Source organism: Procambarus clarkii, chromosome 30 (assembly GCF_040958095.1).
Source record: "Procambarus clarkii isolate CNS0578487 chromosome 30, FALCON_Pclarkii_2.0, whole genome shotgun sequence".
Classification (NCBI taxonomy): domain Eukaryota; kingdom Metazoa; phylum Arthropoda; class Malacostraca; order Decapoda; family Cambaridae; genus Procambarus; species Procambarus clarkii.
This window is the reverse complement of record NC_091179.1, coordinates 40209212-40281300: the sequence shown is the minus strand read 5'-3', so window position 1 is coordinate 40281300 and position 72089 is coordinate 40209212. Positions and strand designations below refer to the sequence as shown.

The following is a 72089-nucleotide window of genomic DNA, read 5'->3' as shown; positions in this document are numbered from 1 at the left end:
CACAGTTCACACGGCAGTCTTGATGTTAAACTTGACGGCGCAGATGACCACAGCAGAGCAGGACTGGATGTACCAACGGTGTCTCTTAGCAGGAGTGGTGTCAGAAGGTCGTAGAGGCGGGTTGCTTGTTTGCAGAACAGGTGAATCTCGTCTTCCATCATTGCTCACGTCATCTCAGGCGTTTCTTGATGTCACCAGGTTACTAGGCCGTAAACACCAACTGTGTATACCCTCGTACCGCCGACTTTAGGCCAAAGGAAACAATTTTGCGACCTTCTATTGGCGAGTCCCGGCACTCTGTAGGGAAACCGTGCCTTCCACCTGTGACCGCCTTACTTCCGCTTTCGTGTTACTTCAGATGACGTAATCATTAATCTTCCGGCGAAATTCTTGAGTACTGCTACGTGCTTTCCATTTCTTGACCTCTCCTCCAACACTGCTGGAATGGCTGCAGTCTTGATGACGCAGCAGGTGGGTAGTGGTGATCTCGAGACAGCTACCCCGGCGTTGTATGGCACCTCCGGTGACTGCAATAATGTGGACAGCTCGCTGGCCCTGACAACCTCGTTAGTGACGTGAGGCGTCGGCCGGGTGACTCTTGGACAGTCACTTATCCCCAAAGTAACTGATGTATGGGTTACTGGGTCTGGTGGGGGGAGGGCTTTGTGTAACGTGCCTCCCCCCTCGGTCTTTACAGACAAGGGTTCACGTGTGGCTGGAACAACTGGGTCGGTGTACCAATCAGACCTGGGAACAGACAGACACAACACAGCGGAAGCATAGATATACTCTGGGTTTGGTGGAGGTGGAACCCCAGAGCACGGTAAAAGTTGCTACCTGAGTCAAGTATAGACATAGTACATCTCATTGCCTTTACAGGAAAATCTAATGAATACTAAATTATACTAACCAAGGAAGTTACTTTACTGTACAGCGCGAGATCTCGTCACCATAGGGTGGCGAGACTGCACCTGACTACTGATGAGCGATGACAGAGGGTCATCCTCATCTTCTGACTCGTCGGTGAAGCCATGAGTCAGCACTGCTGAGTCAGGAACTAGACCCGCTGAAGGCAGTTCTAATTCCTCTCTAGCATGATAATGTTTCAATTTATTCACATGAATTGTCCTTTCCACCTGGTCCTCGAACACTCCTTTTATAACAAGATTAACCGGCCCCGCCCTTTTAATTACTCTATATGGTCCTCGCCACCTCGGAGCTAGTTTCCTGCTCTGATTGGCGGGCGCAGCCTCATTCACTCTCAATACGAGGCTTCCTTCCTTCAACTCAAGAGGGCGCACTTTCTTGTCATAAAAATGAGCATACCGAGTCCGTGCCTTCTTGGACGCTTCAGCTGCAATATTCCATGCATTTCTCATTTTACCAAGGACCTCTGAAGGATAGTCCTCCCCGTATGCAACATTATTTCTGTTAAGCAGACCTGAGGGGAAATTGCATGAATTATCAGTAAACAAATGAAGTGGTTGGGTGTTAATTGATTGGTGGATGGCAGTATTCAAGGCGAACTGAACATAGGGTAGGTGTTCATCCCAGGTGTTTGCATCATGTTCAGCAAGGATTGCAAGCATATCCTTGACTGAACGATTAGTCCGTTCCGTCATTCCGTTTGCTTGTGGGTGGTAGGCTGTTGTAAAAGCCGAAGTTGTCTCTAAAATCTTACAAACTTCTCTAAATATATTCCCATTGAATTCTTGACCCCGGTCAGAGACTAAAACTTTAGGAGGTCCGAATACAGTAACGAACCTACGCAAGAACGCATCTGCAACCGTACGAGAATCCTTCTGAGGTAATGCAACTAGTGTAGTGTATCTAGACAGATGGTCAACTAGCACCAACACATATCTGTTACCTGAATGACTGTGGTGTAAATCAATCAGATCGGCCCCCACACGATCTAACGGTTCACGAATTTCAGGAAATTCCTGAAGTGGGGCTTGTACCTTAAGGGTGCCTTTCCTCCTCTGGCAACGAGGGCACGACTTCACGAAATTGATTACCTCAGAAAGTAATCCTGGAAAATAAAATAGAGACTTTGCTTTTAAGTGGGTTTTAAAGATCCCCGGATGCCCTGCAATTTTTGAAGCATGTGCAAGCTTTAACGCTGATGACCGCAACGTGTCCGGAATAACTAGCTGAAATACTGCCCTATCATTCTGGCTATTAACATAATACAGGACGCCCTGTTTCATCTCAAAATCATGTATAGGTAAATTCTTTTTCTTTTTCGGGTATTTTCCTCCCTCTAAATACTCAATAATCTCTTTCCATCTCGGCTCGTTCATCTGGTATTCTCTCATTTTATCCGATGGAATGGTTTCAATATTTTCATTAATCTGTACTGCCGCTATATTTCTACTTAGCGTATCTGGCACAACATGGGCTGGACCAGGCTTGTACAAAATCTGGAATGAGTGGGCCGAAAGTTCGTGAGACCAGCGTGACATTCGTGGGCATTTCGTTCGCTTTTTAAATATGTGTGTTAATGCTCGATGGTCTGTGTAGATTACAAAATGCCGCTGAAATAGGTAAGGCTCGAAATACCTAACTGATTCTACTACTGCCAGTGCCTCCCGATCCGTAGCTGAATAACGAACTTCAGGTCCTTTGACCTTCCTACTGAAATAGGCTACTGGATGGGGTAAATTATCTGCGTCTCGCTGAATTAAGCACCCGCCAATAGCTATACCGCTGGCGTCAGTGTGCACTTCCCACTCTTTCTCAAAATCAGGAATAGCCAATACCGGTGTCGTGATTAGTTGGTCTTTCAGTTTGCGATAGGCCTCGTCATGTTCAGATTTCCACACAAACTTCGCATTTTTCTTTGTCAGATCAGTCAGGGGTGCTGAAATGCCAGCGAAACCTTCAATATGACGACGAAAATATCCGGCCGCCCCCAGAAACCTACGCACGTCCTTTGCTGTCCTTGGAGTAGGCATGTCAGCAATGGCGCGGCACGAATCTGGGTCAGATCGGATACCGTCTGGGCACACCTGGAACCCCAGAAATTTGAATTTCTGAGCCGCCAAGGTGCACTTCTGAACATTCAGCCTGAAACCTGCCTGATCTAACAACTTCAAAGTCTCAGTCAAGTCCTGTAGGTGTTCCTCAAACGTCCTGGAATATATCACAACATCATCCAGGTACGCTAAAGAATGCCTACCCAGTACCGGACTAAGGATAAAGTTGATGGCCCTCTGAAACGACGAAGACGCTGTCTTCAAACCAAACGGCATCCTACGGAATTGATAAGTGTGCCTACCATCCGAGAATGCTGTTTTTTCCCTATCCTGTTCTGCCACCGGGATCGCCCAATACGCCGATTTTGCGTCAAGAGTTGAGAAATACTTAGCAGCACCAAATTGATCTATTATCTCCTGTATTCGGGGCAACGGATACACATCACCCTTAGTTAATTCGTTCACCTTCCGGTAGTCAACACAGAAACGATAACTACCGTCCGGTTTCCGAACTAGCACAACAGGAGAGAGCCATGGTGACGTACTAGGCTCTATCACGCCCTGTCTCAACATTTTCTGGCACTCCTCCCTGATAATGTTCTTTGCCTGTTCCGGCAACCTCCACTGTCTTGTGTACACAGGCAAATGGTCACCAGTTGGAATGGTGTGCTCGATCTTATCAAGGAGACCAATCTGGTCATCCTCTGTCGCAAACAATTTCGGGAATTTTCGTAAAACTCCTCTCAGTGCCTTCCTATCCGCCTGTGCAACATGTTGCAAATCAAGTGCTGAAATTAATTTTTCCACTTCCTCTACATTCTGTGCAACATTTCTCGTCTCGTATTGTACTTTGGATGGTGTTTTAGTGTTCAACATATTCAGTGCACTACATTGTGCAGTGACGGCTGGCGTCTCAGCTGACTCATGGTGAAAGATTTCTGTGTCCTCCACCATGGTTCCCTGAGATACCCTATCACCTGCCCTGAAGCGAAAAGTCTTATGTGAAAGATTGACAACTGGAATGAGTGCACCTTTATCGAGCACTACAACTAAGTGATGAGGAATTAATAAACTATCACATCTCCCAGCCACCTGAAGGGTGGTACCTGGTTGTATGTGACGTCCCACGGCTACTTTAATAAATTTAACAGAATGTGGCGGGCAACTCTGTTTGGTCAATGCATGCAATGCGCATGACCTCTTAACTGTGTCTGGAAGAGACTTAAAAATCAATTTTGGATAGTGCGCATTATATTTCAGCTTCCGTTTAATTGAAGCTACAACTGGGGGATGGTCGATCATCTCCACTGGGTAGGAAGTCTGTCCCAACTGCAACCTGCAGTTCCTAGCCCCTTTTTGAGCAGACAAGGAATAATCAAATCGCAACAGAAAATCAGTTCCCATTAAGATGTGACCAGGAAAATCAAGGTTCTCTACGATCGTACATGTGTGAGGCTGCAATTCCCCATCAATCTCAAAATTAACTGTACCTTGACCTACGATCTCAATCTTTTCCCCATTGACCGCTGTTAATGTCTTTGCGCAACGTTGAAGACGTGCATACTTAAAATTGCTGAAGGCTGACTTTTTAATTACCGTTGCCTGGCTTCCTGTATCAACAAAAGCTGTCAATCTCACACCTTCCACTTTCACCTCAAAAGTAGGCCTACCATCACTAGGAGACTGCTTTCATGCTCTCGTAATAGTGACTTTACAGTCCCTCTGTATGTGCCCACGCATCCCGCAGGAGTAACACCTACGCGGATCCCTGTTGTTACCCCGCGCAGGGTGGCTCGAACTTGCCGCTGAGGGCTGCCTCCTGCCTGATGAACCCGCGCCACAGTGACTCGGCTTGGCTCCCTCGCCTTTACTTACCGCCTCTACGTATGGCGACAACTGAGTGCCCGATGTCCCTGCGCGCGTCTGCCTGTCTAGGGCTGTGGCGGCCTGTTGGACTAGGTCTTTATAACTCACACCCGCTCTCCCCGCAAGGAACAATGGCCCCATATCGGAAGGTAACGTTTTGCAGAACAACTCTTTAGCGAATTGCTCTGCCTGACTCGAATCGAACCCCAGTTCCTTAGTGAGGTCGTCAACCCTTCTCTTTAATATTGACCCGAAATCCTTGACAGTGCTTCGGTCATCCCTCTTAAGTGACTCGAGATAAAAGTAAGCCTCATCCTCTGAAACCTTGTCTTTGAATCTGTCCCTAATCGCTTGGACAAACTGAGGCCAAGATGTCAGGTGCTGAAACTCTGTAAATCCCGCCAGTGGACCGGCTACGTGCACGCAAGCCCCCATAGCGAGAGCAATTTTCGATCTATCCTCTGGGACAGCTTCCAGCATCGAACCAATTTCACAAAGCCAGTCTTCCACCTGGCGGTTGCGTTCCACCTTAATAAGCGGCAACTCCCTACCTCTGAGTGTCGGCAGAGTCAACTTGGGAATCAGACTCACAAGTCCCTCTGTATGTGATGCGGAGCTACTGGCAGTGGGTGGGTCCCGGGGTTGGGAACTGGGTTGAGGTTGGGGTTTGGCCTGAGGTATGGTGTGGGTGGCCTCGGGTTGGGGTGTGGATTGAGGTTGGGGTTGAGGCTGAGGTATGGTGTGGGTGGCCTCGGGTTGGGGTGTGGATTGAGGTTGGGGTTGAGGCTGAGGTATGGTGTGGGTGGCCTCGGGTTGGGGTGTGGATTGAGGTTGGGGTGGGTATGGGGTGGCCTGGGGTTGGAATGGGTATGGGGTGGCCTGGGGTTGGAATGGGTATGGGGTGGCCTGGGGTTGGAATGGGTATGGGTACGGGTATGGGGTGGCCTGGGGTTGGAATGGGTATGGAGTGGCCTGGGGTTGGGGGAAGGGTTGGTATGAGAACTGAGGATGGGGTTGGTATGGGAACTGAGGATGGGGTTGGTATGGGAATTGAGGATGGGGTTGGTATGGGAATTGAGGATGGGGTAGGTATGGGAGGTGGGGTTGGGGTTGTTGTAGTGACGGATGAGGTGTACCTAGGTGTTGTGAGTGTTGTGGTATTGGTGTTATGTTGGGTAGTTCCTGCTGTTGGTGTGGTTGTTCATGTTCCCGTTGAACGGGTTGCTGTTCTCTAAAGAGCGAAGTGGGACGTCCTGCCATACTAACTGAGGCCCCCTGTCTACCCTGCTGGCATGGCGTCGATGTTATTTGTGGGGGAACCCAAGACGGCTCTCCCCACTCATGGGACGACTCCTCGCAAGACTCCCCACTCATGTCAATAATAGTATCTCTCCAGGGATGGAAAGATACCCTCGACTGCCCAGTCCCATGCAGAACCCGTGAACTCGTCGCTTCAGTCCCACTGACCCCACCTGTGGTGCCAGTTGAGCTACCTGAGCGGTCCCCAGTGGTGTCGGAAGAGGTGCTATCCTCTACACTCCCATTCCCACTGGTCCCTACTGACTGGTCATTATCTGGGTTAAACATTTTCTGTGATTCCTGGTGTGCCACGTCTCTTCTAAACTACCCTATAGTACACCCTCGACCCGGACTCACTACAACCGTGATCTTACACAAATAATAATAAAAAAAAATCGCAACTCTTTTCCAAGAAACAACTACTAAATCCCCAAAATAGGAAATACACCGATTTATCGAGAGAATCGCTGAAGTGAATCCAATGAATGAGTGTCTGCCCCGCACTCGTGTCTGACCGTGAAATATCCCGCAGTTCTATTGCTGAAACCTAAGTCCTTTACGTTAAAAAAAATTAAAGAATCTAATTTATATAAAACAATTTAAATGATAACGCAACTAACGCGCAGCACTCGTGATGGATTAATAAAGAATATTTACTGTCCTCGAATACTAAACGCGCTTGAAGTGAGCAGCGTGGCCACTGATGACTGATGGAGCGGGACCAGCTGCGCTGAAAAAAAACTAAGTCCCGCGCTTTTTCGCTTAACCGCTGAAAAATCAAAATTTTTGTTCTGAAGGAAAATAACTAGTTTTACGTTAATAAACCGCTCTAGCGATTAATATAGATACCCAGGACATATAAATGCTTACTAAAAATTGAATTTTTATCAAAAACTGCGTTTTTACTCAATTGCTGGACTCTGCCAATTTTTCTGACTCCGAGGGAAAAAAAAATTTCTATCACCCCAAATATCACAAAACTCCTTTAATTCACAAAAATTTGGGTTTCTCGTTCCCAGATATAAATACGTTATTATTTACTACTGACGTTGTATACAGAACAATACCGACACTTCGGGCGGTTTCAACACTCACTAATTCGAATTTTCGTCAAAATCCGAGATTTTCACCTCAAATGGACTCTGACAAAATTACAACACGATTTTCTCGAAAAATAACTAAATTCGGCAAAAATGTAATTATCACTGCTTAATGCTTTACGAACAGAATTACGTCCCTTGCGCGCACTAGAGAGTAATACTGACCCTAGGATATACACGAAACCTGAAAATTAGAATTTCCACCAAAAAGTCAGATTCTAGCCCAAGCTGGACTTAGAAAATTTTCCACCTACGTTTCTACTGAAAACAGAATTCTAAGTCTACAAACACAATTTTACCGTCTTACTGGTAAAAACTAGAAACTATCACTCGCATCGACTGGAGAATCCTAATGACGCCCAGATCATACACGTGACCCACGAATACAAATTAATTACAGTTAACGACTTTCCGACATTGACTTAGCCGAAAACTTATCCCAAAATACTTAGAAATATTCCACGGACTCTATTAATCATTTACACGCAACTTACTATCCCTTAAACTCCTTCACTCACTATAGTGCCCGACCAATAGCCCTAAGTCCAGAGGATTAACTACACTCTAGTAACAACGCCTTTGACTTAGACTAATACAACAGGGAATAGCAAAACTTAATGTACGCACTTAGCCTAATATGCAAGAAAATGCTAAACACTTGGAAAATTTTTTAACCGGGGATTGAATGTAAGGGAAAAAAAATTAATCTAGAACAACGCAAATAAACGGAAATTACTTTATAAATTTAAGTATACTTAATTCAAAAATGCACTCGACTTAATCTTATAATTGTCCCTACCGGCTCGCCGTACCACACCTAGCCTAGAGGCCACACCATCTAGGTTCCAACAGAGCGACATGCAGCTTTCAGCAACAATTATGACTAGGGACGACTCAACCTCCACTAAGTGTGCGATCACTTAGTTGTTGAATCGCTGCTAGGTAGGTTACTAGTCCGTCCCTCGGAGGCCGCAACGCCCTTCACGGATTACGTTTTTCCTAGCGTTTTGGGTCGTCTAATAACGCCCTCGGACTATCTACTGGCGTCCCACAGATATATCCGCCCCCGACAGCCCTCAAGGAACTGCTGTTGAGAGTATGGCGGCTCCCAACACCTCTGAATTAATTGCAATGGGTCGAGTATGGTACCCAGTCCAATCAACTCGGAGCGGTCTCCTTTTCAATAAATCTATTTTAACAGCCTAATCTTACTAACTAAACCTTAATCATATCAGCCCGCATGACCCAAGATTCGCCAATCCCCACTCAAACGCACTGTTGTGGGGCGCACTGCTAATCCTGGCCCGCGGCTGTCTCCTTAGCATCCGCGCACGTGTTCGAACGGCTAGACGCATGAGCCTTTCAACAATTTCAAACAAAATTGTTGAAACCACCGCTGTGCACCATTGTAACACGGGTTAGGGTTCCTCTCTCTTTACTTCACTTTCCTTCTTTACCCTCTACCCGTATTCTTACTTTTTATTCTCTACCAAGGGACTCCAAAACTTTTACCAAAGCCAACTCCACGCCACGTGGTCCTAAGACGATTGACCGACTTAGGATTCTACACCCAGTATGACGTGACCTAGGCTCTGAGCAAAACCCTAGAGTCGCCTCTACGCTGCCACCACCAGACCAGCTACACAGAGCAATGATCGAGGTCTGGATCGATCACGCTAATTAATCAACCTTGGGGCTTGATCCCCACTAATAGTTTATAACCTCGGAAACTTGAGTGTGGAATTAATTACACGGTAATGATAATTCCGATTCGATGTTAGAATCGGCGCCCAATCCAACTCTGCCTCGTGTGGACCACGTGACCAGGACAAGTATACACATAACCAAATGGAAACAATGAAATGCAAAATATTAACAAATTAAATTTATTAAAAGAAAAACTAAAACAAAAATCTAAATATGTTCACTCCCTGTCACTTTAACACTCCCTACTTGACCTGAGTGGCAAATGAGAAGACTATCCCTATAATTAACAATAGCAACTATACCTTGGGCGACCACAGCTCTAGATGTTGGGCTGGTCTTGGGGAGAGGTAAGATGGTTGGCCTCTTATCCCAGCTGCTCCCGTTTCCACACTGATCTCTTCCTTGTCTGGTCTACCCCAGACAGAACATTGTATCCTTCCGCCTAGTCAAAGTTTTACCAAGTTACTAGCCAGGTTTAAGTTATAACAATTAACCTCTGTTGTACTTAATTGATCCAGACTGGTTGAGTTATTTTACTGAAATTAAATTACACAAACATCTACGGCAGAGCTGTTCCCGATCACAAAAATGGTTATTAAAACTTTGAGAAATCGTAGACCTGTCAACCCTACTGACCTATGACCGCCGGTCACTCCGCCTTACAAGTTAGATCTGATTCGTGACGTCACTGATGGTGACTTAAACTCAATAATTAGAATCCTCTTGATGTTGTTCCCAGTACTATTATACAATACAATTTTAATACAAAATGAATAAAGGCTAATTTCTCTAAATTACTGAATACTATAGGATGATTCATTATACGCAGCTATGAACAAAGCGTAGGTTATTTCCACCGCGAATTCCCCTGGGGGTCAGGTCACCAGGTCACCATGCGGGCTCAGCTTCCCATCCTCTTTTGTCGATAAACCACTCTGGATAATTCTTACAACAGCCTAGTTTGTTACACGGAAGGAGTGTAATTTGGGTGTGGATGATCACCCCCTTTATCAAGAATCATGTTTTTTAAATGTAGTCTGTTTACGACTTTTCCTGCTCTTGCAGCCCAAGAGTTTCCATTGTTTTGACTAGTCCAACCACCAAGGCCTGCCGTACTGGGATTGGATCAGAAGAAATAATTATCTTACTGATAATTGTAGCTGTCCTTTGTGATATTCTTTCTTGTAGAGAGGGCAAACCCGTCTCCAGTCTAAGAGTTTCAAGCCTGGTCCACATGGGGGCTCCCAGTGCGGCTCTCATAGCATTGTTTTGGGCAACTTCAAGCTTTTTCCACTGTTGGTGTGATAGATTTGTGAGTGCAGGTGCGGCATAATCGATCACTGATCTGACTGCCTGTATATAGTATGTGCGAAGGACTTGCAGATTGGCTCCTCCAGAAAGGGAGGTTAGCGACCTGAGGATTGCCGTCCGGGCCGCAGTTCGCTCTCTCAAGTAAGTGACCTCAGCATTAAATTCATGTGTGTGTCCAGGATGATTCCTAGATACTGATAGGTGTCGACCCATTCAATTTGTTTACCCTGTACTGTGAGTTGGATGTTGGGCTTCGCTATTTTTATGGGCATGGCCTTTGACTTTGAGGGGTTGAGTTTGATCCCAATCTGTTTTGCCTCTTTACTGATGCAGTCTAAGCATTTGGGTGCAAGGCGCGCCGCATCCCTTCCTTTTATGATGATGACAAAGTCGTCCGCGTAGTTTAGCAGCCTGCAGTGATGTGGAAGTTTCAACCTCATTATTCTTTCCATTAAACAGTTGAAGAGAAGAGGGCTGAAAATACCTCCTTGCGGTGTACCATTTTCATGTCTTTTGTACTCAGAGACTGTGCCATGAAGTTTTACTCTTGCTTCTCTGTTTATGAGACAGTTTTTGGTCCAGGAGAGCAGGTTGCCTCTGACCTCTTTGTCAATGAGGCAGCAGAGAATAGCTGGGGCGCTAGCCAGTTCAAAGGCTTTTTCGAGTTCCAGGAATATCAGCATTCCTGGTCTCTCATTCAAGTGGGCTAACAGAGTTGTAATACATTCCACTGTGCCAACCCCTCTTCTATAGGCATACATATCATGGTGCAGTTTAGGCATTTTCCACTCCAGTCTGTTGAGTGCCATTCTGTCAGCCGTCTTGGCTGCACAGCTTTGGAGAGAGATGGGCCTGGGATTAGCTGGATCTTTGGGTTTTGGGATCGGCACTATGTCTGCTCTATTCCAAGCAGAAGGTCTAGTTTGAGAAGTCCAGGCTAAATTAATTAACCTTAGGTATGCAGCTTCTCCCTCTGGGCCGAGGTTTCTAATCATTTTATAGGTTATTTTGTCGGCTCCAGGGGATGTATCCTTGGAGTTTTTCTTGGCCCGATTGAGCTCATCCAGTGTGAAGGGGGCATTAGTGTCAGAGACTTCTTCACATGCTGTAAGGATTCTGTGCCACCTTTCTTCCTCTAGTCCGGTCTGTACTGCTAATACATCTGGTGGAAGTTGATTGCTGGCTGCTCTCTCTGCAAACCTGGTTGCCAGTACTTCGGCTTCCTGTTGAGGATCCTTGGGGTGTGGAGCTTTAGGTGTTTTATTCCCTTTGGCTCGGTGAATTTGCTGCCACATCTCTCCGAGAGAGGTGTGTTCATTCAGGTGTGAACACCCTTCCAGCCACTTTTGTTCTTTTATTTGTCTGGTCTCTCGATGCACATGTTCCTTGACCTCACAAAGTAAGATCCTGTTGCGGTCACTTGGCTGCTTTTTGTATAGCTTTCTTGTTCTGTTGAGTCTATGGTTGAGTTCTTTGACACGTTCGCAATAGTACCAATGATCTTTATGGTGTCCGGTGGACTGTTTTTTCGGTGGGATTGAGTGGTTGGCTGCACTTTGAATCGCTTTGACAAATTCTTGTTCTGCCTGATTAATGTCTTCGGGAAGATCATAGTTTCTTTGACACTCTGAAATGAGGTTTTGAAATCGGTCCCAGTTTGCTAAAGCAAAGTTCCAGGCTTCAGATGGAGACGGAGGTGGGGTGGGTAGGTCTAACTTAAGATCAATTTGGACCCCATAGTGGTCGCTTGTGAGTGTGGGCTCAACTGACCATGTTGCTGCATCTCTTAGGGAGGCTGAAACGAAGGTTAGGTCTAATCTGCCTCCTTGGATGTGGGTAGGTTCATTCTTGTTTAGGATTTGTATTTCTGGAAGCTGGTCTAGTAGATGTGTAATGTGAATGCCGGCTTCATTTGTTGTGTTCGAGCCCAGTGCCAATCGATGATGGGCATTAAAATCTTCACAAATGATTGTGTTTGTTGTTGTCGCGTGTCCAGATAACACAGAGAGATCTATTTCGGCATGTGGAGACCTGTACACATTAAACACTTCAAGTTTGTCGTGTCTTAGCTCAATGGTAACTCCCATTACCTCTGTCCCTGCTCCACAATTGGGTGGGCTGGTTATGGACTTGGAGATCAGGTCACATTTTACATAGATTGCACATCCCCTGGATTGGCTATTGATCCATGGAAGGAAGAAGCCTCGATAGCCTGAGATTTTAGGTTCTAATCCTGCTCGAAGCAAGCTCTCCTGTAGTATCAGGATGTCTATGCCCTTGATTGCTGCTATGCATTGTAAGTGTTGCAATTTAGTGCGCAGTCCTTGCGCATTCCATTGCAGGATCTTTAGACCTCTAGGTTCTTGGAATTTGCTGATAATTCCGTGGTATCCATGGAGTCTGATGAACACGCCATGGAAGTTGCAATTGGTGTATAGGTTCTTAGTGAACCTGAAACTGACTCATCAATATCGCTTTCCGACGAGCTGGACTCTATCTGTTTTTTATGGGGGTGTCTCCTGCCCTGCTGTCTTGACGGTGTGGATATTACATCTTCGAATTTCTTGAGCTTGTGCTCAATTTTCTTCCGAGTCTCTGTGGTTTGCTTGATTCCATGTGATGACAGCAGACTTTCGATCAACTCGGTGACCAAAGTTTTGAGCATTGGCCAGAGAGCGTCCAGTTCTGTGGGAGCACTATTTAATTCTGTGCAGGATTGGGGCCTAGTAGCTTTTAGACCCTTCTCGGTGGTAACTTTGACACTGGAATTGCTACTCCTATTGGCCCCAGTAAGCTTACTGGATGAAATGGGAGGGCGACTGTTTTGAACATGATTCTTGTGTCCTCCATCTTTCTTTTTGGCCTGTACAGAGGTCTTCTCACCCTTCACCATGGCCGATGGTGAAAGGCCGTGTGCCCCCTCTTCCTGAATGGGTAGACCCCACGCGATTTTTGTGAGGAGGGAGGCTGGTATTCGTTTTGGTGGGGGTTCCGGCTCCGCTGTAGGCGTGGTGGGATTAGTTTGAAGCCTTTTGAGCCTTTCAGGGCATTTCAAGTTCCAGGCATGATGTGCCTTGGAGCAATTTGGGCACTTTGCCTGAACAGGCTGGTTTGCCTTGTGTTTATCAATACATGTTTTTGTGTCATGGGGTTGGCTGCAGACTCTGCACCTCACTGGTCGTTGGCAGCCATCTTTGTGATGCCCAAATCTCTGACATCTGAAGCATCTTAGGGGTTCTGGGGTGTAAGGCCTGTGTTGGAACACGCCCCAGATTCCAAGGTCAAGTTTCTCCGGGATCCGTCCTCTTACTGTGAGAAGGACTTGTCGAGTTTCCTGTTTTGTGGTTCGTACTTGGCATCTCTCTGCTGACACCACATAGTTCAGCTTTTTAAGATGGCCAAGGGCCATATGCAAGGGATAGTGGAGGACAATGATTTTTCTTATTTTATCCTCTGGTTTCAGTTCCTCTGTTTTCTATTCATCAAATCGTTGCTTATATGGTGATTACACCTCAGCTTCCTCCAACAAGGTGAGAAGAGTATTACCTGTAATTGGGGAAAGGATTGTAGCTTCTGTAATTAGTTATGTTATTAAGATAATGAGATAATGGAGCGAGTATAAGATTAACTCGCTACAATTCCCTGTAACCTACCTTACCCCTCTATTGTCAACCCATGTCTGTTTTCTTAAACAACGCTGTTTGTCGACCTAATTGTATTTGTGCTGCTTTTTCAGCCATGTTTCCCTCTTTTTTATCTTTATTTTTATTTGTTCTCAATACATTTTATTCTTTATACTCAATTAGTATTAAGTTTTAGTCATTAATGTTTTTCCTGCCCGAAACGCTTTACGTAATAGTGGCTTTAGGCATTGTATGTACTAGCTCCATTTATAAATTGATCAATTTATGTAAAATCTCTTGTATGTATGTACCTTACCTGAATAAACATTTTATTTTTTATTTATAAATCAAGTAATGGACTAGGTTTCATACCGGCTAAATAATTAAGAATGTCATACGTTACTCCATCTTTCCCCGGAGCAGTAGAGCTGCCACTTTTTATAGCATCAAGTAGCTCATCGTGAGTTATCTCAGTGCATGTTACACATCTTGTATTTAAAGCACATAAAGTTACTCCATTTCTAAAATTTTCCCATGACTCAATCGTGACTCGTGTTTTCAGGTAAGGACTGTACTCCATACCAGCAGCACTTGCCCATTTATCTACTAATTCATTAGCAACCTTCCCAGGATCTGAGTGAGCAATGAATTTGGTCTTACAACCCCTGATTTTATTTACTGTTCTCCATATGTCTTAAGCTTCTTAGTATTACCAATGGACTGAGCAAAGTCTTGCCAGTATCTGTCCCGCGCCTCCTTCCTCACCTGACTGCATTCCCTAGTCACTTCTAACACTGTATTTTTCTCTTCATCCCTCATTCCATTTTTTAACCATTCTTTATGTGCACTCCGTAGCATTCTCTCCCACCCCTTAACTTGCTGATCATTGGAATATTTAAATTTCTTAGGTCCATGCGTCTTGCTACCCTGGTTATTTTCCCTCTGTACTAATTTCTCTGTGTTCTCGATCATGTCCTCGTAAAAACTATCAACGCAGAGCGGCGTGTATTGTTGACACCAATTAATCTCCCATATTTTGAATAAAATAATTTTTCATATCTCTAATAATATTTAGCCTTTTCCTTTGAAAGTGGACTTGTTTTTTCCCCAATGGTAAGTCAATGTTCAAGGCAAAGTGGTCACTAAGTAGTTCCCGAACAACCCGAGCCTCCCCCATAATCCCCTGAGAGTTTAACATGCAGGCATAGTCAAGCCGTCCTCCCCTGATGTGAGTTGGTTCATTGTTTCCCAAGAGACAGGTATCTGGATGATCTTGTAGAAACTGTAACCACTTGACCCCATTAGCATTAATACTACCCACTGACCCAAGGCTTGTGTGCCGAGCATTAAGGTCCCCAATGACCAGTGAAGGATTAGTATAAATGCAGTCAGGCAGATAGTGAGGGTCGAAGCAGTTCCTGGATACATACAAATTTACTAAAATAAATTTCCCTTCCCTTAATGATAATTTAACACAGACACTCTCTATACCTTGCGTTTTTGACGGCGGTTCTATAACTCTGCTGGTATGGAGTTCTTAACATAAATCGACGTCCCTCTGATGTTATTTGCGGCGATGAGGTGAAACCCTTTATAGCCATTTAATTTCAATAAGCCTTCATTCGTATCCCCTGTCTCCTGGAGAGCTACAACATCAATATCATTTCCTATCACATAACAAGACCCCATTGTACTCTTCTATTTCTTATATATATAAACGATCTGCCTAATGTCTCTAATATTCTCAAACCTATATTGTTTGCTGACGATACTACCCTTATCTATTCAGACCTCAACCCACATACACTAAATAATGTTGTGAATAATGAATTAAAAAAAGTCCACGTATGGATGTCAACGAACAAACTAACATTAAACATCGAAAAGACTTACTATATCTTATTTGGAAGCAAATCATCAAATGCAATTCAGCTACAGATAGACAACATTAACATCAGTAATAAAAATGATGGCAAGTTTCTTGGCCTATTCCTAGACAAGAGACTCAACTTCAGCACCCACATTCAACACATAACTAAGAAAGTCTCTAAGACAGTTGGTATACTCTCCAAAAGCAGATATTATGTTCCTAACTCTGCTCTCCTCTCACTATATTATGCACTAATCTACCCCTATCTTAATTATGGTATCTGTGCATGGGGGTCTACTACTGCAAACCACCTTAAGCCCATCATCACCCAGCAAAAATCTGCTATCAGAATAATAACTAACTCTGCTTTCAGACAACACTCAGCTCCCTTGTTTAAATCCCTAAACTTGCTAAATATTAACTCCCTCCACACATTCTCTTGTGTCAACTACATTTACAAAATCTTGTTCTTAAATGCAAACCATGCTCTGAAACTCTCCCTGGACAGATGTAATAGGACCCATTATCACCACACCAGAAATAAATATCTCTTTGATATCCCCAGGGTCAAACTTAATCTGTGTAAACACTCTATGCAAATTAAGGGACCTAGTCTATGGAACTCACTCCCTAGTGAATTGAAAAACTGTAAAACTTTTGCCTTATTTAAAAGCAAAACCAAAAAGTACCTAATTTCATCTTCTTAGTTTCCTACGCTGAGCTTTAAATTTGCTCTATACCTAGTGTTACCCAATCTCCTAATTTTTATGTATTTAACCCAAACAACCTTATCATTGTGTTCATTGCTGTCTTCTTTTATGTGCTAGCCATATGCTGTATTGTGCCTACCAATTTTTGTCAACTACCATTCAAGCTGTCATTGCAATCAATCTTAGCTACCTATGTGCTTTAATATACTGTACCTACAATTTTCTCTCATCTTTTTTTTTTTTCTTGCCACGTAACTGTTATCATTTTTGTTTTATAAATTTTGCAAGTATTTACCTACTTAAATTTTTCTTAGATTAAGGACCTGCCCGAAACGCTGCGCGTACTAGTTTTTTTTTTTTTTTTTTGAGATATATACAAGAGTTGTTACATTCTTGTACAGCCACTAGTACGCGTAGCGTTTCGGGCAGGTCCCTGGAATACGATCCCCGCCGCGAAGAATCGTTTTTTCATCCAAGTACACATTTTACTGTTGAGTTAAACAGAGGCTACAGTTAAGGACCTATGTCTACCAGTTAACTACCTATGTGCTTTAATATACTGTACCTATAATTTTCTCTCATCTTTTTTTTCATTCCATGTAATCTGTTATCATTTTTTTGTCTATAAATTTTGCAAGTATTTACCTCCTTAAAATTTTCTTAGATTAAGGACCTGCCCGAAACGCTGTGCGTGCTAGTGGCTTTACAAGACTGTAATTACCATATTTGTATCCTCACATTCCTTATGTACATTCTTGTATATGCATAAATAAATAAATAAATAAATAAGGATTTGCGCCCAGTAAATCCTCCCCGGCCAGGATACGAACCCATGACATAGCGCTCGCGGAACGCCAGGCGAGTGTCTTACCACTACACCACGGAGACTGTAATTAAATTTAATTAAATAGTGGCTTTACAAGATTGTAATTACCATATTATGTATCCTCACATTCCCAATGTACCTTCTTGTATATGCATAAATAAATAAATAAATAAATAAAGAAGAGGCTTGCTGGATCTGAGGTTGTAAGAAACAAATGAGGGCAATTTCGGGGGTGACGGCAGCGAACACAAAAAAGCGCATATACAAACGAGAGGGTTTGTATGTACAAACTTCTCAGCGAACGAAGTTGTTTCTAGTGCGGTATCCGAAACTGCAGTAGACGATTTGACTAGTCCCCGTCCGTCTCCACCACATCACTTCCTCGAAGGGACTCGCTGCCGGCGCCATTGCTAGGTGGCCGCACACGGATTTGTTCCCGGAAAATCTCACGATTCTGAGCACCCATCAGCTCCATTCGTCGCAGTTTTGTGAGGAAGAATACATCCAAGACCCAGGCAATATCTTGTTTTGAAGGAAACAATTCCGATTTCGTCTACAATTCAAATTAAATCAAACCAAATCAAATTTGATTTGATTTGATTTGATTTTGATTTCGTCAACAATTGACGGAGAAACAACGTTGTTGATTACCTGCTGCCCAGCTGACTGGTATTCTGCGCAACCAAGTACGCAGGCGACTCAAACTCTCGTACCGCACTTTTTTTTTTTTTTTTTTTTTTTGAGGACCGTATCACTGACCAGGTCACTTAGAGTCCTACCCTGAAGAGCGAGGCGATACCCTGCGGGCAGCGCCACATGGGGGCACCTTAGAAGGTGTACTGAGCCTGACAGGGAAAGGTAGACCAAACAGCTCTTTTAGGTGTTAGATATCCTTGATTCCACCTGGGGGAATCATTCTACGACCTCCGTTGGAGGGGAATGAATTTCTCCAGGCCTAGGAGTGTCTCAGGAATTAGGTAGCTGGGCAGTGATTCGGTTCTCACTACGTGGAGAGAGTCATGGGGAAGGCTAAGAGAAAGAGGAAATGGAGGCAGCTTTCAGACGAGGAGGGACGGTGGACCGATGTGCAGCAGGCACCGAAGAAAACTGCTATCGAGGCTTCACCACTTGCTTCTACCAGCAAGTGGTGAAGAGCAGTTTGTAGAGCAAGACAGAGCAGTTTGTAGAGCAAGGCAAGAGCAGTTTGTAGAGAAGAGCAGTTTACCAGCAAGACAGCAGACGTAATGGACCTAGAGAGGACAGCATCAGTCACGCACCAGCCAGTGTCAGACAATGCATCTCTCTCCACAGCCCAGCCACAGGACAACAGTATGAGACAGGAGAGGACACCACCAGTCTCACACCAGACATTGCCAGACTCTGCACATCTTCCAAAATTCAAGATAATGCAGACAGACCACTTTCCTACAGCATATGGAGTAGTAACGGCAATGGAAAAAGAACAACCAGAGCTCAAACTTTCCATTACAGTCAACCTGAAAGGAGAAATAATAATAACACCACAAGACCAACAGACTGCAAATTACTTAGAAAAAGTAAGAGTGCTGCAAGGGAAACCTGTATGCTTGGAAAAGCTGGACCCTTCAGAAAGACGCACACGAGACGTGCTTTTGGGATACCCAATCGACTTTCCCCTGGATCCAGTACTAGAACACAAGCAAATCCTGAATGCGGAACGATGCCGCACAAAAGTAGACAAAGCGGCGACACGTCAAGTTCTGGTGACCGTCATGGGACATGTGATAGAAACATTCAGTCTTGGAAATTGGGGAACATACCGACAGAGACCATACGTCCCAGAACCCCTGCGCTGCTTCAGGTGTCAGAAATACGGCCACCATCAATCACGCTGCACCGGACAGGCGAGATGCGGAGTGTGCAGCCTGAGACAACCAACCAAAGACTGTATAGACAAGCACAAGGCAACCCAGACCACAACAGCCAAATGTCCAAATTGTGGAGGCAAACATCATGCCTGGAGCACAACCTGCTCTGCACGGAAAGAAAAAGTGCAGACAGCTCAGGCCAGGATAAACACACAGGCCAGCACTACATACACCAACACCAACGTCTGGAACACTCGTGCACAGCCACAACACACATACACTCTCACGGAGCAAAATTTCCTGAATCTATTAATTCCAAATCAGAAAATACACAAAAGTGCTGCAGAAATACAGCAAATGCAAAAGAGCAAAAAACAATTACTTTCGGGATCAACACAACAGATATACAGTTTTACCCCCGAGGTCCAGCTGAAAAACATCGTGAAGATCATGGCAGAGACCATTATCAATTGCCTACAGATGACGCAGAACGCCTCACAGCAACAGACTCAAGAAATCACTTGTGTGATAATCGACAAGATCGTGCAGCAGACCACAGTTACACAAGAAATAGACAGTCTGAGACAAGACGAAGCACAAGAGGACAAACAAAGCAACATGGACATACAGACTACCAACAACAGTCGGGTAGTCAAGACACCAGAACATCAACATTCACAAAAGCAACTGCAAGAAGCAGTGACCACTCAAGTTCAACAGAATCTTACAACACAAGAGACAGACAACAACAGTCAATGCAGTCTGATATGCAACAACGCCAACAAAGACGTATTGAACAGCAGAGATGCACAGGTTCCAACAACACAAGAAACAGCCACGAGCAATCAATGCAGTCCGACATGCAGCAATACCAACAACAAAGTGATGGACCACAGTTATGCACAGATTCCAACAACGCCGGGGATGACCACGAACAATCAATACAGTCCGATTTGCAGCGACACGACTTGCGAGGTGGAGAATATAGAGGTCGATCCCGAAGAGGAGTTCTGGTAGAACAGGCAACACCAACCGAAACCGTCGTCTGGCCATTACGAATACTGCAGTGGAACATACAAGGTCTTGGAAATAAAAACCACACACTTCAGGAGGCTGCAATCAGCACGAAAGCAGATATAATCGTTTTGGAAGAAACTCTTTTCCCAGCCACGAAATCCTTCAGATTAGCTGGATATCAGCACTATGTTATACCGTATGAGCAGGGGAGACAAAGAGGGAATAATGACCCTAGTCAGGAACACCATACCCAGCAAGAAAATAGACCCAGTTTCATGTGGTAATGGAGTAGAGGTATTAGCAGTAACAGTGAATATGGATAATATTGAGCTCCTCATATACAACGTTTACAAGCCCCCTAGACGTAAACTAGAAGCAGAGGCAGTGCTCTCCTTAGCCACGCAGGAAAATGCAATTATTGCTGGGGATTTTAATGCTAATCGTCAAGAGTTAGGTGCGACTGGGCCAGCCAATGCAGATGGGCGCCATTTAGCTGCAGCTCTGCAAGAAGCACCTGAAATTACATATCTCAACACTGGGGAACCCACTCACATTCTAGGAGGTTCCCTTGATCTTACATTAATCTCAACAGCACTCAAGCATCAGGCGAAGTGGGAAGTAGACCCGGTGATCACCAGTGACCACTATGCTATTGTTACAACACTAAACATAGAACGACTTCCTACACCACTTGCACAACCTAGGTGGAATTTAAGAAAGGCCAATTGGAATATATACCAAGAAGAACTTGAAAAATGGTATGCAACATACACGCCACCTGAGGATTTGAACATACACGAGACCAATCTGCAGGAAGCCATTGCAGCTGCTGCAAACAAAGCTATTCCAATCATTATCACAGGAAACACAAAACGAAAGAACTATTGGTTCTATAGTGATGAAGTTAAAGAACAGAACCAAAGAGTCAACATCTTCAGAAAACATCTAAAGAGAAACCCCACACCAGAAGGAAGAACTCTGCCTACCAACCTCTTGGAAGAAAGCAGACATCATACCGATTCCTAAGCCGAAAGAACCTGGCAATTACAGACCCATTTCATTAACATCATGCATTAGTAAAACGGCAGAACGGATGGTCTTAAATAGGCTACTGTGGAAGACTGGAGACCTTCATAAACACATATTTGGCTTCACTAGAGGAGTAGGTACTGCAAACTGCATAGCAACATTACTAGGAACAGTTAACTCGGGTCCAGCTATAGTGATCTTCCTTGATCTAGAAAAAGCATTCGAACTTGCAAGCCCGCAAGCAATTTTACACACCTTAGTTAAAAAAGGTGTAAAGGGAAAAATGCTAGCATGGATTCAAGATTACCTAAGTCACAGGTGTGCCAGAGTAAAGTTGCAAGGACAAGTGTCGGACTACCACTTGCATGAGAATGGGACTCCACAAGGAGGAGTCCTCAGTCCTAGTCTTTTTAACATCCTCATGGAAAACCTTGTTACCATGACATTTACAGAAGGGGTTAAATTGCTAAGCTAGGCTGATGATATAGCATTAATCAATACAGGTCCTTCACTTCTAAATAAAGCACAAGGTGCATTAGATAAAGTAACATCTGAATGCAGTGTTTTAGGGCTAAAAATATCTGCACAGAAGTCTAAGGAAATGAGACTAGGCGGCAACACTCCAGACAGGCACCTACGCATTCAAGACATTAACCTTCAGTGGGTTACACAATATCAATATCTCGGAGTGTGGATAGATTTTAAAATGACATTCAACAAGCAAATTCAATATCTAAAGGAGAAAGCAAAATCACGACTAAATATAATGAGAGCAATCACAGGGCCCCGTCAAGGAGCGGGACACAAAGTGTTAAGAATGTTTTACATACACGCCGTTCGTTCCCTTGTTGATTATGCAGCGCCTGCCTTACTCACTCTTTCTCCTGGTCAGTGGGCAAACGTTGAGGTTCTTCAAAACGATGCATTGCGAATCATAACAGGAGCTCCCAGATGGACTAAAATACTGATGAACTACCTGATGAACAACAAGGTGAGGATTGCTGTAACATAGCCAACACCCTAATTAATTCAAAGATCAGGGTCAATGTTCAAATCAAATCGGCTATTAGGATAGATAAAAACAATCCTCTTAACAGGAGAATGCTCATCAAACTTACAAATCCCTCTGCGAAGTTTGACCTCATACAAACAGCTGCTAAGCAAAAAACCAACCTCTATATAAATGAGTGTCTTACAAAGCAGCGTGGATCCCTCCTCTACAGGCTGCGCCAAATTCGCAAACAAAAACCTGGTCTTATCAAGCAGTGCTACACTAGGAATGGTACGATTTTTGCGAAGAAAGAAGGTACAGGAAAAAGATATGAAATAAAATGTGACCAACAACTCCTGGCCTTCTTAAGTGATTGTGGTATATCTGAAAACCTGAACCCGACCAATGCCAGTACTTAAAATAACCCTTTCAGTGCCTGAGCCTAACCTAACTTAATCTAACTTTGTCTAAGGTGCTGTCTCTGCCTTACCATTTACCTAATGTTCTCTCATTCATATAATTTCCTAAATAATCCATCAAGTCTCCATGCACTTATGCAAGCATCTACCTCAGTTTCATTGTAAAATTTTACTCTTAAATCTAATCTTACCCTATTCCATTTATATTTTAAATTTATTTGTATTGATCTATGTCATTTATTGAAATCAATTATTGATCTAATTTTTGTTCTTTTTATTAAGTTCATACTAATTATAAGTTAAAACTAAGCTTAATAAAATTTATTATCTTTAAGATTATTTTACTTTACAATTATCATTTGTCAAATTTTCTTATATATTCATCTTGACAGTCTCTACTGATTTTTTGTTCTCTCCACCAAACTTGTGTATCCTCCATGGCTATCTAGTGACCTTAATTCTACCTCTAATTGTTTCAATTCTTTGTTTACTTGCATTTATTGTTGTGTCTTGCCATAATTATTCTCTAATTTAGCAGACTCAATACTTTGTAAGCTCTTATTGTATTGTTATATTATTATATTGTTGTGTTTTGCTATAATTACTTTCTATTTTACAGCAGATTTGTCTTTCATCTGTTCATGTAGTTGCTTATCTTATTGTATCGTGACATTCTTTTCTATATTGATATATATTATCTGTCTATTGTTACTTACAGTGTACCTGAGAGTACTTGTAAGCAATCTACCTCATTTTTTCATTTTTGCTCAATTTTTTTTTGTATTGCTTAGTCTTGTTTATATTTTTTTGTTTTGTATATCTATATCTTGTGTTTTGTATAGTCCATGTTTATATGTTTTTTTCTTTAATCTCATTTATTACCTAGGTTTCCTAGCCTAGCCATACTCCCTTACTCCATTGTACCCCTGTAAGCCCCTTTTGTGTTTGTTTGGTACAGTATTGTGTACATTTTTTTCTTTTTTTTTTTTTGTTTTTCCTGCAATCAGCTTTTTTTATGCAGTCAAGTATAGACCCAGAACTTAACCTCTTATCCACTATCTATGACAATAATCACTTTAATGATATAAATTGCAGATATTTTGCAGCACATGATGTAAACAATGTATTAACTCATAATCACAATATCTCTGTAATCAATTTGAACGTTAGATCCCTAGGTTAACACTTCGATGATGTTAGTGCCTTGATTGAAGCTATTGACAACAAATTCTCTTTTATTATACTTACTGAAACATGGTTGAAAGAGGATACTATTCAACTCTTTAACATGCCTAACTACTCAGCAATCCACAACTGTTGTCAACTTCAGAGAGGTGGTGGCACTGCTCTTTACTACCACCAAGAACTAACATGCTTAAAAGAAATTAGAACTAGAGACTGCTATGGGGAGTATATCTTCGCCAGCTTCAGAGTCAAGGGTGCCGAGTCTATCCTGTCTGTGGGTGCAGTTTATAGAATTCCTAACACTGATGTGTCCGAATTCAACTCAAACCTTAGAAATCTAATACTTGATAACAGACTGAACAAAAACCACCTAATTATCGCAGGGGACTTTAATATTGACCTCTGCGAGCCAGAACACCCTACTGCTGTTAGCTTCCTCAACTGTATGAATTCCTGCTTCCTCATACCCTTAATCACTAGACCTACTAGAATCACTGATAGCACTGCCACGACTCTAGATCACATCTGGACAAACATAACCTCTCAGCTTACTTCAGGTATAATCACCGATAGCACTACAGACCATTACCCCACATTTCTCCTAACTAACATTAGCAAACCACCTCTTGAGTCAAGAGAGATACGTTTTAGACTACACAATGAAACTGCTATAGACAATTTTATAACTGCTACTGATAATGTCAACTGGGAGTCCGAGTTAGGTAACATAGAGGACATCAACCTAGCAGTTCAATCTTTTCTTCAAAAAACTCTTAGCCTTTATAATACCCACTGTCCTATGCTTACAAAACAAGTCACAACCAAAAGGCTTAACAATCCCTGGCTTACAAAGGAAATACTTAAATCTATTAATAAAAAACATGACCTTGAGAAGAAGTATAGGTTAGGAATTGTCTCCAAAGAATTCTCAAAGAATTACTCATTATTGCTATCTAAGATAATTAGACGAGCCAAAACTAAATACTACGAAGATAAATTTAACCAAATAAAGAGCAACATTAAACAAACTTGGAGAACAATTTCACAAATATTGGGATCAAAGAAGTCTTTAAATAACAAACCGACTCTCCTGTCTAATAACGATGGTCAGCTTTCAGCCTCTGATTCTGCTATTGAGTTCAATAGGTTCTTCTCTTCCATTGGTTCATCCCTTGCTAATGATATTCCATCTTCCAGTACTGACATTAAGGACTATCTTACAGGGAACTATCCCCAGTCTCTGTACCTAAAGCCTATTAATTCCATTGACGTCAATGAGATAATCCTTTCCCTTAAAACCAAGTCTGGTGCCCTTGAGGAGATACCAACTTTAATCTACAAAAAAGCCTCCATATCTTTAGCCCCTGCTATTGCTTTGCTCTTCAACAAGTCACTTGAACTCCAAACCTTTCCAGATATTCTAAAAAAAGCGAGAGTAACGCCTGTCCACAAATGTGGTGATCTCACAGATGTTAACAACTACAGACCTATATCAATCCTGCCAAACTTGTCAAAAATTTTTGAAAAACTAATCTATAAGCAGCTTTACTCATATCTAGCCAAACTCAATATACTTAGCCCTTGCTAATATGGCTTCAGGCCCAAAAAAAGCACTAACGATGCACTTATTAGTATGCTTAACTCGATTCATACAGCTCTTGATAAAAATGAGTTCCCTGTTGGGTTATTTGTGGACCTGCGTAAAGCTTTCGATACTGTCAACCACCAAAACCTTCTTCTTAAATTACATCATTATGGTGTCATAGGACACTCCCTACAATACCTCAAATCCTACCTTACTGACAGGCTCCAATGTGTTTCTGTGAATAATACAATTTCTCCCACCCTACCCATCAACATTGGTGTTCCTCAGGGCAGCATACTTGGCCCTCTCCTCTTTCTCATCTACATTAATGACCTTCCAAATGCCTCCCAACACCTCAAACCAATTCTATTTGCTGACGACACAACCTTCATTTACTCCAGTCCTGATCCCCTTGCTCTAAATGCCACAGTAAATACTGAGCTAAATAAAGTCCATCTGTGGCTAACTGCCAACAAACTCACCCTTAACATTGACAAAACTTTCTATATTCTGTTTGGCAATAAATCTTCTAATCAAATAAATCTCAAAATAAACAATACCCAAATTTGTAACCAATTAGATGGCAAATTCCGTGGCATTCTCATTGACCACAAGCTGAATTTCCAGGGACACATTCTAAACATATCAAAAAAAGTTTCAAAAACTTTGGGCATTCTTTCTAAGATCAGATATTATGTACCACGCCCTGCCCTGGTGACTCTCTATTACTTCCTTATCTATCCATATCTCAACTATGGTATTTGTGCTTGGGGCTCTACTACCCAAAATCACTTACGTCCTCTAATTACTCAACACAAAGCTGCTATTAGGACAATATCCAATTCTGGACCCAGACATCACTCGGTACCCCTACTCAAATCTCTGAATATGTTAGACATTAAGTCACTGCACATTCTCTCATGTGTATTATACATATATAAAACGCTAAACTATAATGCCAATCCTGATCTCAAAAGCTTCATAGAAGGTTGTAACAGAACCCATGAGCACCACACCAGAAATAAATACAGTTTTGATATTCCTAGAGTACGACTTAATCAAACCAGAAATGCTCTACAAATCAAGGGGCCCAGAATGTGGAATGACCTTCCCAACCATGTTAAAGACTGTACCTCTCTCAACGAGTTTAAGTTAAAAACGAAGCTATACCTAATAAATTCCCTGTAACCTACCTTACCCCTCTATTGTCAACCCATGTATGTTTTTTGTTTTTTTGTTTTTCAAATCAACGCTGTTTGAATGTAATTTTCTGTAATAATTTGTAATTGTATTTGTGCTGCTTTTTCAACAATGTTCCCCTCTCTTTTACCTCTATTTTTATTTGTACTCAACGCATTTTTTTCTTTTTACCCATTAGTTTTAAGCTTTAGTCATTAGTGTTTTTTCCTGCCCGAAACGCTTTGCGTAATTAGTGGCTTTAGGCATTGTATGTACTAGCTCTATCTATAAAGCCAACAAACTTTGTAAAATCTCTTTATGTATGTACCTTTACCTAAATAAAAATTATTATTATTATTATTATTATTATTACTGAACCTAAGACTAGAAACCAAGCTAACGTCGATTGAAATAAGGGTAAAAGGGATTGCTGCGTGTATGCTGACCAAGATATTGACTAGACCTAGAATCAGTTCACTTGAAGATATAATCACTGGAGCACTAACTCTGGACAGAAGAGCCTCCAATAGCAACAGGTGGACCCATTGTGCGATAAACACCATCAATACATTCGATATAACAAACACAGTCACTAAGAAGGGTGTCGACGAAATACATGCAGACTTTGTAATGCAAGCCCCTTGGGAATCTCTGCCAGCAGACTTTAAGATTATGGCTATTGAAGGAAAAAAGAACCAGACAAATCCTACTCTGCTACGTAACATTGCACAGATGCATATAGAAGCAAACTTGGCATCTGACAGCTTCACATACTTCACAGATGGATCAGTAGACCAGCAGGGGCAAGAAACCGGAGCTGCAGTTAAAGCAGGAAACTCTGTATATAGTTGGAAGCTCTCAAATGGGTGTTCGACTTTACAAACAGAGATGCTAGCCATTCAAAAGGCTTGGGAACATGCTCTTGCTGAACACCGACAACATGTTATCATACATACAGATTCGAGAACCGCCATTGAAACCTTGCAACAAGAACACATATGTGATAACATACATTTGATCACAAATGTCATATCAATAATGCAAACACTCAAACGACAAGGCCGACGGGTACTTATCAACTGGGTGCCAAGTCATGTGGGAATAATAGGAAATGACATTGCAGACGAAGCTGCAAAACTTGCAACTAAGAGAAGAAATGTAGACATTTACATACCACAGAGTCTATCACAGATTAAGAAAGTAATTAGAAACAGAGCAATGCAAAAGATGTACAATGACCACAACACAGCAGTTGCAACATCAGGATCTGCGGGTTGGTATAAGAATTCAACCAACTACGAACCACTTACTTTGATGAAAGGGAGCAGTAGAGCAACAGAAGTGCACTTACATCGCATCAGGCTTGGATACCCATGTGCATGGGAAATAGGCTTACAGGTTCCGGAAGATGAGAGGAAATGTCAACACTGTGGAGAAATGCCCGACAGACCACTGGAACATTATCTAACACAGTGCACAGTTACAAACCCATTAAGATTTCAACTTAGATTCAACAGAGCAGAAGAAGTTGTTAAACACATATGGCAAAATCTTACTGAAGCGACCATACGAGTAATAAATACTCATACTTCGCCTGTTGTATTCAGACTCTGTCGTCAGTTTAAAGAGAGGCTCCGAGCTCTCAAGGCTGTTGCAGGTTATCACTCAGGCTATGGTGCCAATGTCAGAATTGTCAAAATGATGTATCTTGCATACATCAGATCTTTAGTGGATTATGCTGCACCTTTGCTTGTTTTGATGCCTGAAAGAAAGCTTGGAGGGCTTGAAAAATTGCAGAACGAAGCCTTGAGGATAATCCTTGGGTGTCCTCGTACCACAAAGATACTTAATATGAAAAAGGAACTTAATATTCTGAGCGTTGTTGATCGTGTTACTGAAATTAACTGTCAAATTGGTATAAAAATGCTTAGGCTAACTCATCCTAATCCTTGCACAGAAGCCCTCCAGAATTTCTTTATTGAAGATCAGCATTGTTCCAAATGGATAACAAAAACTGGAACTCAACTCAGAATGTATGGGGTTCATGATTTGTACCAAGAGAAACAACAACGGCACTTTCCTGCACCGTGGGAGGTTACACCCTTTCCAGTTTTAATCCCTCCCTTTCCACCCAAGAAGCAAATTAGAGATCAGCCCAAGCTTCGTCTTGAGGCAAAGCTCAACGCCTTAAGCCATATTGATGCTCTGTCCACAGAGCATTCTCTCTCTCAAATTATATACACTGATGGTTCCCTACACCGCACCACGGGTGCAGCTGGAAGTGCAGTTGTCCTGACAATGGGCGATGGCCTATACTTTGAGTGGGGAGTCCGTATAAACAACTGGGCCTCTACCCTTCAGACTGAACTATTTGCCTTGATCCTTGCACAGAAATGTGTACAAGTCTCAAAACTTGATACATTAATTGTAAGTGACTCCTTATCATCCTTAAATGCTCTCAACTCTTTAAGACATAACTGTAACATGCTCGTGTCCGAAGCTAGACACAAATACAACAAAATTATTAAGGATGGTAACAGAGTCCATTTCATGTGGTCTCCATCTCATGTTGGCCTCCTAATGCATGATAGAGCTGATAAGTTAGCCAAAGAATCTGCCTTTAAAGGAGCCGTTGAGTGTAACCTTGGATTGTCAATGAGCAATCTGAGAGCAGCAGTACACCGAGAACTTCAACAAGATCTTGTAGATCTGAGGCAAAGTGAAATTGACACCAGTAATTCCATCTATCATCATACTATCATGCAAGAGGAGCCACACATCTATGGATCATCCAATAAAACCAGCAGACTTCTAGATGTTACTACTGCTCGGCTTAGACTCGGTTACAAGTATCTCTGGGAATTCTCATTATCTGCTGATGTAGACCTGACCAAATGTAAACTGTGTCAACAAAATTATTCGCACACCCTCCGTCACTATGTGATGGAGTGCGAAAAGATACGTGAATTTAGAGACAATTCTATAACCAATGTTCCAGCGATGTGTCAATATTTCATTCAAAATGATCTGCTACCAGAAATTTTAGCCAAATATCCCCAGTTTGCTAACTGTAGGTAGTAACTAAGTGATTGTAACCTATCCACCGCTTCCCACTGGATGGGGGGCGGTGTGCAGGACAAACATATAACTTGTGACACTAGCTCTCCACATATGTCAGTTGCTTAATTTAGAACCTGTACTTGAGGTCGATCTCGAACCCATTGTTGATGTGATGACTTATATTGAATTTTGTAACTAGCTCATCAAGATTGTAACTTGCTTAGCTAAATGAATTGTGGGGTTCTGTCCCTGAGCCCATTATGTGCCTCTGTAACCCTTTCCACTACCGCCCACAAGATGGGTATAGGGTGCATAATAAATGAACTAAACTAACTAACTTCGCCCAAGTAAAACAGAAACAAGCAACACTTAGTGGGCCAGCCAGAGGCTTAGGGGCCCGCGCAGGAATATCCCTGAAAAAAAAAACTTCCTCGAATGTATTCCATTTGTCTACTATTCTGACACTGAAAAATTCTTTCTAATGTCTCAATGGCTCATTTGGGCAATCAATTTCCACTTGTATTCCCTATTGAGTGTGGCCCTGGTGTTAAGGGGCACTTCACACCAGGGGTTGTGAAGCTTGCGAGATGCGGAGATTAAATGAACTTACTACCAGCTTTTTATTTACACTGGAATTCTCACGGTTATATATGATTCGGCCAGTCCCCTTAGAATTTGCCTTAATGTCGCTAAAAAAAGTGTAAATATTGACAACATCTCAAGGATACAAGACACTCCGTACATTGACAACATCGCACACTAATATTTTTATCACTTCGGACACCAGCTTTCGACGTTTCGCATATGTGTACGTGTTCCATATTAAAACGACAATATAATGCTATTAACAATTAAAATCTTCTATTTAACAGGCATATAGTTATTAAATGAAGTTTAGTGATGTAATAGACATAATCCGGAGTTGGTAATATTGGTAAGGACGCCGCCCGCCAGCGTAAACACAACACACCCGAATGCCCACAAACACGATACAACGCACAAAACACAACACTTTTGTCAGTTTTTGGATAAACTCCTTTTATATTTATTATGTGAGAGTTATACATGTATAAAATGATAACTATTGTAGCGAGTTAATCTTATACTCGCTCCATTATCAGTTATAGCATAACTGTCCGTTATAATGTTATAGCATAACATTATCTTATAGCATAACTAATTAACATTAATTACAGAAGCTACAATCCTTTCCCCAATTACAGGTAATACTCGTCTCACCTTGTTAGAGGGAGCTGAGGTGTAATCACCATATATGCAAGCGATATGATGAATATCACACCATTTGGTCACCACTTGGTCCGGGAGACATCTCCCGTCACGCAGGGTGCAGTCGCACCTCCACAGATCTGTAGTATCATCTATTGATACTGGTGATGGCTCAAAAGGGCCACCTTTTGGGTGGCTTCATCTTCATCTTCTGTTTAAAACACGGGAGACATCTTCCCGTCACGCTGGGTGCAGTCGCACCTCCACAGATCTCCAGTATCATCTATTGATACTGGTGATGGCTCAAAAGGGCCACCACTTACCAATTCATGCCCGTGCCACCTTTTGGGTGGCTTCATCTTCATCTTAACACATTCACAAGGGAGACATCTCCCATCATGCAGGGTGCATTCGCACCTCCACGGATCTCCAGTATCAGCTCTTGATACTGGGAATGGCTTAAAACCACTTACGGGCTATTCATGCCCGTGCCACCTTTTGGGTGGCTTAATCTTCATCAATCAATCAATCTGAATATCAAACAGTTCAATTTCCACAGCCAACAATGTAGCACTCGGCGTGTACAGTCCTAATCGACCCAAGACACTACAGCTTCGACACAGAGCAGACAGCAGACTACGACCGCATCGAGCCGCCACGCTCTTGCTCCCCGAGTTTAGACACTCACAATTCTCAATCGAGCCGCCACGCTCTCCCACATAGAGCTCCACGACTCCGGCCTCACTCAGCTCTCTGCTCTGCTCCAGGCTTCGTCTCTATTGCTGCTAAATCCAGAGACACATCCGCCGACTACGCAGTTCACTTTTCGACCACAGTTACCAGCAGCACCGCCTCCTACGACGACGGACGATCCTGTGCGACCTCCCACCCTACAACCCCAGTTACCAGCCACACCACAACCTGATCCTGACCGTCACGCTGGGTGCAGTCGCACCTCCACAGGTCTCCAGTATCATCTATTGATACTGGTGATGGCTCAAAAGGGCCACCACTTACGAGCTATTCATGCTCGTGCCACCTTTTGGGCGGCTTCATCTTCATCTTAACATATTCACAAGGGAGACATCTCCCATCATGCAGGGTGCATTCGCCCCTCCACAGATCTCCAGTATCAGCTCTTGATACTGGTAATGGCTTAAAATGGCCACCACTTACGGGCTATTTATGCCCGTGCCACCTTTTGGGTGGCTTCATCTTCATCTTAACACATTCATAAGGGAGACATCTCCCGTCATGCAGGGTGCATTCGCACCTCCACAAATCTCCAGTATCAGCTCTTGATACTGGTAATGGCTTAAAAGGGCCACCACTTACGGGCTATTCATGCCCGTGCCACCTTTTGGGTGGCTTAATCTTCATCAATCAATCAAACATTAACTAGTCTACTTTCAAGTGTGGTCTAGAGCAGACACTTGCGAGATACTGTACCGACGCTCAGTGCCCCCAACTCACACCAAAGTATCACCTGTGTACTTCTGTATATTCGACCAAATATATATATAGTATCTTAGTGTCTGTGTTTATTTGTCACCATACTTTACGTAACAATAGAACCGTTACATTGGTGACCCCAGAGAGTTTCGACGATACCCAGCCACGATGGACTACAACATGGACTCTCACTGGACCTCCACTGCTGCTGCTTGCTGTGGACCGCAGCCACCTGTCATGGAACGTTGCCAACACCCTTGCCACAGCTATGATTTTCATCGCGATCGTCTCTGCATTTTCATCTACTACGGCTTGCTGCTCCACGATCACTACTCACTCATCTGGCAGCTTCATCAGTAACTACATAATGTGGGATCTACGCAAACGTCAAGCCGCCTGCTATCGTTTTGCGAGGCACTACACATTAAGAAGTCAACACCAGCAATCAACAGCCAATTAATGCACAACTATATTCTACCCACCTCAAGACTCCGCTCCAATATAGAAGCATCAAGAAATATGGACCAATAGGCTTTCTACAATCACTTCCATTTCAATACCCATTGTGTTGTGTTCTGTCTTGTGTTGATGAAATTAATACCCTATTAAATACCACTTCACCCCATCCACCTCACTCAAATGTAGATATAAACAAATCGGAGATATGTAAGTTCTATTCAGTTGTGTATGTGTAAAGTCTTTGAAAATGTAATAAGTTTTACGAAACGCGCTCAAGTGTCGCGTCAGACTAGAAATAAAAATTAATTTTGGAGAATTGATTTTTGAATTACCTCCAACAGTGAAAAGAAATGTACGAAAGATTGAGAAAATTCGTGTTAGAGTTATTAATCTTACTTTTTCGGTCATATTTAATAATATATGTCTACAGGAAAGACTGCTACCAAAATATACTAATATTATATACGTATACATATATACATACACATACATATTTAATCACCTACACAAATACACACATCAATAATCTTTGTGTCACAGGTGATCAACAAGAGGCTCACAACAGTCACTATAAAAGGCACTTTACATCTATAGTGAGTTACACAGTTACTAGTCTTGCTCCACACCCACCCAACTGGGCGGAAGCTTTACAGTCATGTGCTCCACACCCACCCAACTGGGCGGCAGCTTTACAGTCATGTGCATGCATTACCTACAGTAAGCAAATTTTGGATACTTCGCTAAGATTTCGGGCAGCACATCATTATGAATGAAGTACTTACACATTTCATTATGCAACTTTAATAAAGTTGTCCATCAGCATTTTGTGGTGTTCAGCTACCCTTATCTTCTGTATGTTCCTCACATTACCAGTATACACAAACATTGACATGTAGGGATATAGACTCTCAGGTAAGTTAGTAATTTAAATGCACAGTAGCAGTCCTAGGCGTTCAATCCCCGACCGCCGTCCAAGTGGTTTGGCACCATTCCTCCCCATCCCATCCCAAATCCTTATCCTGATCCCTTCCCAGTGTTAAATAGTTGTAATGAACAGGCACTATATATATATATATATATATATATATATATATATATATATATATATATATATATATATATATATATATATATATATATATATATATATATATATATATATATATATATATATGAATGAAAACTCACACCCCAGAAGTGACTCGAACCCATACTCCCAGAAGCAACGCAACTGGTAACTACAGGGCGCCTTAATCCGCTTGACCATCCGCTTTTCATTCGCATATAGTCCTGGGGACCATTCAGGCTTGTTCGCATATATATATATATATATATATATATATATATATATATATATATATATATATGTCGTACCTAGTAGCCAGAACGCACTTCTGTGCCTACTATGCAAGGCCCGATTTGCCTAATAAGCCAAGTTTTCATGAATTAATTGTTTTTCGACAACCTAACCTAACCTAACTTAACTTTTTCGGCTACCTAACCTATAAAGATAGGTTAAGTTAGGTTAGGTAGGGTTGGGTAGGTTCGGTCATATATCTACGTTAATTTTAACTCCAATAAAAAAAATTGACCTCATATATAATGAAATGGGTAGCTTTATCATTTCATAAGGAAAAAATTAGAGAAAATATATTAATTCAGGAAAACTTGGCTTATTAGGCAAATTGGGCCTTGCATAGTAGGCTGAGAAGTGCGTTCTGGCTACTAGGTACGATATATGTATATATATATATATATATATATATATATATATATATATATATATATATATATATATATATATATATATATATATATATATATATATATATATATATATATATATATATATATATATAGGGGTACCACCACTGGTTTAATTAAAGGGACCCACATCCTCGAAGAAGAAAATAAATAGTGTTCAGAGAAGACCTTGTGGATTCTCACTGAATACTTTAATCTTTTCCTCTCCTACCACCCCTATTATTTTTTATTTTTTTTTTATTTGATTTTATTGCAATGTTACAGTTTACAGAAAACACACACTTATATAACAATATAACAATATACCAATCAGTGTTCGAAGACCTCGTCCAGCTCCTAGGGGGTCGGGTGCGTACCCAAGATACAGCACGCATTTCCCCTCTGAACAGCGACACTGAGGCGCTGGAACATAAAACTGGCCGCTCTTGGGTCTCTAGTCTTCCCAATGAGTTCCTCGCCCAGCTCCTTCAGGAACTTAAGTGCACATTTACCCCAGGCGCCCAGAGTCTCAGAGCCTATTGGCACGAACCTGTAACAACGTTCTAGGTCCCTGTACTTGTTAGTTTTCTGGGTCTCCCTGAAGGTGGCCGCCCCACCTCCCTCAGCTGCGCTGTAAGGTAGATAGGTATCAGCCAATGTGGATGCACACGTGTAGTCCCACACGACCTGTTTACCTTCCCTCCACGGCTGCAGGGTGACTCCATCTGGGCGTTTTTGGCTGTTGTCAGGCCTGCACAACTGAGGTTCCCTTTGTGCTGGGCACCCCGCTGAAGCCAAACTTCTCTTGATGATGTCATTGACTGCTTCATGTCTGGCAATCTTTCCCTGTGTCTTACGACAGATGAGACCATGGCTGCCGTATTGGTCTGCCCGTGCATGGCCGCAAATACACCGGTGCTCGGTGGAGATAGGGGCGGCAAGGCGCAGAGCAACACCAATACTTAGGGTCCGATGGTCCAGGCGGGTGCCCAAGGTGGAATTAGGGACTGCCAACAGGAAGTCCCCGGCATGGGGATATATATATATATATATATATATATATATATATATATATATATATATATATATATATATATATATATATATATATATATATATATATATATATATATATATATATATATATATATATATATATATATATATATATATATATATATATATATATATATATATATATATATATATATATATATATATATGTCGTACCTAGTAGCCAGAACGCACTTGTCAGCCTACTATGCAGGGCCCGATTTGCCTAGTAAGCCAAGTTTTCATGAATTAATTGTTTTTTGACTACCTAACCTACCTAACCTAACCTAACCTAACTTTTTCGGCTACCTAACCTAACCTAACCTATAAAGATAGGTTAGGTTAGGTTAGGTAGGGTTGGTTAGGTTCGGTAATATATCTACGTTAATTTTAACTCCATTAAAAAAAATTGACCTCATACATAATGAAATGGGTAGCTTTATCATTTCACAAGAAAAAAATTAGAGAAAATATATTAATTCAGGAAAACTTGGCTTATTAGGCAAATCGGGCCTTGAATAGTAGGCTGAGAAGTGCGTTCTGGCTACTAGGTACGACATATATATATATATATATATATATATATATATATATATATATATATATATATATATATATATATATATATATATATATATATATATATATATATATATATATATACTGGTCTAATAAAATAATTAGACCAGTTAATACTCTCACTCGTTGTGTTAGGATATGTTAGCTTGATAAAACTGACTGTTCATTGTTGAGAAATGTGTTAACAAACAATATATCTGACATTATCAAGTCTAGCTTGCTTAGCAAAAGGAACTTTTTTTAAATTTGGGTTCAGTTTAACTACCGCTCAATGGATGAGTGTTTGGGGCATAATAAAGGAACTAAGCTGATAAAATGAAAGATGGGAAAACAACATTAGAGAGATAAACTCGAGAGACGTTTTCATGTTAACCCGAAAATTATTTGAGGAGCAAGACGGACTGCGGGTCAGGCAATTGGTCTTCATGCTACCGTGATGGGGGATCAGCCATTATACGTGTTAATGACTCTTGTATAGCTGTGTAGTTAAGGACAACAGGGTAAAGGGGTAATGGGCATTGTGGTTGATTGTTCTACCTGGGAATCCTCCACTGTTTTATATCTTATGTATGTATGTATGTATGTATGTATGTATGTATGTATGTATGTACTAACCTAGTTGTGGTTGCGGGGGTTGAACTTTGGCTCTTTGGTCCCGCCTCTCAACCGTCAATCAACTGATGTACAGATTCCTGAGCCTACTGGGCTCTGTCATATCTACATTTGAACCTGTGTATGGAGTCAGCCTCCACCACATTACTGCCTAATGCATTCCATTTATTAACTACTCTGACACTGAAAAGTTCTTTCTATAATCTCTCTGGCTCATTTGGGTACTCAGCTTCCACCTGTGTCCCCTTGTGCGTGTACCACATGTGTTAAATAAATGTATGTATGTATGTATGTATGTATGTATGTATGTATGTATGTATGTATGTATGTATGTATGTATGTATGTATGTATGTATGTATGTATGTAAGGAGAGAGAGAGGAGAGAAAGAGAGAGAAAGATATGAAGACCGAGACAGAGAAATAGATATAGACAGAGTCAGGGAGAGAATGATAGACACAGAGACGGATAGATAATGATATGCAAAGTCAGTGAGAGAATGACAGAGATAGAGCGAGGAAAGAGACAGAGATAGGCTGACACAGAGAACGGCAGAAACGAGGAGAGGTAGAGACAGAGGGACAGGGCCAGAGGAGGGACGGGGGAACAGAGGGGGGGGGGCAGTGGGACAGAGAGGGAGACAGGGACAGAGAAGGGGACAGGGACAGAGACAGAGGGACAGGAACAGAGGGACAGAGACAGAGGGACAGGGTCAGAGAGGGGGACCGGGGGACAGAGGGAGGAGAGTGGGGCAGGAGACCAAGAGAGAGGGGACAGAGGAGAGACAGGGGATAGAAAGAGTGGGCAGGGGGACAGAGGGAGGGACAGGGACAGACAGAGAATGACAGGAACAGGGGGGCAGAAAGGGCGGACAGGGGGACAGAGAGAGGGACAGGGGGCAGAGATAGGGACAGGGGAACAGAGACAGGGACAAGGGGACAGAGATGGATAGGGGGACTGGAGGAAAGGGAGGGGGACAGATGAAGGACAGCGGACAGAAAGAGTGGGAAGGGGGACAGAGAGGTACAGGGGACAGAGAGAAGGACAGGGGGACAGAGATGGACAGGGGGACATAGAGGAACAGGGGGACAGAGTGACAGGGGGACAGAGAGAGGAACAGGAGGACAGAGAGGAACAGGGGGACAGAGAGAGACAGGGGGACAGAGAGAGGGACAATGGGATAGAGAGGGACAGGGGGACAGAGATGGAAAGGGGGGACAAGGGGACAGGGGGAAAGAGATTGGGGACAGAGGACAGAAAATGTGGGCAAGGGGACAAAGTGAGGGACAGGGGGACAGGAGGAAAGGGGGGAGATGTATGAGGGGGGAATGTTTGCGAGAGATGGAGAAGGGGTATTTAGAACGGTAAGTTAGAGAGGGGGACAACTAAGGCGCATCATTGAAAAGCAAAGCAAATGAGCATCATTGCAGTAGCAGGAGCCACGCACATCTTCAGCCTGCGTTGTTGAGACATTGTCAATTAAGCGGTGTCCAATAGCAGTATCTTCGGTATTTAAGCGATACCTTAAAAAATAATGGAAATATTGAAAGATATTAATCCAGATATTAATCCCCTTGTGCAACGCACACAAGAGGCAACAGCTTCTAGCTCTACAAGCGGCAATATAAAATAGAGAACATGCAGGCGATTTTTTTCACTCATAGTGTAATAAACCCACGGACCCACCCACCCGCTGAAGCCGTAAATACCAAGACATTACTTCCGTTTAAAATTAGGCCGGAAAAATCCTCAGGTATGTGGAGGATGAGGGAGGCCTTTGATCAACCGCCGACTTCCTGCCCCGTCGACGGGGCCACCAGCCCTCAGTGTGCCCTCAGCCAAATTCATGTGAAACATGTATGTGTGTGTATTAAATATTTTAATTTATTATTTCCAAGATTTAGCTGTTAGCTCTTGGACCCCCCCTTTCTAAGCGTCGGTTGTCTAATGTACCGACTCTCGGCCTCTTTTCCTCCATCATATCTAAACAACATATATTTTTATCTAACACACACACACATCCCCAAGATGCAGCCTTTAGCAGCTTCCTGACTTTCAGGTTCCTATTTACTGCAAGGTGAATAGAGGCATTAGTGTGTGTATGTTTGTGTCTGTGTGTGTGTGTGTGTACGTGTGTACGTGTGTGTGTGTGTACGTGTGTATACTCACCTAGTTGTGGTTGCGGGGGTTGAGCTCTGGCTCTTTGATCCCGCCTCTCAACCGTCAATCAACAGGTGTACAGGTTCCTGAGCCTATTGGGCTCTATCATATCTACATTTGAAACTGTGTATGGAGTCAGCCTCCACCACATCACTGCCTAATGCATTCCATCTATTAACTACTCTGACACTGAAAAAGTTCTTTCTAACATCCCAGTGGCTCATTTGGGTACTAAGTTTCCACCTGTGTCCCCTTGTTCGCCTACCACCCGTGTTAAACAGTTTATCTTTATGTACCCTATCAATTGCTCTGAGAATTTTGTAGGTAGTGATCATGTCTCCCCTTACTCTTCTGTCTTCCAGTGTCATGAGGTGCATTTCTCGCAGCCTGTCCTCGTAACTCATGCCTTTTAGTCCTGGGACTAGCCTATTGGCATACCATTAAACTTTTTCAAGCTTCGTCCTGTGCTTGACAAGGTGTGTGTGTATGTGTGTACGTGTATAACACACACGTACTTATGTGGTACGTATGTACTACATAATTGTAAGGCGTTTGCTGAATTAGAAAAGTCGGCTAGCAGTCCACCCTTAACGACACAATTAACTCATTGCATAAAAAAATACGTGGCTGTGCAACAGTGTGTGGGAATTGGGGAACTGGTGTGCATTTAGACGACTGGTGAGGACCAACAATGACGTAGAAGGATGTCACCAGCGTCTGAATCAAAGGGCAGTAAGGGACAACTTGGCTTTACATATTTTAATCCCCTTACTGTACCGTGAGGCGTCCCTGGTAACCTTGCAATACCAACTGGTTTCTGATCAAAAGCTAAAGTCCACTCTCCGCCTCAAGGGCAATGAAGAGAAACAGGAACATTTGTGGAAGCTTTGGGACCGTTACGAGGAAAAACAGATAAGCACCTCACAGTTCCTCAAGGAATGTTCGCGTTTTATCCCAGGAAGTGCCTGAACTAGAATTAGAAAACAGCAGTCTGTTTACTGGTTGTTATTTAACATAAGTTAGTTGTAAATGATAATGTAAAAATAGCCACTGAGAACTAAATGAGTTGCCCAAGACTTTTGCTCGTAAAGAGGGAATTGATTACAAACTTGGACTGCCTTTGAGCAGCCTGAGGGCAGCAATATCCCAGGAACATCAACTAAATTTGGGAGACTTGAAGCAAAGTGAAATTCACACCAGTTACTCCATCTATCATCATTCTATTATGCAGGAAGAACCGCACGTCTATGGGTCATCCAATAATGTTAGCAGACTTCTAGATGTTACCACTGCTAGGCTTAGGCTCGGCTACAAGTACCTCTTGTGGGAAATTTTTACCCACCATATCTAATAACCATCTAAGAAATGTATAATTTCTATATCATATCTAAATCATATCAAAATCATATCTAAATCGTATCAAAATCATATTAGAATCATTATAGATTCATTATATAGCTTGATCCTGGATGACAATGGCACCATGAACACGTACGCAACAGGGGCCCTTTTGATGCCTACGTGACTTTGTACATGATCTCTCAAGGATCCAGAATCTTCTAGAAGGATTTGTTAATTAAAAAACTATTGGGACATTTATTCAACATCCGGTAGGGATAATATCGAATCCTTAATAAGAATCAGTGGTACTTTCAAATACTACTTATAATCTTTAAATCTTATATCTAGTTATATTATAATCACATCTTATCTTAATCATAAGTCTAGACTGTAAAAATAATCAATCAATATTCATTGAAGGCTACCGTGCTCAGAGAGCAAGGCAGGGCGATGGGGGGAGTGAAGCGCCCACCAACAAAGCCCAGCGGCACTCCGCGTTTGTTTACAAATGAGTGAACAAGTGACTGATCCTTAGCGAACATTACCAGCTCAAGGACACCTTATTTAACATTTTTATCGCCAGTGAATACTCTCTAGAACTGGGGGAGTACCTGGACAATATCTACAAGGAAAATCCTAGAACATTTATAAAAATAAGAGTGTAGTGGAGATCACAGTGACGCGGTTTCCACCACCTTCATTCCTATTCTTTATCAAATATCATTCTTCTGCAACGCAGTTAAAGAAAAATCCAAGTAGCAACGCTACCAGATCATCATACAGCAACGCTGTAGCAAAATATCGTGCCTAAACTCAACAAGAGAGTTAATCAGTCTGGCAAACTTGTCAGACAGGCACCCCGACTGGCAGAGAAGTATATTGAGGGTTATTTGGTGTATGATTGGCTAATTGTATGCTTGTGTAACTTTAATATCCTATAAATCTGTCTGTTGGTTAAAAAGCGAGGCAAAGCCTCATTCATCGGTACGTTTATTAAAATTGTAGTGTAGCTGTGAATCTTATCCAAGCACTGAACCTCATGGGTGTCCATTGTGTCAGAAAATAATTCAGCCTCAATAAGTAAAAACCTCACAAGTGTCCATAGTTTTGGAAAAGATTCAGTCAAGCTAACTGTATCATATAAATTGAATATGTCTGCATATATATTTGAATATATAAATTAAGTTATCAATTGTTTGCTTAGTTAATTTTTAAGTTATCATATAAGTTCATTTAATTGAATATAATTTCTAGTACTTGACAGTATTTAGACTACATTTAAGGTCATTTATTATACTTTTACAATTTAATTTGTTGTTTATAGTATAAGTACATATTGGCTGTTAAGTTATGGTACTAGGTTAGACTATGTATGTTTAAATCTCATTTAAACAGAGCCAGTGTTCAGTCAGATAACTGAATTTATTAAATCTTATCCTTGTATAAAATACAAGCTGATGTGAGATCCCTGTCTACAGGTGGATTGGAACTTCTAGCAACTAAGTCATTCACCCCACCTGTCCCTTACAGCCCACAATCTGTCATTAGGAAAAGAGGATCTAGGATTTACAACCCTAGCTAGAGATTTTAGTTGAATTAATTTGCAGACAGTAAATTTTTAATTTAGTTCAGTACAAGTCCCTGGTAGTCTCCTCTTATATCAATCCCAGCAGGTTTTTCCCACATTAATGGTCCTTCGAACCTAGATATTATTGGTCCTTTATACCTAGATATTTATGATCATTCGTTTACCGAATATTTCAATGCCAAATACATAAGAAACTTCTTGATTTTGCATTGGAATAATTCTTACATATTCTAGCCTAACCTAGCTATCAGCCAATATTTATCATAGCTATACATCTAAGTAAGCAAATAGTTTGCAGTGGCTTAAGCCACCATATCCATTATCTAGTAAGCATTCATAGCATACTGATATTGTTTTGTGTTAAGAAACAACAGTACTTAAGTATATCAGTGTCAAAGACACTGCACTGCATCTTAATCATAAAATACCATTACCTACCTCATTGTGGTAACATTACATATATATTTAAGTGTATTATCTAGCATTATCTCTAATCTACTGATTTTCAGAGCTGCTCATTACATAATATTCTTTAAAAAAGTGTTATCATCACTGTAAGAGCATTCCTTACAATCTAACCATAATCAACTATATCATACCCTATACCAGGTAAAACCAGTAGACATTCTACTGTATTTTATCTAACAACTATTAGGGTAACAGATCTTGTAATAACTTTGCAAAAATAGTGCCATTTACTATTTTTAAAAAATTATTACAGGATTTACCAACTTGGTGCATTCGTGCATTCGGGTCACAAATCAAATTATTACAGTACTTTTGATAATTGAACACCTGCTACAACCAGATTCCAGGGAGGAAATGAAGGACGATCTTTGGAATCATTACCTAAGTAGACAGGAAAGCTCATTTATCAAAATACATTAACATCATACATATTTATCAGAAAAAAAGAGAAAAATCTCGGAATCTCCGAAACTCGGAAAAGGTCAAAATGACTAACAGCATTCCACCTGCAGCTGAAACAGAAAAGAAAAGGACACAAAGTGTCTAAAAAATCACTTGAATCTACAGCCTACAGACCATTTAAATCAGGTGATAGACAAATGTCATCATCACTTGGCTACAATAGTCTACAATTGGGGATTAAGACCAATCTTAATCTCACATCACAATCTGAAAGGCTAACAACACATTGACAATGTCAATACAAATATTATCATCCATCTAAGATAACTATCTTAATCCAAGAATATAGTCTTGATCACCTAATCTCATGCTTTCACTGGAGTGAAAGCAGCCTCAGAAAATCTGAAGTTAATCAAGCATCTCAAAGAGACTTACTTAATAGAAAAGGCAAAGCCGAGAAAAAAAAAAGCAAAAGCAAAATGCTTCATCACATCATGAATAATGTAAATACACATTATTACAGATACAATTCATCCTTTAAGGAAATCCTTGGAGGAGTACAAGTGTTACATGCTTGTATCACCTACTTGCATGTAATTACTTACCTACAAGTGTTACATACTTGTAACAATATCTTATCACAAAGCCAAATCTTTGATGGACTTCGAGCTTACGTACAAAGATTACGAAGCCAAGGAAAACTTATATCTCAAGAAAAAATCCACAAAGGTGAATCCACGGACAAAAGCAAAAATGTCCAGAATGGCAGTCAAAAATCAAGGCAACAAAACTCCTCTTCTGCAAAGTGGAAACAGAATAATGCTGGCTCTTATGCTATATCCCCCACAGTTAACAGAACTGTAGGAAACCAAGCTCCTAAGACAGATAAGACAAAAGGAGCTACAACTGCCCCAAAATGTTTATTCTGTCAAGAAGCACATACCATTTATCAATGCACAGTTTATGAAGGCCGTGCCAGTCGAATCGATCGACTGAAATCTCTGAACAGGTGCATCCGTTGTCTACGGAAGCACGATACAAGTGAGTGTAACACTCCATTGCAAAACTGCCAATATTGTCATAAAAGTGTACATCACACAGCACTCTGTGGTGATATTAACACTCAATCCAGATCACAGACTTCCAATAATCAACCTGCATCTCAGGCAAAGCCCAAAGATGATAATACCACAACAGCCGTACAATTCTGTACAGTAATGAGCAATGTCAACGACTTGGATACAGAAATTGTTACAGCAGCCATATTGCCTACTGCACAGCTAGAACTATGCAATCAAGGAATTTGTATTCCAACAAGAGGCTTTTTTGATCAAGGGTCACAGAAAACCTTTATCAGTAAAAAGATGGCAGAAGATTTACAACTTAAATCTTCAAAGCAAGTATCTACCTCCATATCAGGGTTTTTTACTAATTCTGGTCGTAGAACCGTTCCAGTAGTAAAACTCAATGTCTGTCTAGGTACATCCCAAAGGACAGTAGAAGCCATAGTAGTTGATAAAATTCCTACTGAAATGGAAGTGACTGGTCTGACAGCCACAATTAAATTCCTAAAAGAAAAAGGAATCCAATTAGCAGATCCTCTACTTGATTCTGACTACATAGGGGATATCGGAATCCTGATTGGAGCTGACTACTATCATCGATTCATTCTGGGATCAGAAGAATCTATGGGTATGAATATACTCAAATCAGCAGGAGGCATATTGATGACAGGACCTATACTAGATCTTGAACCTTCAACTCCTGAAAAATCACATCATACAGAAACTGTAATAGTGGCATGACTAGGCAAAGAACAGTCACCACTTAAAATCCCCCACATGATTGATGATGGATTGGAATCTGTACATCAATTGTGGGAACTTGATGCCATAGGAATAATTCCTGAACAACCAAGTCCTGATGATGTCTGTGCATACAATCAGTACTTAGAAACTGTACAGTACCATGATGGACAGTACTGGGTAAGGCTACCATGGAAAATCAACCATAAAACCTTACCTACCAATTATCACATGGCTTATAGTCAATTTAAATCTCAACTAGCAAAGCTAAGAAAAAGGCCTGAGCATTTAAAACTCTATCATGAGATTATTGCTCAACAATTAAAGAATAAATTCATCGAAGTCGTGAAACATGACAATAAGCAAACAGGCCATTTTTTACCACACATGGCTGTAAAGAGAGAATCAAAAACAACTCCTTTACGGATAGTTTTTAATTGTAGCTCTAAATCTGGACCCCAAGGAACCAGTCTAAATGATTGTTTGCAAACAGGTCCAAGTCTAACTCAGAAATTGTATGACATACTGTTGAAGTTTAGACTTAACAAATATGCGTATTCAGCAGATATAAGTAAGGCCTTTCTCAGAGTTGGCTTGCAGGAAGAAGATAGAGACTTCACTAAGTTTCTATGGGTAGAGAACCCAGAAGATGTCAATAGTCCTGTAGTGACTTTCAGATTCTCATCAGTTCTTTTTGGCGCGACAAGCAGTCCATTTCTATTGCAAGCAACTCTAGATACTCATCTGAAGAAATCATCAAGTCCCTGTAAGACTGAAATCAGTCAAAATCTATATGTAGATAATTTTCAAGGGACAGTTAACAGTACTACTGAACTGTTACAATTATATCAAGAGGCCAATAAGGAGCTACAAGGTGCCAACATGCCACTACAATCTTGGGCCTCTAATAATGCAACATTGAATAATCAAATAGCAAGAGATTACCCTGAATATCACGTACCAGAATCACAAAAGGTGTTAGGTATGGATTGGGATTTAATCTCGGACACAATATCGATCAAATCTGTGCCAGTAAATTACATCATCACTACAAAAAGGGATTTGCTTTCACAAGTTAGCAAGGTATTCGACCCACTTGGTCTACTAAATCCTTTGACTATCAAGTGGCGTTTATTGGTGCAAGAAGCATGGAAGGCTAAGGTTGGTTGGGATGATCCACTACCAATCCAGTTACAAAAAGCTTGGATGGAAGTGGCTCAAGAACAAACTTTAGTTGAAAAGATAATCTTTCCGAGACACATAGTTGAGGAAAATGAAGAAGTATCACTACATGTATTCGCAGACTCGTCAGCCAAAGCTTTTGGAGCTTGTGCTTACTTAGTGACTTCTAATCAATCATATCTTATCACCTCTAAGGCCAGAGTCGCTCCATTAAAAAAGAGGACTTTGCCTCAGATGGAACTAACAGCACTGCTAACTGGAACACGCTTAGCAGTGCATATCAAACAAGTCTTGTCTACCATGAACATCAAAGATGTCATTATATGGTCTGACAATGAAGCTGTCTTACAATGGGTACGAAACGACAACTGTCCAACTCCATATGTAAAAAATCGCGTCTCGGAAATTAAAGAAATTTCCGCAGGCTTTCAATTGTTGCATGTACCAACAAAGGATAATCCAGCTGATCTCTTATCAAGAGGTATGACATTTAAACAGTTTGCAAAGGCAGATATTTGGTTTCATGGGCCTCGATGGTTAGTGAATGGTAGTTGGCCTGAACAAAAGCCACACGTCATTACGACACAAACCATAACTACCACCAGGCAGCAAGCTCAAATATCAGTCTTGGATTGTACTCGTTACTCCTCGCTCATCAAATTAATCAATGTAACACAGAACGTGTTTCATTATCTCAGGAAAAAAGGTATAAAATACACTTTTCCTGATGCACTTCTCTATTGGGTAAGACAAGCCCAGAGAGAAACTTATGGGAATAACTATGAAAATCTTCCTCATAAGTTAAAACACAATCTCGGTCTGTGGATAGACCAAGAAAATCACAACATTCTGCGTTGTGGAGGGAGACTTAAACACGCAGATATCAATCTAGATACCGTGCATCCATGGCTTTTACCAAAAAATCATTGGATCACAAGGTTGATTGTGTTGCATACACATCAACAAATCATCAAACATGGAGGAGTGTTAGACACACTCACACAAATCAGACAGCAGTACTGGATTCCTCAGGGAAGACAGTCAGTCAAATCAATCTTGAAGAATTGCATGATATGCCGAAGGTACGATGCAAGAACTTGCTCTTATCCAGGGCCACCACCCCTACCAAAGGAACGAGTGGTCCATCTACAACCTTTCGAAACGATAGGAGTAGATTATACAGGAGCAATATATCTAACAGGGACTGCAGATAAGCAACCTATCAAGGCATACATCTGTCTGTTCACCTGTGCTACCACCAGGGCAGTACATCTAGAGGTAACACCCGATATGACTGCTCAATCATTTATTCAAGCTTTCCGCAGATTCGCAGCACGCCGATCATGCCCTAAGCTGATGATTTCAGATAACGGAGCAAACTTGGTAGCTGGAGAAGCATGTCTACGGGAAATCTGTTCCCATCCTGCAGTTACTTCCACACTGGAACAGCGTCATTGCAGATGGAAATTTATCCCTCCGAGAGCCCCATGGCACGGAGGATTTTATGAACGGTTAATAGGAACTGTAAAAAGATCCTTGAGAAAATCTCTACACCGTCAGAAAATCAATCTTCAAGAACTCCAGACAGTAATCACGGAAATAGAATCAAGGGTGAATAACCGGCCGTTGACTTACTTGTCTGAGGATCCTACTCAACATGAGCCATTAAGTCCTGCCCACCTAATGTATGGAAGACTTCTGACTCCAGTACCATCTCTAGTGGATGATGAGATCAGAGATCCCTCATATGTGGGTCAGAGCGAGTTGGTTCAGGGGTATAAGCATCTGTCCAGCATAATCCACAAATGGAATGATGTTTGGACAAAAGAATATCTTACATCTCTACGAGAACATCACTATGGGGCCAATGTCCCACATAATATAGCTAATCTCCAACCTGGCGATATTGTCTTGGTAGACAGTGATGGCCCTAGGGCTGACTGGCCATTAGGTAAAGTTGTCTCAGTCCATCCAGATAGTCAGGGGATTTTGAGAATAGTCAAAATCCTGTCTAAAGGAACAACTTCCCTGAAGACATTGGACAAACTCATCCACATGGAATCAATGAGCCAGCTGCAGTTAGATCCTGAGAGACCTCAAGACACTCTAACTCCACAAGACCCACAGACTCCTAACAGACACAATCGTCCACAACGGACAGCAGCACAAAAGTGCAAGCAAAATTTGCACTTGTATTATCAATCCAATGGAGAGTAAATAAATACATATGGTTACTATTGTCCTAAGTATTGGACTCTGTGCCAGTTCTCTCCCTCTGGAAGATGTGGGAAATTTTTACCCACCATATCTAATAACCATCTAAGAAATGTATAATTTCTATATCATATCTAAATCATATCAAAATCATATCTAAATCGTATCAAAATCATATTAGAATCATTATAGATTCATTATATAGCTTGATCCTGGATGACAATGGCACCATGAACACGTACGCAACAGGGGCCCTTTTGATGCCTACGTGACTTTGTACATGATCTCTCAAGGATCCAGAATCTTCTAGAAGGATTTGTTAATTAAAAAACTATTGGGACATTTATTCAACATCCGGTAGGGATAATATCGAATCCTTAATAAGAATCAGTGGTACTTTCAAATACTACTTATAATCTTTAAATCTTATATCTAATTATATTATAATCACATCTTATCTTAATCATAAGTCTAGACTGTAAAAATAATCAATCAATATTCATTGAAGGCTACCGTGCTCAGAGAGCAAGGCAGGGCGTTGGGGGGAGTGAAGCGCCCACCAACAAAGAATAGAATTACCCCAATCATCCCAAATCAGGCCAAAACTACCCAAAACGTATTAGCATTACGTAAGTAATGAAGAAATATGGTATATTTACTTACTATAATGTTGGTGCTACACGTAGAACATGATCAAACCTATTTTTTCTCTGAAATAATCTAATTTCATAACGAAATGAGACGTAAATATGTGAGAGGTGACGCCATAGGAAGTCGACGGTCCAAGCGACAATTGTGTGGAGCGACTTATCCAAGATATATGGTCGCCTGGAGAGTGTTTGCTGCCATAACAGCCTCCTGTACACAGTGATCCAGTCGTCGTATTTCATGGCTCAAATTGTCGCAAATTTAATTGGTAATATTAACAAGTAGAATGTGTATTTATAATAATATTTTTCATAAACAGCCACAAAATATTTAATATTTATTAAAAAAAAGTGTCTGGAAGTTAAATCAATTCCACATGACAATAAATTTGTTATATAGATACTAGCGTTATTCGTTGGTATGCGTTTGCTATTTAAACTACTCCAGTCCTTTTCGTTCATAGAACACCGAACCCTACACGCTCTCTGATATATTGCTTAATTAACAAATATTCACAAATAAAGATTATATTTATATATGTTATCAGAAAGGCAGATATAAAATAGTTTGTGTTAATGCATCACAGAGATTATACCTTATTAGAGAGGAAAAATATTCATATTTTAAACAAGGCTTCTTGGCCGACGCTCTCCCTTTCGATGGGAACTATGACCTTTTGAAAATCAATGTTAATTGAATCTATATATTATAAAAAACGAAGTTTTTTATGTCATCAGAAAGACATATAAGCTGCATGTTAATACTTTGGTATAAATATAACTGAAGTGAAAGTGAAGATATATGCCTTTTTATAGTTACTTGATGGCTCGCTCAGGGAGTGTGAAGGCCTGCACACAAGCCAATCAATTTTATAATTAATGTACATATATGCAAAGTAACGTCAAAGGTTTTTATTTCAGAATGAAGACAGATGTAGACGATAATGTAAATACATTTCAAGGAAAACATATCTTAAATGAAAGCAAAGATATGGTCAAATAAATAGGCAATACCACACCATCGCCAGTGTCCGGACACATGAATATTCGCATTAGGTAGGTGAAAGGAAATGTACCCAACCATTTCCATTTACGCGACCAGTTTCCGTTCTTATGTTCTTACTTACATTTATTGAAATTTATCATCATCATCATTTACAGAAATAAATTAACATAAAAATGTAGTAATTTTAATACACAAAACAGAAGTAGATATGTATGTAAATTATGACGCAGGATAGGATCACTATTGCAGAACTATTCGCATACTTTGCGTCATTATATACAGTACTGGAATTTAAAAAAAAATCGCGGAATTCAGAGATAACACCATTGGTGTCCAAGAAAAGTGTAAGTACTTCATTTATAATGATGTGCTGCCCGAAATCTTAGCGAAGTATCTAAAATTTGCTTACTGTAAGTAATTCATGCAAATGATTGTAAAGCCGTCGCCCAGTTGGGTGGGTGTGGAGCACATGACTGTTAAGCTGCCGCCCAGTTGGGTGGGTGTGGAGCACATGACTGTTAAGCTGCCGCCCAGTTGGGTGGGTGTTGAGCACATGACTGTTAAGCTGCCGCCCAGTTGGGTGGGTGTGGATCACATGACTGTTAAGCTGCCGCCCAGTTTGGTGGGTGTGGAGCACATGACTGTAAAGCTGCCACCCAGTTGGGTGGGTGTGGAGCACATGACTGTTAAGCTGCCGCCCAGTTCGGTGGGTGTGGAGCACATGACTGTAAAGCTGCCGCCCAGTTGGTTGGGTGTAGAGCAAGACTAGTAATTGGACGACTCACCATAGATGTAAAGTGCCTAGTATAGTGACTTGTGAGCCTCTTGTTGAATCACTTGTGATACAAAGATTATTGATGTGTGTATTTGTGTGGGTGATTGAATATATATGTGAATGTATATGTATATATGCAATTGACGATCACGAAACAATAATCATTTGTATGCGGAAAAATCCATATTTAATTTCTCTGGATTTACCGCATATGTATATATATGTACATGTATGTATGATTATGTGTACATGTATATATAACATTAATAAGAGGAAATGAAGATGAAGAAATGATAAAAAGAATGGCAATAGTGGATAGTAGTAACACACTTAAGAATTATTCAGTAATAAATACAAACTCGTCCTTCACCTATGATAAAGGAAAGTCAACTTGGAACGATTCAATTTACATGAGATTAAGATTAGGATACAAATATATCTGGCAATACGGAGTTGATGTCAGTGAAAAATATAAGGAGTGTAAATTATGTAGTATGCCGCACGCCCACACCTTAGAACATTATGTATTATAGTGTCAACTTATTGATAACTATAGAAATAAGGAAATAAGTAATGTACCACATCAAATTGTTTGTATGTGTGATAATGGTATGATAGACAGTATACTTAGGAGCTACAAAAATTTTGCCCCAAGAGTGTAACAATTGTATGCTGTACTTACTATATTAACCTGCAATGTTAAATGGGATTCTTGTAATGTTAATTGTCTATTTGTACTTACTGAATTTGTGCGCCCCTTGAGGGACTTGAAGTAGAGGGGGTAGAAATAGCCTAAGTTACTCTATCCCTTTGAGATGTATTTTTTTCTTGTCTCAATAAACATACTTGAACTTGAACTATAAATATTTTTGGCTTCCTGACCATAAAGTTACCGCCGCAGTCGAGGGTAAGAGACCGGATGTACCCCATATACAAGCCGCACTAGCTATTAGTTCATAAAAGCTGACAACTTACCCAGATAAACATTACTTCCTAATTATATATATATATGCAAATAATACAATTAAAATGTTTAAAACATAATTATATATATGTATCATGTGGACAGTTTTTAATGTAATTTTTTCTCCTGATATTCGGGTTCTTTATTATGCTTCATCTTGAGGCAAAGCCCAATACCTTACGCCATATTGATGCTCTGTCCACAGATCATTCTCTCTCTCTCTCTCTCTCTCTCAAATCATATACATTGATGGTTTCCTACACCGCCACACGGGTGCAGCTGCAAGTGCAGTTGCCTCTACCCATCAGACAGAAATATTTGCCTTGCTTGTTACACTAAAATGTGTACAAGTGTGTGTGTCTATATATGTATTAACACGATATACTGAACGGGGTGAGAATAGCTTGAGCTATATAGCTCAATAGCTTGTTAGTGGTGCATGGTGTTAGTGGTGTATGGTGATATTGGTGTATGGTGTTAGTGATGTATGATGTTAGTGATGAATGGTGTTAGTGGTGTATGGTGTTATTGGTGTATGGTGTTAGTGGTGTATGGTGTTAGTGGTGTATGGTGTTCGTGGTGTATGCTGTTAATTGTGTATAGTGTTAGTTGTGTATGGTGTTCGTGGTGTATGCTGTTAATTGTGTATAGTGTTAGTGGTGTATGGTGTTAGTGGTGTATGGTGTTAGTGGTGTATGGTGATATTGGTGTATGGTGTTAGTGATGTATGATGTTAGTGATGAATGGTGTTAGTGGTGTATGGTGTTATTGGTGTATGGTGTTAGTGGTGTATGGTGTTAGTGGTGTATGGTGTTAGTGGTGTATGGTGTTAGTGGTGTATGGTGTTCGTGGTGTATGCTGTTAATTGTGTATAGTGTTAGTGGTGTATGGTGTTAGTGGTGTATGGTGTTCGTGGTGTATGCTGTTAATTGTGTATAGTGTTAGTGGTGTATGGTGTTAGTGGTGTATGGTGTTCGTGGTGTATGGTGTTAATTGTGTATAGTGTTAGTGGTGTATGGTGTTAGTGGTGTATGGTGTTCGTGGTGTATGCTGTTAATTGTGTATAGTGTTAGTGGTGTATGGTGTTAGTGGTGTATGGTGATATTGGTGTATGGTGTTAATTGTGTATAGTGTTAGTGGTGTATGGTGTTAGTGGTGTATGGTGTTCGTGGTGTATGCTGTTAATTGTGTATAGTGTTAGTGGTGTATGGTGTTAGTGGTGTATGGTGATATTGGTGTATGGTGTTCGTGGTGTATGGTGTTAGCTGATGTGTGGCGCGGGTTGGCCAATAAGTTATGCCTTAGCATAACTTATTCTTACTAATCATAACTTAGTAACCTTCATTCTGAGGTTAGGTAATGATGATAGAGTTACAAGATACGAGCTAGATGGTGTTGAGATTGCGAAGTCGGATTGCGAAAGGGATCTGGGAGTTATGATTAGTAAGAATTTAAAACAAAAGAATCAATGCATAAATGTTCGTAATAAGGCAAATCGGACACTTGGATTTATTAATCGAAGCGTTAGTAACAAGACACCTGGTGGATCAAGGAATCTCAAGGAAGGGGATAAATCATGGACACCTAACCATTTTGTTCCATTAATGTCCTTGCCTCCACTGGGTCACATATCCATAAACAGTACCCAGTTACTAAGCACTATTACATCCACACCTCTAAGTTTGTGTCAATCACCATTATCTGTACCCCCTATGTATACATCAACTCCAGTCGGAAAGGATTTTACTACTTTTGTGTCCAAAATACAGTATGACTTTAAGGAGACACACACTTTGTTAAAAAAACCTCAATTGTCGACTGATAACGATAGCGAAAGCTCTGGCAAGCTTCGCAATGGAAAATTTTTAGCTGTAGAAGAAGTCTATTGGCATTTGCGAGAGAACAAGGTGTTTAAAAGTGTCCCAAATGGGCCTAAAGAAGATACATTTTATGTGGTTGACAATTCACATAATCTTACTAAGGGCGCCAAAACACGGTCGACCTTTCCAGACGACTGTGGAGTGTGGAACAGTGCCAGAGGTACTACCGTGAACTCCTTATTCATATGGGATAATAATAATCGTTTGAGGATATTATATTTGAGAAATGAGATATTTTGTAAAAGAGTATTATCAAAAGGGAAAACGCAGTGGGTTCCCTTAGAACCTCAGCCCTCCCCAGATACTCTCATCACAATGCACCGTTATTACACAGTCCTCAAAGGGCAGGAAAGCTTTAAGAAAAGAGTAACTGTTATTAAAGAGCTGGAGTCTGTAGCTATTGTAGAATACTGTGGCAAGCAAACAGGAGAGACGATGCATGGAAATTCACAAAACAACATTCCATATGTTCGGACCAGGCCTGAAGTTTTAGAAAATATAGGCAAGATGGTTAAGATCCAACCTCCACGAGAGGTTTATCAAAATCTGCTTATGGAAGAATCATGTTTAGCCCCAAGAGACTTCCAACAGGTAAGGAGTAAAAAATATCATGACAAGATAAAGGAACGCAAACCTATTCATAGGCACAATGTTGCTGATGACGTTTTACATGTAATTAGCATGATTAATACCCATGATTATGTAAAGAAGATAATTATTAAGCCGAACAAAGTCCCCTGTGTGGTACTGTATTCCAAGGAACAACTTGAAGATCTCAAGCAACATTTGTGTGCTGCAGGAATGGAAAACCCTAATGTTATCGGTGTTGACAGGACTTTCAATCTTGGCCCTTGTTATTTAACAACACTTGTGTACAAGAACACTACTGTAGTAACAAAAGAAAAATCAAGCAACCCTATATTCCTCGGGCCCATGTATTTACACTGGGATGGTGAATACGAGACTTACTTATCATTTTTCTCCCACCTAAGAGGCAAACTCGATAACTGTATTAACAACTCGAATGTAATGATTGGTAGTGATCAGGAAATCGCGTTAAGAAAGGCACTTATGTGTTGTTTTCCGAAGGCAACATTGTTATTGTGTAGTAACCATCTGAAAGAAAATGTTCGCCACTATTTAACGGATAATATAGGATGCACGAACACCGATAGGATTCGTATCCAAAAGAAAATATTTGGTACAAATGGGTTAGTTAGAAGTGTTTGTGAGGATCAGTTTGAAAGGGGAATCAACAATCTCATATTTTACTTTTACAAATACCCAAAGTTCAAAGATTATTTTGATAGTCGTTTGAAATCTTCTTTATGGAATTATGTGTGTGTACCTCACGCAAAAGCCAAAATGGACACGTTATGGACTAATAACAATTGTGAGTCACTAAACCATATCCTGAAACTGACTATTGATTGGAAACCCCAAAAACTGCCAGAATTAATTGAAAAAATTTGCAATGTTTCAACGCTCCAAATGCTAGATCTGAGGAGAGCATTACACGGAGAAGGCAATTATATAATATCATCCAATTTAGATAAGTACCTGGTTCCTAAGGAAGTTTGGGACCAAAAAACTAAAGATGAAAAGAGAGATTACTTATGGTGCTTTATATCAAGAAAACCTTATAATGAAAATACTAAAATGTATGACAAAAACAAAATTTTTTCAATCCCAAAAACATTTGGAATTGCCAAAAAACCATATCAGCGTAAGCGCCCCCGAAGTGAAAGAGCAGTTTAATGCTATATAATAAATGTGTTTTGGAAATAGTAGCTGACGATTTTGTGTTGATATTGCATATCTCTTACCTAATTTGTATTATGAAATATGACATGATAGTGCGTTACAGACTTCAGTTAGGAAATAATTGGACTTGTAATGTGATTACTGATCCATCTGTATCCCAGTCATTTTACTATGTTAATTTTATGTAATTTATTCTTAAGCTTAATAACATTATTTAAATGTGCTAAATTTCCATTTATATATATATATATATATATATATATATATATATATATATATATATATATATATATATATATTATGTTTCCAAATTTCTGATGATATACAACATATTGTGGTTTATAATTAAGTTCTTATTAATAGTGATCCTGCATCAAAATTAACAATGTTCAAATTCGGTTTTGTATGTTAAAATTAACTACATTTTTATGTTAATTTCTTTCTGTAAATAATGATGATAAAGTGCAATAAAGGTATGATTGAGACAATGTTAAATCGTTAAATCCTAAATATATCTTGAGTCTTATACTTGAAATATTAAATGAACATATAGTGTGTAGTGTAGTGTTTCAATTATTATTAAGAGGGAAGGGTTGGGGGTAATGGTTCATATGTCCACATTCGAATGCCCCTCTTCCCAGGACTGGGGGTGCGGGAGTGTACAATAAACTATACCCACCTCCGGCAGCAGCTTGTCGAAGGCGGAAGTGGAGTCTAGGCCGTTTGTCATGAAAATTATAGTGTGATGGCTCTTATTTTTATTATGGGTACATAATAAGATTATGCCTTTTTTCTTAATTTATATTACAATGCTGGTAAAATACACTTATTGATGAGTATGGAGTACAAATGAACTCATTTTGTACCCTATACTCACAGGATGAGTATAGGGTACACAATAAACTACCACTCACATCATGGGTATGGGTTGCACAAGAAACTATCGGAGAGCAGAGTATGGAAAGCAAAGTAAACAAAGATTCACACGATGAGAAAGGGTTCCACAATGTCCTATGACTCACAGGATGAGTATGAGGTGCATAATAAATTACCATTCATAGGATGAGTATGGGTTTCACAATAAACTAAAGGTAACAGGATGAGCATGGGTTGCACAAACTATTGGTAACAGGATGGGTATGGGTTGCACAATAAATTACTGTGCTAGGATGAGTGTGAGTAGGATATATATATAAACATATTGTGGTTTATAATTAAGTTCTTAATAGTGATCCTATCCTGCATCATAATTTACATAATATATATATATATATATATATATATATATGTATATATATATAATTAGGAAGTAATGTTTATTTGGGTAAGTTGTCAGCTTATATGAACTAATAGCTAGTGTGGCTTGTATATGGGGTACATCCGGTGTCTTACCCTCGACGGTACCCTCCTTACCCTTATCCGCGGCGGTACCTTTATGGTCAGGAAGCCACGGATATTTACAATGGGGCTCGGTCAGTCAATATGATTCCTTTGACATCACTAAACTAACTCTTATGTATTCTGTTCTCGTATTGACAATTTGAATGACATCAAGAATATTTTGAATATCTTCTGATATAGATGGTGCTGTAGTTGATTGTTGTTCATGACAAGTCCAATGGGTCATTAGCATCGCTCAGATTAGTGGGAAGAAATTCTTGCTGCAACAATGTGTGTTCTCAGAGCTAACTAGGGTAACTAAAATACTTATTTCCTAAATAAATACTTTAATTGTAAATATTTGAAAATATATGGTATGTATCAGAATTTCTGACGATATAAAACATATTGTGGTTTATAATTAAGTTCTTAATAGTGATCCTATCCTGCATCATAATTTACATAATATCTACTTCTGTTTTGTGTATTAAAATGACTACTTTTTATATTAATTTCTTTCTGTAAATGATGATGATGATGATAAAGTTCAGTAAATGTAAGTAAGAACATAAGAATGAAGGTAACTGCAAAAGACTTATTGGCCCATACGAGGCAGCTCCTCGTATGGAGCTGCCTTTGATAAGTAATTACCAAAGAAGGCACCAAGCCGGGAAGGCTGTGTAGCACAATCAAATAAGTCAACTGCTCCTGAAGAGGACGGTATTACTTACAGTTTACTGAGATTAGTCTCACAAGTACCAGGTAATCCACTTTTAGTGTTGTACAGAATGAGTTTAAGTGAAGGAGTATTACCTGATGATTGGACAGTGTCATTGTTCCCATCCCCAAAGCACACTCAGATAATTATAGACCCATATCTCTAACATAATTTTGTCTATTAGCACAGTTTTCGGCGTGAATGCATTTTGGTTCTACAAGGTAGCCAACTCCATCAAAATATTAAATATGTACCCAACTCAATTAACGATTAATCAACCAATTACTCCATGGGATAACTTGGATCTAGCAGTTGATTTTGTAAATGCACCCAAGAAAGATAATGTACACTCTACATTATTAAAACAGTTAACACTGTGAAGCATCACTGAAAGTACTCAGAATATGGGTAACGATGTGTATCAGTGGTATACCGACGGTTCTGTAGAAGAAGGTGGACGATGTACCGGATGTGCATGTAATATATTTGAACAATCTTCTCTCTTACATACATGAATGAAGCGCTATGCTAAACTGTGTAATTACTATTTGAGTACTGGAACACTTGATGATATATTGAACTTGTACCCTAGATTGACGATGTAACGTATCAATTATACAATGAATGTATGTGATGTAACTCTATAACCTGAGCTTGTGAAAGCACCTTAATCACCTTCAGTGATTAAGTGCTTAATTGCACACTAGTTTCTCTATCAGTTATCTCACCTTGTCAGAGTAAAAGAGACAAATATATGTGTATGTATGTGTTCAGAATTCAATTTCACCTTTGTAAATGCACGTTAATGACACTATGTAAAAGACACATCGAACACTTTATGTAGGGCATACGTAAATCTGTGTATTTATGTATTTACGTATGTAGCTTAGCCTAGCATTTTAAAAACACTACAATCACCTTATGTGGTTGATTGTTCAATAAATCCCTGAACTATATGTTTAACAAATCTCTAACCCTATCAATGGAGTTAGTTTAGTTCTTATATTATGCACCCTATACCCATCTTGTGGGCGGTAGTGGAAAGGGTTAGAGTCCATGGCGGACTGAAGAAAATGTATATATGATGGTTAGCATTGTTAATGTGTGGCCACGTCTGTGGTAGAAAATAATACAAAAAAATCAAATAAAGGTATTATTGAAACTTTATACGAAAACATTAAATCCTAAATATATCTTTAATATTATACTTGAAATATGGTATACTTTGCTCTCTCCATCGTACTTCTGCACCTGCTGGCAAGTGGTTCGGTGCAGTGTGCAGGTGATGTTCATTACTGGGTGAGCTGGCAAGTGGTGCTCACCTGCCAGCTCACCCAACGAAAATTTGGTTTTTAATACACTTACACATTTATTGGGTCTTTCCTTCACCTTCATTCAAGCACTAGGGTATTACAGTAAGTGTTTTAATTATAATATTTATTAACGTTATTATTTTTAATTTTTATTATTATTAGTATTATTATTAACAGGAGAGGATCGAGTGTGTGTGTGTGGGGGGGGGGGAAATGGTACACATGTCCACATCCCAATGCCCGCCCTTCCAGGACTGGGGGTGCGGGGGTGTACAATAAACTATACCCACATCCGGCGGCAGCTTGTCGAAGGCGGAAGTGTAGCCTAGAGAATTTGTCATGATAATTAGTGATGACTCTTATTTTGATTATGGGTCTGTAATCCAGTTAAGCTTTTATTCTTAATTTATATTACAATGCTGGTAAAATACACTTCTTGATGATGAGTATGGAGTACAAATGAACTCATTGTGTACCCAAGTTCAAGTTCAAGTATGTTTATTGAGATAAGCAATAAATAAATCTCAAAGGGATAGAGTAGCTTAGGCTATTTCAACCCCCCTCTAATTCAAGTCCCTCAAGGGGCGCACAAATACTGTGACTACAAATAGACAAATAACATTACAAGAATCCAAACAAGAATTGTGAACCCTATACTCACAGGATGAATATAGGGTACACAATAAACTACCACTCACATCATGGGTATGGGTTGCACAAGAAACTATCGCGCAGAGGATGAATATGGAGAGCAAAGTAAACAAAGATTCACACGATGAGAAAGGGTTTCGCAATGTCCTATGACTCACAGAATGAGTATTAGCTGCACAATAAACTACAGGTCACAGGATAAGTATGGGTTGCCCTCGTACCACAAAGATACTTAATATGAGAAAGGAACTTAATATTCTGAGCGTTGTTGATCGTGTTACTGAAATTAACTGTCAAATTGGTATAAAAATGCTTAGGCTAACTCATCCTAATCCTTGCACAGAAGCCCTCCAGAATTTCTTTATTGAAGATCAGCATTGTTCCAAATGGATAACAAAAACTGGAACCCAACTCAGAATGTATCAGGTTCATGATTTGTACCAAGAGAAACAACAGCGGCACTTTCCTGCACCGTGGGAGGTTACACCCTTTCCAGTTTTAATCCCTCCCTTTCCACCCAAGAAGCAAATTAGAGATCAGCCCAAGCTTCGTCTTGAGGCAAAGCTCAACGCCTTAAGCCATATTGATGCTCTGTCCACAGAGCATTCTCTCTCTCAAATTATATACACTGATGGTTCCCTACACCGCACCACGGGTGCAGCTGGAAGTGCAGTTGTCCTGACAATGGGCGATGGCCTATACTTTGAGTGGGGAGTCCGTATAAACAACTGGGCCTCTACCCTTCAGACTGAACTATTTGCCTTGATCCTTGCACTGAAATGTGTACAAGTCTCAAAACTTGATACATTAATTGTAAGTGACTCCTTATCATCCTTAAATGCTCTCAACTCTTTAAGACATAACTGTAACATGCTCGTGTCCGAAGCTAGACACAAATACAACAAAATTACTAAGGATGGTAACAGAGTCCATTTCATGTGGTCTCCATCTCATGTTGGCCTCCGAATGCATGATAGAGCTGATAAGTTAGCCAAAGAATCTGCCTTTAAAGGAGCCGTTGAGTGTAACCTTGGATTGTCAATGAGCAATCTGAGAGCAGCTGTACACCGAGAACTTCAACAAGATCTTGTAGATCTGAGGCAAAGTGAAATTGACACCAGTAATTCCATCTATCATCATACTATCATGCAAGAGGAGCCACACATCTATGGATCATCCAATAAAATCAGCAGACTTCTAGATGTTACTACTGCTCGGCTTAGACTCGGTTACAAGTATCTCTGGGAATTCTCATTATCTGCTGATGTAGACCTGACCAAATGTAAACTGTGTCAACAAAATTATTCGCACACCCTCCGTCACTATGTGATGGAGTGCGAAAAGATACGTGAATTTAGAGACAATTCTATAACCAATGTTCCAGCGATGTGTCAATATTTCATTCAAAATGATCTGCTACCAGAAATTTTAGCCAAATATCCCCAGTTTGCTAACTGTAGGTAGTAACTAAGTGATTGTAACCTATCCACCGCTGCCCACTGGATGGGGGGCGGTGTGCAGGACAAACATATAAATTTTGACACTAGCTCTCCACATATGTCAGTTGCTTAATTTAGAACCTGTACTTGAGGTCGATCTCGAACCCATTGTTGATGTGATGACTTATATTGAATTTTGTAACTAGCTCATCAAGATTGTAACTTGCTTAGCTAAATGAATTGTGGGGTTCAGTCCCTGAGCCCATTATGTGCCTCTGTAACCCTTTCCACTACCGCCCACAAGATGGGTATGGGGTGCATAATAAATGAACTAAACTAAACAAGATGAGTATGGGATGCACAATAAATTACCGCACAGAGGATGAGTATAGGGTGCACAAACTGGTTGGGTAAATGGAAATGGTTGGGTACATTTCCTTTCACCTAATGCGACTATTCATGTGTCCGGACACCGGCGATTGTGTGGTATTGGCTATTTATTTAACCATAACTTTGCATTCATTTAATAATTATATTAAGATATGTTTTCCTTGAAATGTAGTTACATTATCGTCTACATGGCTTTATTCTGACATAAAGACCTATGGTGTTACTTTGCATATATGCAAAGTAATTATAAAATTGATTGGCTTGTGTGGAGGCCTTCACACTCCCTGAGCGAGCCATCAAGTAACTATAAAAAGGCATATATCTTAACTTTCAATTCAGTTATATTTATGCCAAAGTATTAACATGCAGCTTATATTTATGTCTTTATGATGACATAGAAAACTTCGTTTATTACAATATCTAGATTAAATTAACATTGATCTTCGGAAGGTCATAGTTCCCATATCGGTAAGGAGAGCGTCGGCCATGAAGCCTTGTTTAAAGTATGAATATTTTTCCTCTCTAATAAGGTATAATCTCTGTGATGGATTCACAAAAACTATTTTATATCTGCCTTTCTGATAACATATACAAATATAATCTTTATTTGTGAATATTTGTTAATTAAGCAATATATCAGAGGGCGTGTAGGGTTCGGTGTTCAATGAACGAAAAGGACTGGATCACTGTGTACAGGAGGCTGATATGGCAGCAAACACTCTCCTGGCGACCATATTTCTTGGATAAGTCGCTCCACACAATTGTCGCTTGGACCGTCGACTTCCTATGGCGTCACCTCTCACATATTTACGTCTCATTTCGTTATGAAATTAGATTATTTCAGAGAAAAAATAGGTTTGATCATGTTCTACGTGTAGCACCAACATTATAGTAAGTAAATATACCATATTTCTTCATTACTTACGTAATGCTAATACGTTTTGGGTAGTTTTAGCCTGATTTGGGTGATTGGGGTAATTCTATGGACCGCCCAGCGGCACTCCGCGTTTGTTTACAAATGAGTGAACAAGTGACTGATCCTTAGCGAACATTACCAGCTCAAGGACACCTTATTTAACATTTTTATCGCCAGTGAATACTCTCTAGAACTGGGGGAGTACCTGGACAATATCTACAAGGAAAATCCTAGAACATTTATAAAAATAAGAGTGTAGTGGAGATCACAGTGACGCGGTTTCCACCACCTTCATTCCTATTCTTTATCAAATATCATTCTTCTGCAACGCAGTTAAAGAAAAATCCAAGTAGCAACGCTACCAGATCATCATACAGCAACGCTGTAGCAAAATATCGTGCCTAAACTCAACAAGAGAGTTAATCAGTCTGGCAAACTTGTCAGACAGGCACCCCGACTGGCAGAGAAGTATATTGAGGGTTATTTGGTGTATGATTGGCCAATTGTATGCTTGTGTAACTTTAATATCCTATAAATCTGTCTGTTGGTTAAAAAGCGAGGCAAAGCCTCATTCATCGGTACGTTTATTAAAATTGTAGTGTAGCTGTGAATCTTATCCAAGCACTGAACCTCATGGGTGTCCATTGTGTCAGAAAATAATTCAGCCTCAATAAGTAAAAACCTCACAAGTGTCCATAGTTTTGGAAAAGATTCAGTCAAGCTAACTGTATCATATAAATTGAATATGTCTGCATATATATTTGAATATATAAATTAAGTTATCAATTGTTTGCTTAGTTAATTTTTAAGTTATCATATAAGTTCATTTAATTGAATATAATTTCTAGTACTTGACAGTATTTAGACTACATTTAAGGTCATTTATTATACTTTTACAATTTAATTTGTTGTTTATAGTATAAGTACATATTGGCTGTTAAGTTATGGTACTAGGTTAGACTATGTATGTTTAAATCTCTGATTTAAACAGAGCCAGTGTTCAGTCAGATAACTGAATTTATTAAATCTTATCCTTGTATAAAATACAAGCTGATGTGAGATCCCTGTCTACAGGTGGATTGGAACTTCTAGCAACTAAGTCATTCACCCCACCTGTCCCTTACAGCCCACAATCTGTCATTAGGAAAAGAGGATCTAGGATTTACAACCCTAGCTAGAGATTTTAGTTGAATTAATTTGCAGACAGTAAATTTTTAATTTAGTTCAGTACAAGTCCCTGGTAGTCTCCTCTTATATCAATCCCAGCAGGTTTTTCCCACACCTCTGGGAGTTTGTAACATCTGCTGATGTAGATTTGACTAAATGTAAACTCTGTCAGCAGAACTATTCGCTTACTTTGCGTCATTATATAATGGAATGTGAAAAAATCGCGGAATTTAGAGATAACACCATCAATAGTGTCCAAGAAATGTGTAAGTACTTCATTCATAACGATGTGCTGCTCGAAATCTTAGCGAAGTATCCAAAATTTGCTTACTGTAGGTAATGCTGCACATGACTGTAAAGCTGCCGCCCAGTTGGATGGGTGTGGAGCACATGACTGTAAAGCTGCCGCCCAGTTGGGTGGGTGTGCAGCAAGACTAGTCAGTCTCCGTGGTGTAGTGGTAAGACACTCGCCTGGCGTTCCGCGAGCGCTTTGTCATGGGTTCGTATCCTGGCCAGGGAGGATTTACTGGGCGCAATTCCTTAACTGTAGCCTCTGTTTAACGCAACAGTAAAATGTGTACTTGGTTGTAACAACGATTCTTCGCGGCAGGGGATCGTATTCCAGGGACCATAGGATTAAGGACTTGCCCGAAACGCTACGCGTACTAGTGGCTGTACAAGAATGTAACAACTCTTGTATATATCTCAAACAAACAAACAAACAAACTAGTAACTGTGTGACTCACCATAGATGTAAAGTGCCTTGTATAGTGACTGTTGTGAGCCTCTTGTTGATCACTTGTGACACAAAGATTATTGATGTGTGTGTTTGTGTAGGTGATTAGATATGTATGTGTATGTATATATGTATACGTATATATATATGTACATATATGTATGAGAGTGTGTACATGTATATATAATATTAATAATTTTGTAACTAGCGTCACAAATTGTTATTTGCTTAGCTAAACGAACTAGAGGGTTCAGTTCCTGAACCGATTATGTGCCTCTGTAATCCTTTACACCACCGCCCACGGGATAGGTATGGGGTGCATAATAAAGAAAGAAATAATAATAATATAATAATAATAATAATAATTTTTATTTAGGTAAAGGTACATACATAAAGAGATTTTACAAAGTTTGTTGGCTTTATATAGATAGAGCTAGTACATACAATGCCTAAAGCCACTATTACGCAAAGCGTTTCGGGCAGGAAAAAACACTACTGACTAAAGCTTAAAACTAATGGGTAAAAAGAAAAAAATGCGTTGAGTACAAATAAAAATAGAGGTAAAAGAAGGGGGAACATTGTTGAAAAAACAGCACAAATACAATTACAAATTATTACAGAAAATTACATTAAAACAGCGTTGATTTGAAAAAAAAAAAAAAAACATACATGGGTGGACAATAGAGGGGTAAGGTAGGTTACAGGGAATTTATTAGGTATAGCTTCGTTTTTAACTTAAACTGGTTGAGAGAGGTACTGTCTTTAACATGGTTGGGAAGGTCATTCCACATTCTGGGCCCCTTGATTTGTAGAGCATTTCTGGTTTGATTAAGTCGTACTCTAGGAATATCAAAACTGTATTTATTTCTGGTGTGGTGCTCATGGGTTCTGTTACAACCTTCTATGAAGCTTTTGAGATCAGGATTGGCATTACAGTTTAGCGTTTTATATATGTATAATACACATGAGAGAATGTGCAGTGACTTAATGTCTAACATATTCAGGGATTTGAGTAGGGGTACCGAGTGATGTCTGGGTCCAGAATTTGATATTGTCCTAATAGCAGCTTTGTGTTGAGTAATTAGAGGACGTAAGTGATTTTGGGTAGTAGAGCCCCAAGCACAAATACCATAGTTGAGATATGGATAGATAAGGGAGTAATAGAGAGTCACCAGGGCAGGGCGTGGTACATAATATCTGATCTTAGAAAGAATGCCCACAGTTTTTGAAACTTTTTTTGATATGTTTAGAATGTGTCCCTGGAAATTCAGCTTGTGGTCAATGAGAATGCCAAGGAATTTGCCATCTAATTGGTTACAAATTTGGGTATTGTTTATTTTGAGATTTATTTGATTAGAGGATTTATTGCCAAACAGAATATAGAAAGTTTTGTCAATGTTAAGGGTGAGTTTGTTGGCAGTTAGCCACAGATGGACTTTATTTAGCTCAGTATTTACTGTGGCATTTAGAGCAAGGGGATCAGGACTGGAGTAAATGAAGGTTGTGTCGTCAGCAACTAGGATTGGTTTGAGGTGTTGGGAGGCATTTGGAAGGTCATTAATGTAGATGAGAAAGAGGAGAGGGCCAAGTATGCTGCCCTGGGGAACACCAATGTTGATGGGTAGGGTGGGAGAAATTGTATTATTCACAGAAACACATTGGAGCCTGTCAGTAAGGTAGGATTTGAGGTATTGTAGGGAGTGTCCTCTGACACCATAATGATGTAATTTAAGAAGAAGGTTTTGGTGGTTGACAGTATCGAAAGCTTTACGCAGGTCCACAAATAACCCAACAGGGAACTCATTTTTATCAAGAGCTGTATGAATCGAGTTAAGCATACTAATAAGTGCATCGTTAGTGCTTTTTTTGGGCCTGAAACTATATTGGCAAGGGCTAAGTATATTGAGTTTGCTAGATATGAGTAAAGCTGCTTATAGATTAGTTTTTCAAAAAATTTTGACAAGTTTGGCAGGATTGATATAGGTCTGTAGTTGTTAACATCTGTGAGATCACCACATTTGTGGACAGGCGTTACTCTCGCTTTTTTTAGAATATCTGGAAAGGTTTGGAGTTCAAGTGACTTGTTGAAGAGCAAAGCAATAGCAGGGGCTAAAGATCTGGAGGCTTTTTTGTAGATTAAAGTTGGTATCTCCTCAAGGGCACCAGACTTGGTTTTAAGGGAAAGGATTATCTCATTGACGTCAATGGAATTAACAGGCTTTAGGTACAGAGACTGGGGATAGTTCCCTGTAAGATAGTCCTTAATGTCAGTACTGGAAGATGGAATATCATTAGCAAGGGATGAACCAATGGAAGAGAAGAACCTATTGAACTCAATAGCAGAATCAGAGGCTGAAAGCTGACCATCGATATTAGACAGGAGAGTCGGTTTGTTATTTAAAGACTTCTTTGATCCCAATATTTGTGAAATTGTTCTCCATGTTTGTTTAATGTTGCTCTTTATTTGGGTAAATTTATCTTCGTAGTATTTAGTTTTGGCTCGTCTAATTGTCTTAGATAGCAATAATGAGTAATTCTTTGAGAATTCTTTGGAGACAATTCCTAACCTATACTTTTTCTCAAGGTCATGTTTTTTATTAATAGATTTAAGTATTCGCTTTGTAAGCCAGGGATTGTTAAGCCTTTTGGTTGTGACTTGTTTTGTAAGCATAGGACAGTGGGTATTATAAAGGCTAAGAGTTTTTTGAAGAAAAGATTGAACTGCTAGGTTGATGTCCTCTATGTTACCTAACTCGGACTCCCAGTTGACATTATCAGTAGCAGTTATAAAATTGTCTATAGCAGTTTCATTGTGTAGTCTAAAACGTATCTCTCTTGACTCAAGAGGTGGTTTGCTAATGTTAGTTAAGAGAAATGTGGGGTAATGGTCTGTAGTGCTATCGGTGATTATACCTGAAGTAAGCGGAGAGGTTATATTTGTCCAGATGTGATCTAGAGTCGTGGCAGTGCTATCAGTGATTCTAGTAGGTCTAGTGATTAAGGGTATGAGGAAGCAGGAATTCATACAGTTGAGGAAGCTAACAGCAGTAGGGTGTTCTGGCTCGCAGAGGTCAATATTAAAGTCCCCTGCGATAATTAGGTGGCTTTTGTTCAGTCTGTTATCAAGTATTAGATTTCTAAGGTTTGAGTTGAATTCGGACACATCAGTGTTAGGAATTCTATAAACTGCACCCACAGACAGGATAGACTCGGCACCCTTGACTCTGAAGCTGGCGAAGATATACTCCCCATAGCAGTCTCTAGTTCTAATTTCTTTTAAGCATGTTAGTTCTTGGTGGTAGTAAAGAGCAGTGCCACCACCTCTCGGAAGTTGACGACAGTTGTGGATTGCTGAGTAGTTAGGCATGTTAAAGAGTTGAGTAGTATCATCTTTCAACCATGTTTCAGTAAGTATAATAAAAGAGAATTTGTTGTCAATAGCTTCAATCAAGGCACTAACATCATCGAAGTGTTTACCTAGGGATCTAACGTTCAAATTGATTACAGAGATATTGTGACTATGAGTTAATACATTGTTTACATCATGTGCTGCAAAATATCTGCAATTTAGATCATTAAAGTGATTATTGTCATAGATAGTGGATAAGAGGTTAAGTTCTGGGTCTATACTTGACTGCATAAAAAAGCTGATTGCAGGAAAAACAAGAAAAACAAAAAGAAATAAATGTACACAATACTGTACCAAACAAACACAAAAGGGGCTTACAGGGGTACAATGGAGTATGGCTAGGCTAGGAAACCTAGGTAATGAATGAGATTAAAGAAAAAAACATATAAACATGGACTATACAAAACACAAGATATAGATATACAAAACAAAAATATAAACAAGACTAAGCAATACAAAAAAAATTGAGCAAAAATGAAAAATGAGGTAGATTGCTTACAGGTACTCTCAGGTACACTGTAAATAACAATAGACAGAAAATATATATCAATATAGAAAAGAATGTCACAATACAATAAGATAAGCAATTACATGAACAGATGAAAAACAAATCTGCTGTAAAATAGGAAGTAATTATAGCAAAACACAATATAATAATATAACAATACAATAAGAGCTTACAAATAGAATTGAATTGGCCTGATTAAGACTTTATGACCATGTAATCTATGTTTTGCTCCACTATTTACGGGTTGAGTATGGGGTGCATAACAAATAATAGCCTCCTTCGGGGGCGCCTTGTTTCTAAACGTGTTAGTCTTAAGTCCTTTAATCTCAAATCTTGCTACAATGTACCTCTTAATATATGTTATGTACTCTCGCAACCCAATGTACCTTCTTGTATATAAATAAATAGATTTCAACTGTAAGGGGGTATGGTTTGCACCTTGTTATTCTAATAATGGATAAATAATTCTAATAATGGAAGCGCTAATTATATGAACAAATGCCATGTATTTATTCAGACGAGAACAACAGCGAACACAAACCAGCGCATATACGAACGGAATGGTTTGTATGTACAAACTTCTCATTGAACGAAGTTGTTTCTAGGCCGGTATCTGAAATTGCAGTATACGACTTGACCAGTCCCCCGTCTGGATGGTCTGACGCCATCTTAATAACAGCCATCACCGTAATGTTCTCCCGCCCAGACGGGTTTCCTGCAACTACTTGTGCAGACATCGAAAAAACAACATTTCACGCAAATTACACGAAATATTACAACCATAGAAGAAAACAACAAGGCCAAATTAGCCAGACCAGTGACAGTGTTGTGTTTTCAGGACACTAGTAATGTCGCAAGGCGACTGCAGTCAACGAAAGGAGAAAACCTCCAAGCAAACTGCACAGACCATAAAGATGGCGAAACTTCATGAGTGTCCAGATTGTGGTAAAAGATTTAGTTATCTTGGACATATGAAGACTCATAGAATGGTGCATACAGGTGATAAACCTCATGAATGCCCTGAGTGTGGAAAAAGGTTCAGACGTCTTGATCACGTAAAAACTCACATGACTGTGCACACAGGAGATAAACCACACGAGTGTTCCGAGTGTGGGAAAAGATTCAGTCGTCTTCAAGATATTAAGGTTCACATCATGGGGCATACTGGTGATAAACCTCATGAGTGCCCTGAGTGTGGGAAAAGATTTTGTCGTCTTCAAGATATGAAGACTCACAGAAGGTTGCATACAGGTAATAAGCCTCATGAGTGTCCTGAATGTGGGAAGAGATTTAATGAGCTTGGAAACATGAAGACTCACAGAATGGTGCATTCAGGTGAAAAACCACACAAATGTCTTGAGTGTGGGCAAAGATTCAGCCGATTTGGAAATATGAAGATTCACATGCTGGTGCATAGTGGTGAAAAACCTCATGAATGTCCTGAGTGTGGAAAAAAATTTAGCGAACTTAGTCATATGAAAACTCACAGGATGGTGCATTCAGGTGCTAAACCTCATGAATGTCCCGAGTGTGGTAAAAGATTCAGTCAACAGGGTCACATGAAGACTCACAGAATGGTACATACAACTGCTAAACCTTTTGAGTGTGCCGATTGTGGGAGAAGATTTAGAGACCGTAGCAGTATAAAAAAGCACATGCCTGTGCATACAGGTGTTAAACTTCATGAATGTCCTGAGTGTGGGAAAAGATTCAGTCAACTTGGAAATATGAACTCCCACAGGATAGTGCATACTAATGACAAACCTCACGAGTGTTCCGAATGTGGGAAAAAATTCAGTTTTGTTGGAAATATGAAAACTCATAAGAAGAATCACAAAATTCATGATACTGGTGATAAATCTTTGGCTTGAGACGAGTGTGTGAAAAGAAACATTATGGTAGCAATATGATATGGTAATATGGTAGCAATATAATAATGCACATGTTAGTACATAGGCATTTAACATCATGAATTCCATGAGTGCAGGAGATTTTATCAAAATAAACTTAATAATATGAAATATATGTTGTGCATAGGCCTACAGATAATAACCTTTACAAGTTTTCTAGTGTGATCAAACATTTAAACAATGAGAAAAAAATTACATTATGATGCAGATGAATTAACCTCACTAGTATCCAGTGTGTTGCCATATATTTAGCTACAGTTGCAGTATGAAAAGTCACATGTATGTGCAACCAGGCAATTAACCTCACTGGATTCCTGCCTGAAGAAAAACGTTTTAGCAACTAAATTTTCTTTAATTTGAAAGTCCTAAGAATATAAATCACTTGGATAGCATTATTTGAGATACACGGTATGACATTAACTTTAAACAATTCCAATGTACTGTTTAGAAATTGTGAGCTTCATCTTCAAAATATTGTGATATAACCTTACCATCTGGACTTCTATCAAAGGTATTTTTGTTTATATATTTTTTTCAAAATGCTTCCCCACCACCTCATGAAATTTTGCTTATTTTAGGATACATAGATAAATTATTGATGTTCCCTATGGATTAAAATATTGTTATATTAGTTTTATTGCAAATGTTATGATGAATTCAAAGAAGAGATTTTGTTCTATAAGTGACACTTGAATAGGTGATATATAGTACATGCAGAACTCATGATGTTAAAATTAAATTGTAGTGTCTATGGATTCGTCAGGAATCTATGGATTTTCCAAACCTTAACCCTTAACATGCTCGGGGTTTAATATCCTGTCATCCCCACAGGCGCATGTCATTTTGAAAAAAAAAAATATTTTTTCTTTCTAACCTGTTAATTTGTGTTCACTGATCACGGGAAAAATAATAAAAAAATCGTAAGTGGCATATATTGCCCACTATAGGGCGGGGAAGTCTGGCATATTATAGGCGCTGACTCAGCGTGCGTCCCAGGCGGTCTGTTGCTCGCAAGCTGTCAGGCCGAAGTTGCCACAAAGAGATAATTACCGAATTATTTCAATGTCTCTGAAATAATTTTTCATACCTTTTTTGCTGTAATATTATTCAATAGTGTGTAGTTTGATATATTTATATAATAAATTGAGTGAATCATTGCTGTACTCAAAAATATGGTGTGCATATTGTTGATTCAATTATGTTCATCAATCAGTGAACAAATACTTTGTCGGTTATTACATTATAAGCACAGGTTATATATAAGTATCTGCATGTTTTGTTCACTATAACGAACCACTAAGTAACGTGGAGTGAGTCAAAAAGTAACGAGGAGTGACCGCCGTGTACCAGCCAGCCACTCCCGCCCTCCAGTCATCTGACTCACCCACATTCTCCTCCCACAATAATGTTTTTGCTATAATTCACTGTATACAGACGTTATATATAAGTATCTACATGTTTTGTTCACCATAACTGTACATCTAAGCTTGTATGGTGAGTAAAGGCACAAAGATGTGGCTACTCACACAGTCAGCTGATCGGCGGCCGCCCTCAAGGCCAGATGCACTAATATTTCTCCTCCAACAATACTGTGTGGTGTTATTATGCTACATATCTTGTACCATACTTGTACAAATAAACTGGTATGGTGCCCAAAGACCATCGTGGTAACCAGTAAACAACACCGTCGTCTGCACGGTGGCGAAGTGCAGACGACGCCACCGCCCTCACCAAAATGGCGGTTCCAAACCTCTTGCTGTTTATACCCTCTATACACACGTTATATATAAGTATCTACATTTGTGTTCACCATAGCGAACCACTAAGCTGGTATGCTGAGTGCAGTCAATAAAAGGTGGCCACACACAGTCAAAAGACATCGCCACCACCCTCCCTCCCACAGCATTACTCCTCCTTCCATGGCGCACAGCGCTAAATATCACCACAATCCTGCTATTATCAGAACCCTGGTCAGTTTTATCACAGTCAGGGGTCTTCTGTAATAATATCATCGCTACATAATAGCATGAACAAGTATAATTTGGCCTTTTTAGGCGATGCTGTGGTCACAAGCTGAACAACAGTGCTGTTAGCTCATGCTGTGTGCGTCAGGCTTGGTTGCTCACTCAATACTGAGGCCAATAACACCCGAGAGTTTGGCCCACGATTTTTTTTTAAATGGCGTCTGTTTACAAGAGCCCTGATGAAGGTGTGGTGAACCCCGTGTATCCGCGGGCTGTTTAAATCTTGCGTAGTACTCCAACACATCATATGACGTGATGCGCAGTTGACTGGAACAACGTCCAGCACGTCATATGATGCGATGCGCACTTTAAGGGTTAATGGAATCTGACCCATATATCAATCAGGTCAACCCATGTGCTGCGTTTCCAAAAGGGTCGCCCATGTTAGAATCGGTGAACGCCCTAGTAATATTGTTGAAAACATCTAAATAACTTATTAAACCAAAGGTCTTTTTATGTCAGAAGAACGACAGAAACCGGATCTATATATGAAAAAACCCCCTCCCCGCTCAGCTCGTTGTCGCCGTGTGGGGGCTTAGTGGACGGCTGCCGGAGTGTGATGCTCCTTGGGACAGTCCTCTGCCCTTTTCTAGCCTTGTGCTCCTG

The 72089-nt window shown here is 40.2% G+C and overlaps 1 protein-coding gene and 1 long non-coding RNA gene across 2 annotated transcripts; both read left to right on the top strand.

Moving 5' to 3' along the window:
• The first annotated feature begins 47808 nt into the window (after positions 1-47808).
• On the top strand, positions 47809-51171 carry LOC138370097 (uncharacterized). The gene is made up of 2 exons (XR_011230049.1): positions 47809-48802; positions 49455-51171. It is a non-coding gene; the product is annotated as an uncharacterized lncRNA (long non-coding RNA).
• A 17292-nt stretch (positions 51172-68463) lies between these two features.
• LOC123765612 (zinc finger protein 436-like) lies at positions 68464-69420 on the top strand. Its single transcript, XM_045754287.2, has one exon. The coding sequence runs from the start codon at positions 68464-68466 to the stop codon at positions 69418-69420; it is 957 nt and encodes a 318-aa protein (XP_045610243.2).
• The last annotated feature ends 2669 nt before the right edge of the window (positions 69421-72089 follow it).

Excerpts from the sequence above, each read along its gene's own strand:
- LOC123765612 (XM_045754287.2), top strand. The coding sequence starts at position 68,464 with ATGGCGAAACTTCATGAGTGTCCAGATTGTGGTAAAAGATTTAGTTAT.